Here is a 72,089-nt window from a genome sequence, read left to right as displayed (position 1 = left end):
GAAGTCATTTAGCAAAAGTGCAATTCTGGGGAGGATCCCAGCCTCTGCTCATCCTGCAGGAGAGCTCTAGAGCATAAATTACATCTCAGAGTTTGTACTGACAGGAGGCAAAGGAGCTAGGCTCTCATATCTCCATGCTCATCAACCTTTGCTAAGGGCCATCCCAAAGAGTCTCAAACCAAAAGCACTTCAAAATCCACACATGTGGGCAAAGTGGCTCCAGTAGCACAATGACAGGCCTCCAGTGACAGACACTCCTTGACAGTGTCAAGGTAAAGGACATTAAAAGCAAAATCAAACAGAAACAAAGGTAGGAGTAAAGGAATGGTAAAGGGGATTAATGAGATGTGGGCAGGGCACCTAGAGTGCCTAGAGAAAGTTGTGTAGAGTCCCATGTAACCCCTACCAAGTCAACTATCATTGCATCTAGGCCATGAGTATGTAACTCAGTTTCTCTCCTCTTTCACTTCCAATAATATCTATCCCTTTCCTATGCAAATGGGTTCAATATAATCAAATGTAACTCTTCTTCCTCATAAAGGAGTAAATGCTTTTAGTATAGTTGCATTGCTTTTACAGTTTTTCTCTTTGAGTCTGGATATAATAGCTTCTTTGCAACAATCCACCTCTACATCTTATTTTTATCGTATGATTATATGTTTGCATTGTACGGAGACTGGGATGGACTTTTATGGAAAGGCCAGTTCACAGCACTGAACAGAGGTGCAAAACTAGCTGCCTGAATGCCAATGGACTCTGTGCCACTTGCTTGCACCCAAGTGGATTTCTACAGGGAGGAGTATTTCACTTTCCTCCAGTGGAAGTGCCATCTGTTAGTACTCCAAAAAGTAGCATTGATCTATGATTCATTAGCTTATGTATATTCTAATACAATTTGAGTGTTAAAATCATTTTTTCAGACCTTTGTGGATCTTGTGACTCATTTTGGAATATTTTCCCCTTATTTCCATTTTATTATTTGACTCCAGAATCAAAATTAAAATCTGCAATGAATATTTTATGGCCCACACTGTCTCTTGGTTCTCTTATGCATAGTACAAAGTATTTGCAATTAAATGAAGCCAAATGAAAGATTTCAGAAAGTAATACTAGTGAAAACTAAAGAAGCTTGAAAAGGTTGAATTTCCAGTCCATGGAATTTTTATTCCTATATAACTCATACCTTCCTTTAGAACCAGGAACAGTATTTACTTCGCTGACTCTCATCCTGTCTAATATAGCAGGCCCTCCATAGAACAAGCCCCATACATATTTCTGGGTGTGCCCCATACTTGCTCTCAAACAAATATTGTTAGAAGTCTAGCAGCTGCCTCCATTTCCTTTTTCTTCCACTCCAAGCCTCCTTAGGGTAATTTCGAGTTTGAAGAGGCTCTAGAAAGATGTTGGTCTCATCTCTGGAATCCCCTTCATATACACTCTTGTTGTATATACTGTTGTGTCTTGGCTAATGTTCAGGAATCCTCCCCAAAACCAAATTCAGGAGGCAGTGAGATAGTACCAGATATTCAGGGAGCCCTCAAGTAATATTAAACATTGGAGCTTTAGTATTCATCCCAGTGTTTGCTTATGAAACTCCTCTTTCCTAGGACAAAAACAGAGGCAAGAATCTGAATGTAAACCAGAAAAGACTTCATGAAAGCCAAGAGACTTAGTGAAGATTTCACTAGGGAAGTAGGGAGTAAGTCTTCACTAAGTCCTAATACTTTTAGGGTTACTTTGGAGCCTTGATGGAGGAGACAAAGGAAACAAAAGAGCATACTGCCATGTGCTACAGGGCACAAATAGGCCTCACAAAGAGAACCCCACTATGTATGCTTTTTCTGAGTAAGTGCATCAATGGAAATAAGAAAGTCTTATTTGGCATATAGTATTAACACAGTTTTGGGGAAAAACAGCTATTGCAGTTTAGACTGAAGTGTCAAGTGCCATAAAAACTATAGATGCATCCCTTTGTGTAAAAGTATATTGAAAATACCCCTTTCAATCAGCTTCTTCCTACCCACTGTGTGTTTCTCCAGCTCCCACACTGGCTTGGAGAATGTCAAAGAAATTTGTTTCAAACTGTCTGTCACAGTAATAAAATACTTTTGTTGCTGCTGGCTGTGTCATAATAAACTACATAATAAACCCTGTGTCATAATTTAACACAGGGTTAAAGGAGGCAAAAAACTTACTGAGAGATTATAAGATTGAGCCAGCCAGTCGTGATGGCTCACATCTGTAATCCCAGCACTTTGGGAGGCTGAGGCGGGGGGATCAGAGGTCAGGAGTTCAAGACCAGCCTGACCAACATGGTGAAACCCGTCTCTACTAAAAATACAAAAATTAGCCAGGCATGGTGGTGTGTGCCTGTAATCCCACCTACTCAGGAGGCTGAAACAGGAGAATCACTTGAACCTTGAACCTGGGAGATGGAGGTTGCAGTGAGCCAAGATCACACCACTGCACTCCAGCCTGGGCGACAGAGTGAGACTCTGTCTCAAAAAAAAAAAAAAAAAAAATCAATGGAACCATTTGCTTCCATATTTAGTTAATGGCAAAGAGAGAGTCTGACTCCTAGCAGGATAGAAAGAGAGATAAAGTCAAGAGAAGAAAAATGTTGAAAAGCCTTAGAATTCTTGAGTCAGGAAGAAAATCTTGGCAATCAGTCAGTGAGATAGTGTCAGAAAGTCTGAGACTATCAACACAGAGGAGATGAGGTAGGAAACTAGATTAGTCAATGCCATAGCAGAAGCATCTCATGAATTTGACCATATTAGAAGTAGTAACAGTACTACCTAACATACCTCCTCAAAGCTCTGTCATTTAAAATAATAAGCACATGTTTAGTCCTTGAATCTGAGAGTTGGGAATTTGTACTGGGCTCAGCTGGTTGGTTCTTCTGCTCTCAGCTTGGCTCTAAACATGTGTGGAGGATGGCTTGCTGTGTGGAGAATGGCTTGCTGTTAGCTCATCAAAACTGGGTGACCTGGGTATCCTCCACGTTTGTCATTCTCCAGCAAACTAATCCTGCTGTCTATGGCAATGATAGAGCTGCAAGAGAGACCAAGACCATTTCATGCCTCTGCTTGCATCGCGTATGCCAGCATCCTGTTGGGCAAACCAAGTCACATGGCTGAGCCTAGAGTCAAGGGGCAGAGCAGGTTTCCCGCAATGGGAAATTATATTACAAAGTCAAATGGCAAAGGACTGGGAACAAGGAGAGAAGAGTACTGGGTTATCTTTGCACTCTAGCCCATTAGTCATTCTGGGCTTATATTGATTTGTCATTTCAGAACTTTATGAGCAAAACAATTTTCAGGTACAGTTTATGCTTAGAATAAAGCTGAGAACCCTATTGTATGAAAGATATTTTTAACCAGCTGTGTACAGGAGAATAATAATTAAAATGATGATAATTTCAAAACATAAATACACCTCAATCTGTTTTCTTGGGGGAACCCTTAAATAGAGCATTTCATGTTTGTTATTTAACAATTTCATATGTGCCATGAGTCTCACAGCAATATTTAGGAATTAGCCTCACAACAGCCTGGAGAGAGCAGTGCTATGATTATTTCAGTTTATTGTGGAGGTGGTTAAGATGGCAGATGTGTACTAGCAATACCAAACTAAGTAACTAAAATATGGAAAGTTTCAAGGGTCCCCTGAGTGTTCAGTTTATACAAGCAAATATATTTCTGGCTGAACTGACTGATTATTGGACTGAAGTAAATAAATTAAACAGATGTTTTAGCGACATGTTTTCACAGCTTCAAAGCATAATAAGAATTTTTAAAACACTCATTTATTTGCTTCAAATTGCAACAGATGAGTCAGTATTACAACTCACAACTTATAGGTTGTAGGTGAGGTGAATCACTCTATGACCTAAAATATATAACTGTAGTAAGCTTGGGGTATCATACTGTTTTAAATTGGTTTCCTCCAAAAGCAGTCCTGAGACAATAATTTCAGGAAATGTAATCCAATGGTACAAGCACAAAATGCAGCTACTGTCCAGGCTGAGGGAGAGAGGTGGCCAGTGAAGGAACCAAGAATGAGCAGAGGGACCCCTGTGTCCCCAAGGCAAAGATTGAGGTGAGGCCACTTATAACATTGTAATTTTCAGTTATATATACATATACACTCACACACATATATATATACATATATGTGTTAGTCCACCTTTCCTGGTGTAGAGCTACTAAAACCCTTGGAATCTCTAGTGATAAGAGTGTCTTTTGTATGCTAATGAAAAGAATGGTGGCTGGGGACCCCAAGGTAGCTTTAGGACGGAGGCTGTTCACCAGAAAGACCTAGGCCAAATTACAGGGTTGAGACTTCTGGGAGGGGAAGTGAAGTCTGAGTTTATCACCAATGGCCAATGATTTAATCAGTCATGCATAGATAATGAAGCTTCCATAACAACACAAAATGACTGATGTTGGGGAGCTTCTGGATAGCTGAGCACATGGAAATTCTTGGACAGTGGTGTGCCTAGGGAGAGCAGGGAAGCTCTGTGCCTCTTCCCACATAACCTCACCCTATATATCTCTTCCTTCTGGCTGTTCGTCTGTATTGTTTATTATACCCTTTATTAATAAATGGATAAACTTAAGTAAAGCGTTTCCCTGAGTTCAGTAAATCACTATAGCAAATTAATCAAGCCTGAGCAGGGGGTTGTGGAAACCTTCTAGTTACAGCCAGTCTGCCAGAAGTTTAGGTGACAAACTATTACTTGCTATTATTAATTCTTACCGTGAGAAACCTGCTCTGCCTCTTGACTCTGGGCTCAGCCATGTGACTTGGTTTGACCAATAAGATGTTGACATACACGATGCAAGCAGAAGCCTGAAATGGGCTTGTATATTGGAGCTTACTCTCTCTTGCAGGTCCATCATTGCCATGGACATTTGGGTTAGTTGACTGAAGGATGGAAGATTTGGAGCATAGCCAGGTCACTCAGTTTTCATCAGCTAACAACAAGCCATCCCCCACACAGCAAGCCATCCCCCACATGTGTTTGGGAATTATCCTCACAACAATCATATGGAAAAGAAGCTCAACATCACTGATCATTAGGGTAATGCAAATCAAAACCACAATGAGATCTCATCTCACATCAGTTGGAATGGCTATTATTAAAAAGTAAAAAAATAGCAGATGCTAGTGAGTGAGTTTGTGGAGGAAAAGGAACAGTTATACACTGTTGATGGGAGTGTAAATTAGTTCACCCATTGTGAAAGACTGTGTCAAAGATCTGAGGACAGAAATACCATTTGAGCCAGCAATCCCATTACTGGGTATATACCCAAAGGAATATAAATCATTCTATTATAAAGACACATGCACACATGTGTTCATTGCAGCACTATTCACAACAGCAAAGACATGGAATCAACCTAAATGCCCATCAATAATAGACTGGATAAAGAAAATGTGGTGCATACATGTTACAGAATCCTTGCGGTGCCACTTTTCTGACTGGAAGCCTCTGTGGCCGGTGGCATCTTTGCCTGAGTTTTACTGGAACCTACCTGGCCTGGCAGGCTGTGCTTGGCTCATGCTACTGGCCTGGATCCCACGCCTGCGAAGGGCCTGGATCCACACCTGCCAAGGGTGAGTCAGGTGTGGAGCGGCGAGCGGTGTGTGAGCAAGTGTGGGGTCCAGCCACTGCACAGTCAGACAAGCTGGCTGCTGCAGCGGCTCAGGCAGCTCCAGGTGTTGGCACAGGCCCCAGCTCTCTGTGAGGCTGCAGCTGGACCACGCACACTGCAAGCAGCTTCCACGGCTGGCACCAGGGAATGTGGTGGCACTCGGAAGCTTGGAGACACCAGGAACCATAGGGCCCCAAAGAGGGAGTCACAGTCCTCGTTCAGGGAGCTTCCAGGTCCGGGTTCCTCAAAGGGCCACAGAGCTTCTCTCCTTCTCTTTACCTGCAAGGTAGTGAGCAATGAGCACGTCTAGCCCTGTTCCTGTTACAGCTCTTTTAGCCTTGCCATTCAGTGGGTCTGGAGTTCTTGTCCTGCAATCAGGAAGAACGAGGTACGCAGACAAGTGATGGGCGAGCAAGGTGAAGAGGAGCTTTATTTAGCAATAGAACAGCTCAGAGGAGACACGCAGGGGGCAGCTCCTTTCTGCAGCCAGGGTGTCCCATCAAATGTTCAGCTCCTAGCGGAGAGGGTAATTTCTCTCTGCAGGCAGATTGTGCCAGGAAGTGTTTAGCTCCTAGCAGAGAGAGTAGCTCCTCTCTGCAGCTCGTCGTTCCATCATCTGCTCAGCTCTGGTTGAGCCCTGGGCTTTTTATGGGCCTCAGAGGGGAAGACGTGTATGAGGTTTGGTCCATGGGTGGCCACGGGTGACCGGAAGGCCCCACGAGTTCTCACTCTGGTCTGCAGGACAGGCAGCCTGGCCCCAGCCTTCAGGCTCTCCCTGGCTTGAAGGTGGGGACTTACTGGGGACCCGCCCCCTTCCACCCAGGAACCCAGGAGTCTTCCTGCCTCCTGCCGCTGTCCATGGCTCCCAGACTGCTAGCACCAAGGGTCACCTGCAGGCCAGCAGGTAGCTGCCCTTAGTCCCACCTTGGCTTCCCCGCTGAACTCTTCAGCAACCAAAGTCTAGAGGGGACCGAAGCGGCAGGGGGATGGTGTTGTCAGTGCTGCCATGAGCATAGGCAAACCCAGCCAGCTTGTGACAGCACCTGGGCTTGACCCTAACCCTGCTCCGAGATTGAAGCGAGCGCCGGGGCAGGAAGAGGCCAGGCAGCAGGAGCAGGCACCCCCAAGCCTGCAGGGGTAGTGGGGGACTTCCTGGGTCCCCAAGGGTGCACAGTGCAGAGACATCCAAGTCCTGCACCTGGGAGAGTGGGGCACCTGCCCGCTCCACGGAGTGTACAGGCAGCCCTGGCTGTGCTTCCTTGCAGCCTGGGGTAAGGGCTCCAGGTCCTCCCTGGGTCCCTCTCTGCCCGCCCGTACCTGACCGCACTGCTCCCCAACTGGCTGATGGCTCGGCTGGGCTCCATCATGGCGGCCCCCGGGACAGCGGGCTCCGGGAGGGTTTGCACTTGTCCCTGGCTCCCACCCGCTCCATGGAGCATGGAAGCGCGCGGGACCTAGCTCTGTCTCCCACCCTGCACCTTCCCCGCAGCAGCGGTGGGTGACAGTGGTTAACAGGGAGCCAGGATCTGGAGCGGCAGAGGCTCCAGCCCTGGTGGCAGGTCCAACCTGGCTGTGTGAGGGTGATGGCGGTATCGTCAGCTGCCTTGGGAATGCAAGGCGCAGGGGACCCATCTCTTCCACTGCTGCTCCCGCAGCCGCTACTGCCGCCACTGTCACACCTCCCTGCTGCAGCCAGTGTGGTGGCAGCGGCCACCCTGGACGCCCACTGCTGCCATCATATACACCGTGGAATACCATGCAGTCATAAAAAGAATGAGACCTTGTCCTTTGCAGGACCATGGATGGAGCTAGAGACCATTATCCTTAGAAAACTAACACAGGAACAGAAAACAAAATGCTGCATGCTCTCACTTGTAACTGGGAGCTAAATGATGAGAATTCAAGGACACATAGAGAGGAACAACATACACCAGGGCCTACTGGGGAGTGGAGAGTGAGAAGAGGGAGAGGATCAGGAAAAATAACTAATGGGTACTAGGGTTAATACCTGGTTGATTAAATAAACGGTACAACAAACCTCCATGACACAAGTTTACCTACGTAGCAAACATGCACTTGTACCCCTGAACTTAAAATAGAAGTTTATATATATTATATTAAAATCTAGCACCTATTTCTTGTTACCTTTTCTTTAGTGTGGATACTAGAAAATTTAAAATTACATGGGAGACTCACATTTATAGCTCACATTGTACTTCTCCTGGATGGATGCTGCCTTAGAAAAGCCACATATAAGTGGATACTCAATAAATATTTGATGACTAAATTAATAAGGTGGGCATCGTTTTTCTAGAGATTCTAAAATGTTTGAATTTCACTGTCTAGTATGTTGCTGTTTTTTTTTAATTTGGGGACTAATATGTGGTCATCAACTTTTTAATTTTACCTAAAGCAAACATAAAACCGAAAAAGTCATCTACTATAAGCATTATTTCGTAAAAAAGGAAACATTTCAACACTCAAAAGCAGGAAGTAAGTGATCTCAAAGGTAACAGTGGTCAACATGCACAATTATTTTTAAACTAACAAAAGAGACAGACACCTATTTAAATTTTCAGGTGCAGAACAAGTGCACAAGAAAATGCTACTCTGAGTCATGACATTGTGAGTGATTGTTTTCTTGACACAGTCGTCAGTTTTAGGGTAGCTATGTTGTCAGTCAACTGGAAGTAAAACTGCTCGGTCCAGCTTGTTTTTGCTCTTTCTGTTAATTATTTTTGCTGAAAACTCATTTGGCAAAGGAACAGCAGTAAAAATGGAATGGACACAGTTAGCACTATTTCAATCCCTTTGGAATATTCTGGGGTGACTGATTGCTGCCAGAGAATAACAAGACCAAATCTTCACACTCAAGCCAACCCTGTTAATCTTATCAAACATACTGATGATTTCTCTACAGCCGGAACAGACCACAGATCCAGCTTTTCAGGGCCACAGGAAGGAGGCCGCAGGACTGGCCAGTGAATGGCACCTCAGATCAGACAGTGGTAACTCAACATGGAAAAGGGGGAATTTATCTGAGAAGGATGCTGTTGCCATGAACATCGCAGAGCTGGTGACTAACCTGATGAAAATTTTGCCTGGAGAGTCTTGGTATTTCATCAATAAACTGACAATATGACCCTTTTATCACATCCATAAAAAGGAGACTTAGAACCTCACTTGTTTTCCTATCAATCCAAGGGTTAAATAATCACTGCCTTCACAGCCCCTTAAGTTTTTTCTTTAATTTGGGAACTAATTAAGTTGTTCCTCAGAGATATATGTACACCCCCGCCCCACATTGTCATTTGCACTTAGGGACACCAGACATGGAGAGAGGAAAGAAGAGATGGAGACGGAGGAGGTAGTTATTTGACTACAGCTCTTTGGGTTCCTCAGCTGTCAATTTCCATGAAGCATCATCACTAGCAAATTTAGAGGATCTCGAGCTGAGTTGAACAAACATTATCCTCCAGATGGGAAGCTGTGCTTTTTAATCAGAGTTTCTATTTACTTCACATCTCTCCAGAACACAAAGACATTTTCTTAAAGCCTCTTTCCAAGGAAAGAAGACAAAAATAATGGAAAATAAAAATGTTTTTAAATCAATTTTCAGGAAAGTATTTGCTATTGATGCTGCCTTTTCTTATAACTTCTTCTGGAAATTTCCTTAATTATAAAGATCTGAAAACTAGAAAGTTGTTCTTTTTTAAGGGAGAAAAAAAAACTTGTTTTTTTATCTCTGCATTGATTTTAGGAATCCAGTGATGGAATCTAGCAGTCTGACATTTGCAATCTATCGCACTGAGATCCGTATTTACAACAATAGCTTCCCAAGCATTTGTCTCTTTTTATGCTCTGTGGGTCGACCTCCTGGAAAGGTAAGGGTGGTTGGTGCCTGCCAGCTGCACGGCCAACCCCAACCTGAAAGTATTTTGTAGGCAATAAAAGAGAAAGCTGGAAGGAAGATAACCTGCCATCTTGTCAACTTTGTATTTCCTTTAAGTATGTAATTATTTATCAACATAATTGGCATCAAGCCTTTTAATTATGTCTAATTGCTATGTTTAAATACACAAATATAAACATTAAAATATAGTTAAGACCAACACTACAATTTGTTATCTTTCGCATACCAAACTTTACTTATGTCCAATCACTCTTAGGGCTCACCGCGATAAGAGTTGTTGTACCATCTTTGTCGTGCACTAGAAAAATGAAGACCTAGAAACATGATTCCATTTATCTATTGGACCCAGATAAACTCTAATTTGCCTTCATCTGCTTTTACTTTCTTCATTAGAGAAGGGTTTCCTCCACACTTCCCATTAGCATTTTCTCCTGGCTATGCCAGAACTGTGTCTTTCTTGCTTTTCCTTCTTACTTTTATTTGTTTTCTAAAGAAAGTCCCTTTGCCCCAAATGATTTAGCCAGAGCCAAAAGAAAATCACCCCGGAATAAATGGGAATCTTTGAGTTTTCTGTCCTTTGAAGCTTAAACAGATTAAATTTCTTTGCTCTGAATGCCAAAGATTAACCTTTAACCATGCCAGAATCCTACAGCCCATCCTAAACCTGTTCTGAAAAGATGTTTCTCTGGGATTTTTTTCTATTTTTAATATGTTCAAATGGTACAGGTTTCACACCGAGCTTGCTGGCTCTCTCACAAGCATTCATTTTGAGCTACTAAATGGGAGAAATTCACCTCTCTTTTGTAGATTTTTAAAACAGTCAACTTTCATGTCCTGCCTGATGGTAATCTGTTACACATTTGTGTAGCAGAATTCAGGCCAGACTTGGCTGTTTAGAAACCACTTTAATTTGCTACCATCCCTGAGAGTTTAAGTCTGTCAAAAATACTACAATTTTAGTTATGAGAAGGCAAAAGCAGACAGACGTCATGTGTGCCTCCCACAGTCTCTGGCTGAAAACCCACTCACGCTCCAAAATAATTTTCTCCCACAGGATCTCACTGATTTGTACGAACACAAAGCAATCTACACCAAGTTATTACAAAACTAAGAGCAGAATCAAGAAAATCCTGAGTGCCCTTTACTCAAAATTCTGATATTTACCCAAAGAAGCACATCATACAGTACTTATAAAACAATGTATTAATACAAATGCCTGAGCTTCAGCTGATTGTCTCTCTTCTTTTGTGAATTTTTTTCCTCATCCCTACCCTTAATTCAAGGATTTAAAAAGAAGCCCTATGAACATAAGGATGAATATCAACAAACATTGTATGTACTTAATTTAATCTTGAACAAAAGGCTGGAAAAATATTTTATAGTCCTAGACAGTATCTCCATAAGAGAAGAAAGAGATTAAAATACATCAATTTGGCTGGGTGCGGTGGGTCATGCCTGTAATCTCAGCACTTTGGGAGGCCGAAGCAGGTGGGTGATTTCAGGTCAGGGGTTTGAAACCAGCCTGGCCAACATGGTGAAACCCCACCTCTACTAAAACTACAAAAACTAGCCGTGTGTGGTGGCAGGCACCTGTAATCCCAGCTACTCGGGAAGCTGAGGCAGGAGAATCACTGGAACCTTGGAGGTGGAGGCTACAGTGAGCCAAGATTGCACCACTGTATTCCAGCCTGGGTGACAGAGCAAAAGACTCTGTCTTGAAACAAATAAATAAATTAATTAAAATACATGAATTCCAAATTATATGTTACAAGAAGAATAAATTGTTTTCACCCTATTGAAATAGTGATCTATATGGACAAATAGACCACTTAAGAGGGTGATTTGGCTTATGGATGGCTGACACATTAATAGTTAAATTTGGGAATTAGGAATTGACATGTAGGAGATAGCCAGAGGCTGAAGTTGCAGTTTGAGGATGATAGCAGACTAGGTCAGTAGAGGTAGGCTAACAGGGTCAGATGTTGAGGAAAATAATAGAGTGAGAGATGTCAGAAATGGAGGGACATGGTGCAGGTACAGATTTAGATAGCTGAAATGCAAGAAACCATTCCTTCCTGGTTTTGCAAAAAGATGAGATGTTGGAGAGGAGAGTGAAGAGTCAAAGTTTTTGGTGACAATCAAATTTATCATCCAAACCAGGACACTTTGAAGTTTAAAGGTGGACTTTTGGTAATATTTCAGGGTATAGGGACTAAAATTATATCCTCCCAAAAGATATGTTCAAGTCCTAGTCCCCACTACCTGTGAATATGACCTTATTTGAAAATAGGGTCTTTGTAGGTGTATTCAAGTTAAAATGAGGTTATACTGGAGTAGAGTGGGCCCCTAAAGCAAATGACCTAGCGTGCTTATAAGGAAAGAAAAGAGATAGAGACACACAGGGGGAACACCATGTAAAGATGGAGGCAGAGATTAGAGTGATGTGTCTACAGGTGCCAAGGATTGCTTGCAACCACCAGAAGCCAGGAGACAAACATGGAATAGACTCTGCCTTAGGACGTCCAAAAGGAACAACCACAAGGACACCTAGATTCCAAACCTCCAACCTCCAGAACTCTAGGAATATAAATTTCTGATATGGTATTTGGGAATCATTGTAAACCAGCATAATGCTACCAATACTGGGACACAGCCATCCAAATTGAAAATAATTTTCATGTTTCAGGTCTGCACGACCAAGATGGTAACATTATTAGCCAGGTTTTGAACCAACTGAAGTTACAGTTTCTTCAGAAAAATAAAAATGCTGAGTTGGATTTTGGACACTGGGGACTGAAGCACTAATGGATATTCACTTAAGTAGAGTTGAAGGTGGAAGCTCAGAAAAGTTTTATACAAACCAGTTGTGCAGGAGAAAGGCCAAACCTTGAGGCTTTCTCGTGTATGACTACATTGCTAAACTGGCTTAGTATAGAACTCTTATTTTTCAAAGCATTTTCACATCAATTATCCCCATTTGATTTTAGCAGCAACCCTGGGAGGTATAATTATCTTTGATTTATAGATAAGTAAAGTGAGGTTTTGAGAGGCTTAGAAACTCATCCATAGTTACATAAAGAGCTGATTTATCAGCAGAGTAAGAAAAGGATCCCAGAATATTTCCTTCCTAGTTAGTTTTAATTTCTACTCTTGTCATGCTGCTCCCTTTAATGTTCACATTCAGAATAATGTAAAATTTTGCTGATTTGGCCAATAACCATTGAAATGAGAATAATGTGAAGTTATTGAAGAACAAATAAAATAGCTATCTAAACTAAAGTGCTTTCAAATAAAAAAATAAGAAATCTCTATTAAATTAACAAAATTTTGTTGAGAAGCAATTTCAAATGGGTCATGAATTATAAAACCAGGACTTGAAGAAGAGGCCAAAATAAAGAGAACCTTCACCAGGACTTTATGTATGACAAACACAATGACAGAAACTCAGATGCAGGTGAGTGAGGCAGGAGAGGGCAAAGGCTGGGTGGTGGCAGTGTTGAGAAGCAAAAGGGGAGGATCTATGAAAGAAGTTATGAAACCATTAACTCTCTTAGAACACATGAAAGTGTTGGAGTAGACAGATAGGCAGATATGAGCAAGGCAGGATATGACCCCAAGCAATGTCAGGTGACCATCAGGTGACTGTCATGTCATGGCAGCCTCTTCAGGAATGATGGTCACAGCTGGTGCCAGGGAGGGGAAATTTTCCTAACAAACAGGAAACATCTTGAGCTTGTGGGCAATGACTTTCTGATAAGATCCTAGGAATTGAGCAAGTGTGGCCAGACATGCACAGTAAGGGGCAAAATGGCAGTTTGACTGGTGTATGACCTTCCTCTGGGGGCGCTAGACCAGTAAGGGAAAATTTCCCTAAGAGAGCATGTCTTTAACTTCAACTACCCAATGGCACATGCTGCCCCTCCCAGATACTGAGGAGTCACTGCACATGCAGCGGCTAGCCAACAGCCCACCCATGGGGAAGGAGGAAGGGAGAAGACCAAGAAAAATAAACAGGAAGTAGTAAATCTACAAGATTCCTGAACCAAAGATGGGGGGCATTCAATCTTCCTAGTTGCCCAAGTGTACTCTTCTTTGCTTCAATAAACTCTTGTTTCTGCCCTCAAATCTATATCTGTCTCTTGGTCAAATTCTTTCCTCCAAGAAGACAAGAACCAAATACTGAAGACCCCATCTAGACTTGCCACTGGTAACAAAATGAGAAACACCACAAAAGGTAAAAAGCATAATTTAATAAACCATCTACAGTTTCTGTAAATACACTTAATTCCACAGGAAGGTCTTCTAATTTTATACTTAATTCAACAATTGAAATTCAATTTTAATTTGATTTAAAATACTTATTAGTCATAACTCTTAGACATTATGGGGATAGATGGGAGAGCATAAGACAGTGTTTCTACCCCAGAACTTGCTTTTATTGTGCAGTCAAGACCTCAAGCTGGTAACAGAGACTACATTAAAAGAACCATTGGTTTTCCCAGCACAGATAGTTTGGAGGACAGGGAGAAAAAAACAAACAGCCTCTGTAAGTCCTCTTGAAGAGTCATTTTCCACAGGACCTGAGGTGTATTAACGAAGATGAATGGCTCACACCAGATGAACAATTTTATATCATTGAATTATGTCTATTAAAGTACATTTCATGCCTCTTAATTGTTGAATTAAAGAGGTCTCTTAGAATAGCAATAACATACTAAAACTGGTCATGATTCCTGCTTCAACAGCCATTTTATTAGAGCAATAACTCATAAGGCTGAACTAATCACTCATTAATTAATACTTAACTTTTTTTTTGATATGGAAGAAGCAAGGTGTTCTCAGAGTAATTGCAATGCAGTTTGTGGAATGTGTACCCCAAGCAGCACCCTGCTGGGACACTTCTCTCAAATCAGTTCAGCATTTGCTGTGTATTTATTCAATTGTGTTTGTCCTTACTGGTGGCCTTTTCCCCATGACTACTTGTCCATTATCAGAGATGTAGCGAAGAATTGCAGAGTGATGAATTCCTGGAAAAGAGATTTGTGGTCATAAATATATTCCTTCCTTTCCTGAGGCCCAGAAGGAGCAAGGGGAAAAACATCAGGGAAGCAAGTGGAGAGCATGGGGGGAAAAAAACAACAAAAAACCACCATTAAATAAAAAGAGAAAAAGAGTTAGAAAGTTAAAAAACAAAGGCAGCCGGGCGCGGTGGCTCAAGCCTGTAATCCCAGCACTTTGGGAGGCCGAGACGGGCGGATCACGAGGTCGGGAGATTGAGACCATCCTGGTTAACACGGTGAAACCCCGTCTCTACTAAAAAATACAAAAAACTAGCCGGGCGAGGTGGCGGGCGCCTGTAGTCCCAGCTACTCGGGAGGCTGAGGCAGGAGAATGGCGGGAACCCGGGAGGCGGAGCTTGCAGTGAGCTGAGATCCGGCCACTGCACTCCAGCCTGGGTGACAGAGCGAGACTCCGTCTCAAAAAAAAAAAAACCAAAAAACAAAAAAAAAAAAAAAAAAAAAAAAAAAAGGCAAAAAACAAAGCTAAGGATAAAAAAAAAAATGTGGCAAGAATCAGTAGTGTTTATTTAGCTCTACCAGTCCTGGACGTTGGTATACAAGGGCCAGGAGCAGCTCCCCATGGTCCTGGGAAATGGTAGAAGTACAAGTACAAACACCAGGTTTTGAATCCTCTGTAAACAGAGGCTGTGCTATGCATGAATAGGTAAGGACAGGTACCAGTTAAGGAATTCTGCCTCTGTTATTCCTAAACTAGTCACAAGCTGAGAAATGATGTGTTTCCAGTGAGGCCGAGAGACTATATAACAGTATTTACTAAGATCCTCTACTGGAAGCCAATGTGGCAAGTATAACACAGAAGAATCCCTTGCATCTGTGGTTTGCAAACTATTTCCTGCTGAGCAGAGGTGCCTCAGGGTACACTAGCTGGGAGAGAGAGGGAGAGAAGGAAAGAGTGAAGCTCCCACTCTTCTCTTTCTCCTGCTTCTGCCTCTACCAAAGCAACCAGCTCCTATCTATGGGTCTTATGTCAGATTCTGTGCTCCTCAGAAAGAAAATAATTTGAAAAACACTCTAAAAATATCTGTAGAGAAGTGCACCTTCCACATACATGGTATTATTATTATTGTGTATTTTTTGATGTTGTCACCTTAAGCAATCCAGACTGATGATGGAAAAAAACAAATTCTGACAAAATATACTTTAAAGGACTTATTCTGAGCCACTATGAGTGACTGCAGGGTGGATTACACAATCTCAAGAAATGCTGAGAAAGTGTGCTATTTGGTTTTAGTTACAGTTTTTAGTTACAGTTTGATTTCACACATTTTGGGTAAACCATAAATCAACCCAAGGAAGATATACATTGGTTTAGCCCAAAAAGGTGGGACATCTCGAAGCAAGAGCTTATAAGTCATAGGTGAGTTATAGAGATTCTTAAGTTGACAGTTGGTTGGGAGAGTTAAGCTATTGTCTAATGACTTGAAATCAGAGAAAGGAATACCCGAGTTAAGATATGGGGGTTGTGGAGACCAGGGTTTTTATTATGTAGGTGAAGCCTCTTAGGTAACAGCCCTCAAAAAGAATAGATGGTAAATGTCTCTTTTCAGACTTTGAAGGTGTCAGACTGTCAGTTAATCTCTCTCAGATGCAAGAAAGGCCTAGAATGGGAGAGGTCTGGCTACATTAATGGAGATTTTCTACAGATGCAAATTTTCCCCACAAAAGAGTTTGCAAGGCCATTTCAATCTGTTAACTCTGTGGCAGCCATTTCAAAATATGTCAAGGAAATATATTTTGGAGTAAAATCTTTGTATTTCTTTCAGCATCTGCTATCTGCCATGTGATGCTATACCAGAGTCAGGTTGAAAAGTAAGTCACATTATATAGTATTAACAAAACCCATCTGATGAGATCTTATGGTTTGTAGAGCGTGACTGCCCAGGTCCCTTTGACAGGAATTTGGAGAAGTGAAAAATGGTCAAAGTTTAGTTCTTAAGACAATTTGCAGAAATGAAGGTATGATAAAAGCAATATAAAAGCATAAACTTCCAAATCCAGTATTTTTCCCACTCTGGGTTTCTGAATCTTTAAAAGGATGCTTTCATTACCTTTTGGGCAGTTAGGAGGGAAAAGAAGAGTTTTTATTTAATTGAACTCTTTTCCATGCTTATTGAAATGTCCAGACTTTAAGTGTACAGTTTAAGTTTGCAAAATATAAACACTTCTGGAACTACTACCCAATCAAAATATAGAACATTTCTGTGACCTCTGGAAATTTTCTCATGACCATTTCTAGTCAGTGGTCCACAGAGTCAACCATTGTTCTGATCTGTATCATTATGAATTAGTTTTGTCCTTGACCGTCACATAATCAGACTCACATTCTGTATACTCCTTAGATCTGACCGCTTTCATTCAGCATTTTGAAGATCCGTCTGTATTGTTGTTCACATCAGTAATTCACTCATTTTTATTGCTGAGTAGATTTCCATTTATGAATATGGCACAGTTTGTCTAACCTGTTGATGGACGTTTGAGTTGGTTTCAGTTTGGGGCTACTACAGAAAAAGCTGCCGTGAATATTCTTGCAGTTTGTGCATATGAATGTACATGAGTCTTAATTTATCTTGTGTAAATGCTTAGAAATGGGATTTCTGGTTCACATGATTACTATATGAAAATTGCCAAATAATTTTCCAAGATAACTGTAGCATGTTACAACCTCCTCCACAGAACTAAATGAGAGCTCCAGTTGTTTTACAACCTTGACAAGATTTGGTGTGAATGGTCTCTTAAAACCTTTAGCCATTACAATGGTTGTAGTGGAATTTCGATGAGGTTTAAATTTTTTATTTCTGTAGTAACTAATATATATTTAACCCCTTTTCCACGTGCTTATTGACCATTCTTACATCTTCTTTTGTAAAGTGGCTATTTAAACCTTTGACCACTTTTATGGAGTTGTTGCCTTTTTATTATTAATCTGTAGGTGTTCTATAGCAAGTCCTCTGTCCTTTTCCACAGTTTATGCGTTGCCTATTCACTTTCTTAATGACATCTTTGTTGAGAAGTTTGCAATTTTGTTGATGTTAAATTTTCCTTTTTTTAAAAAAACTTTTATACTTAGTACTTTTTACAAAAAAAAATTTGGGCTACTCCAAAACAGGAAAATATCCTCCTATTTTTCCTTCTGGAAGCTTTATAATTTTAGCTTTTACATTTAGGTCTATAAACAGTCTCTAATTTGGAGGTATGTATGAGGTAGGGATCAAAGTATTTTCCATGTGTCTTTATAGCAGCATGATTTACAATCCTTTGGGTATATACCCAGTAATGGGATGGCTGGGTCATATGGTACATCTAGTTCTAGATCCTTGAGGAATCGCCATACTGTTTTCCATAATGGTTGAACTAGTTTACAATCCCACCAACAGTGTAAAAGTGTTCCTATTTCTCCACATCCTCTCCAGCACCTGTTGTTTCTTTTTAATGATCGCCATTCTAACTGGTGTGAGATGGTATGGTGGGGGGAGCGGGGAGGGATTGCATTGGGAGTTATACCTGATGTAAATGACGAGTTGATGGGTGCTGACGAGTTGATGGGTGCAGCACAGCAACATGGCACAAGTGTACATATGTAACAAACCTGCACGTTATGCACATGTACCCTAGAACTTAAAGTATAATAATAATAAAAAATAAAAAATAAAAAACAAAGTATTTTCCATACAGATATCCAGTTGTACCATCACCATTTCTTGAAATGAGTTTTCTTTGTTTTTAAATCTCACTGGATCTTTTGTTTGGAATCATTTTGCCATGTATGCACATTCCTATTTCTAGGCTCTCTAATGTGTTTCATTTATTTACACGTCAATAATTATTGTAGATTTATAATAAGCCTTGAAATCAAGGAGTATCAGTCCTCTAATTTTGTTCTTTTCCAAAATTGTAGGTCTTTTATTTTCATAATAGTTTTGCATTAGTTTTTCAATTTCTGTAAAAATTCTGTTTGGGTTTTCATTAAGATTACATCAAAGCTACTGATCAATTTAGAAAGAATTGCCATTTTTAACAACATTGAGTATTCCAATTCATAAACAACACATATCACTTCATTTGCTTAGGACTTCTTTAATTTCTCACAGCGATATTTGTAGTTTTTGGCATAGTATAGCTTTGCACATCCTTTTTTTAGCTTTTATTTTAAATTCAGGGGTACACGTGAAGATTTGTTTTCTAGGTATGCTTGTGTCATGGGGGTTTGTTATGCAGATTATTTCATCAACCAAGTATTTAAGCTGAGTACTCATTAGTTATGTTTCCTGATCCTCTCCCTCCTCCCACCCTCCCCCCTCTGATAGACCTCAGTGGGTGTTGTTTTAGCTCCCACTAATAAGTGAGAGCTTGAAGTATTTGGTGTTCTGTTCCTGCATTAGTTTGCTAAGGATGATGACCTCCAGCTACATCCCTGTTCCAGCAAAGGACATTATCTCATTCTGTTTTATGGCTGCATAGTATTTCATGGTGTATATGTATCATATTTTCTTCAACCAGTCTACCATTGATGGACATTTAAGTTGATTCTATGCCTTTGTTTTTGTGAATGGTGCTGCAATAAACATACACATGCATGTGTCCTTATGATAGACCGATTTATATTCCTTTAAGTATATACTCAGTAATAGGATTGCTGGGTCAAATGGAAGTTCTGTTTTCAGATGTTTGAGAAATTGCCACACTGTCTTCCACAAATAGTTGAACTAATTTACATTCCCAACAACAGTGTATAAGTGTTCCTTTTTCTCCACAACCTCACCAACATCTGTTATTTTTTGACTTTTTAATAGTAACCATTCTGACCGGTGTGAGATGGTATCTCATTTGTGATTTTGATTTGCATTTCTTTAATGATCAGTGATGAGCTTTTTTTCATGTGCTTATTGGCTGCATGTATGTCTTCTTTTGAAAACTGTTCCTGTCCTTTGCCCACTTTTTAATGGGGTCATTTGGGTTTTTTCTGGTAAATTTGTTTAAGTTTCTTATAGATGCTGGATATGTAGACCATTGTCAGATGCATAGTGTGCAAAATTTTCTCTCATTTTGCAGGTTGTATGTTTATTCTGTTGATAGTTTCTTTCGCTGTGCAGAAGCTCTTTAGTATTTTTATTAGATCTTATTTGTCATTTTTTTGGCTTTTGTTGCAATTGTTATTGGTATATTCACTATAAAATCTTTGCCTATTCCTATGTTGATTTGGTTTGGCTGTGTCTCTACCCAAATCTCATGTTGAATTCCCATGTGTTGTGGGAGATACCCGGTGGGTTGTAACTGAATCATGGGGTCATGTCTTTCCCATGCTGTTCCCATGATAGTGAACAAGTCTCACTAGATCTGATGGTTTTAAAAAGGGGAGTTTCCCTGCACAAGCTCTCTCTTCTTGTCTGCTGCCATGTGAGGCATGCCTTTCACCTTCCACCATGATTGTAAGGCCTCACCAGCCACATGGAACTGTAAGTTCATTAAACCTCTTTCTTTTGTAAATTGGTACCAGGAGAGTGAGACATTGCTAAAAAGATATCCAAAAAATGTGGAAGTGACTTTGAAAAATGTGAGGGTAACAGGTAGAGGTTGGAACAGTTTGGAGGGCTCAGAAGAACACAGGAAAATGTGGGAAAGTTTGGAACTCCCTAGAGACTTGTTGAATGACTTTGACCAGAATACTGATAATTATATGGACAACAAAATCCAGGCTGAGGTGGTCTCAGATGGAGATGAGGAACTTGTTGGGAACTGGCGCAAAGGTGACTCTTGTTATATTTTAGCAAAGAAACTGGCAAGATTTTGCCCTTGCCCTAGAGATTTGTGAAACTTTGAACTTGAGAGAGATGATTTAGGGTATCTGGTGGAACAAATTTCTAAGCAGCAAAGCATTCAAGAGGTGACTTGGGTGCTGTTAAAGACATTCAGTTTTGTAAGGGAAGCAGAGAATAAAAGTTCAGAAAATTTGCAGTCTAACAATGCAATAGAAAATAAAATCCCATTTTCTAAGAAGAAATTCAAGCTGGCTACAGAAATTTGCGTAAGTAACACGGAACTGAAAGTTAATCCCCAAGACAATGGGGAAAATGTCTCCAGGGCATGTCAGAGGACTTCATAGCAGTCCCTTCCATCACAGGCCCAGAGGCTTAGGAGGAAAAAGTGGTTTTGTGGGCCAGGCCCAGGGTCCCTGTGCTGTGCGCACCCCAAAGACTTGGTGCCCTGTCTCCCAGCCACTCCAGCCATGGCTGAAAGGAGCCAACTTAGAGCTTGGGCAGTGGATTCAGAGGGTGCAAGCCTCAAGCCTTGGCAGCTTCCACATGCTATTGAGCCTGCCAGTGCACAGAAGTCAAAAATTGGGGTTTGGGAATCTCCACCTAGATTTCAAAGGATGTATGAAAACTTCTGGATATCCAGGCAGAAGTTTGCTGCAGGGGTGGGTTCCTCATGGAGAACCTCTGTTAGGGCAGTGTGGAGGGAAATGTGGGGTCAGAGTCCCCACACAGAGTCCCTACAAGGACACCGCCTTGTGGACCTGGAAGAAGAGGGCCACTGTCTTCTAGATCCCAGAATAGTAGATCCACTGAGTGCTTGCACTGTGTGCCTGGAAAAGCCACAGACACTCAACACCAGCCCAAGAAAGCAGCCAGGAGGGAGGCTGTACCCTGCAAAGCCACAGGGGCAGAGCTGCCCAAGACCATGGAAACCCACCTCTTGCATCAGCGTGACCTGGAGGTGAGACATGGAATTAAAGGACATCACTTTGGAGCTCTAAGATTTGACTGCCCCACTGGATTTCAGATTTGCATGGGGCATGTAGCCCCTTGTTTTGACCAATATCTCCTATTTGGAACAGCTGTATTCCCCCAGTGCCTGTACCTCCATTGTATCTAGGAAGTAACTAACTTGCTTTTGATTTTACAGGCTCATAGGCAAAGGGATTTGCCTTGTCTCAGATAAGACAATGGACTGTGGACTTTTGCATTAATACTGAAATGAGTTAAGTCTTTGGGTGACTATTGGGAACGCATGATTGGTTTTGAAATGCGAGGACATGAGATTTGGCAGGGGGCGGGGTGGAATGTTATGGTTTGGCTGTGTCCCCACTCAAATCTCTTGTTGAATTTTCAAGTGTTGTGGGAGGGGACTGGTGGGAGGTAATTGAATCATGGGGCAGGTCTTTCCCATGCTGTTCTTGTGGTAGTGAATAAGTCTTACAAGATCTGATGGTTTTAAAAAGGGTAGTTTCTTTTCACAAGTTTCTTCTCTTGTCTGCTGCCATGCTTTCACCTTTCATCATGACTGTGAGGCCTTCCCAGCCACGTGCAACTGTAAGTTCAATAAATCTTTTTCTTGTGTTAATTGCCCAGTCTTGGGTATGTCTTGATCAGCATCATGAAAACGGACCAACACAATGTCCAGAATGGTATTGCCTAGGTTGTGGTTCAGAGTTTTTATAGTTTTGGGTCTTACGTTTAAGTCTTTAATCCATCCTAAGTTGATTTTTGTATGTGGTGTAAGGAAGGGGTCCAGTTTCAATCTTCTGCATATGATTAGTTAGTTATCCCAGCACCATTTATTGAATAGGGAATACTTTCCCCAATGCTTGTTTTCATCAGCTTTGTTGAAGATCAGATAGTTGTAGGTTTGTGGTCTTATTTCTGAGTTTTCTACTCTGTTCCATTGGTCTGTGTGTCTATTTTTGTACCAGTACTATGCTGTTTGCTTACTGTAGCCCTGTAGTATAGCTTGAAGTCAAGTAGGATGATGCCTCCATCTTTGTTCTTTCTGTTTAGGATTGCGTTGGCTATTTGGGCTGTGGTTTGGTTCCATATGAATTTTAAAATAGCGCTTTCTATTTCTGTGGAGAATGTCATTGGTAGTTTCATAGAAATAGCATTGAATCTATAAATTGCTTTGTACAGTATGGCTATTTTAATGATATTGATTCTTTCTATCCATGAACATGGAGTGTTTTTCCATTTGTTTGTGTCACCTCTGATTTCTTTGAGCAGAGGTTTGTACTTCTCCTTGTAGAGATCCTTCACCTCCCTAGTTAGCTGTGTTCTTAGGTATTTTATTCTTTTTGTGGCATTTGGGAATGGGATTGTGCACCTGATTTGCCTCTCGGCTTGACTGTTGTTGGTGTATATGAGGGTGAGTAATTTTTTTATGTTGATTTTGTCCTGAGACTTTGCTGAAGTTGTTTATCAGCTTGAGGAGCTTTTGGGCAGAGACTGTGGGGTCTTCTAGGTATAGAATTATGCCATCTGCAAACAGGGATAGTTTGACTTCCTCTCTTCCTATTTGGATGCCCTTTATTTTTTTCTCTTGTGTGATTGCTCTGACCAGGACATCCAATACTATGTTGAATAGGTGTGGTAAGAGAGGACATCCCTGTCTTGTTCTGGTTTTCAGTGGAAATGCTTCCAGCTTTTGCCCATTCAGTATGATGTTGGGTGTGGGTTTGTCATAGATTGATTTTATTATTTTGAGGTATGTTCCTTCAATGCCTAGTTTATTGAGAGTTTTTAACATGAAGGGATGTTGAATTTTATCAAAAGACTTTTCTGCACCTACTGAGATAATCATGTGGTTTTTAGTTTTAGTTATGTTTATGTGATGATCACATTAATTGATTTGTGTATGTTGAACCAACCTTGCATCTCAGGAATAAACCCTACTTGATCATGGTGGATGTGTTTTTTGATGTCTTGCAAATCTTTCATTGGGTTTATTCCAATGTAATGTTTTTTTGATGATAATGTAAATAATATAGTTATTCTTGCTGCCATTTTCAAAATTGACACTTCTGGCCTAGAAATACACTTGATATTTTTACATTAAACTTAGATCCTGTGATCTTGACAACTTAACATATTTGTTCTGAGAGTTTATCAATTCTTTTAGATTTTCTACATATACAATATGCTGTCTTCAAATAAAAAATAGTTTTACTTCTTATTTTCCAATATTTTTAACTTTTATTTATTTTTTATGCCTTAATGTATTGGCTAGGACTTACAATACAACGTCGAATCGAAGAGGAAGGGATGACAAAGAGTACCCTGGATATTTCTTTACTGTCCTCCCAGAAGGAGGGAGGTGGACAGCTGGAACACACCCTTTCCTGCTGTGTATGGTCTGCTTGACCACTGTTTCTACCCCTCCAGGCCATTTGCTCTCCAAAACAGTACCCTATAAGAATCTCCTTATCATCCTTAATATTTCAACTTAATTAACATCTTGCCATAGATTCCTTAATTGACAACCCTATCTAAGTAGCATCCCTCTCTATCCTGGTGCAATGCACCACACCCCCTCATACATTTCTAACCATAATTATTATTTTTATTTAGTTAGTTGTTTATTATCTGCATCTCACACAAAATTTAAGCTCCCCACAAGCAAGAACTTTGCTTGTCTTCTTTACTAATGTATCTGGGGAACCTAGCAGAGAACCTGCTGTTTAAACAAATGTCTAGCAGATGAATAAATAGGCCTTTTACAAAATACTTGTCCTGCTCAGAGGAGAAATCATAGACACTCCCTTTGCTCCATACAGAGGAAGACAACGAGGAGAGGGGACACATTGCATAGCCCTGAGCACATTGCTGCCAATCCTCAGGTATGAAAAGTGTAAATTTATGTCACACGTTTCCTCTGAAATGTCGCAGGTGTCATATGAAGAACAGGAAAAAGGATATGTGATCTGCCTCAAGATCAGAGCAGGAGAGAAGAGAACTGGTTAGGTCATTATTAGCCAGGATTCTCCAGAGGGACAGAATTAATAGGATAGATGTATATCTAAAATGAAGTTTATTAAGGAGTATTAGCTCACATGATCACAAGGTAAGGTCCAACAATAGTTCGTCCGCAAGCTGAAGAGCAAGGAAGCCAGTCCGAGTCCCAAAGCTGAAGAACTTGGAGTTGGATGTTTGAGAGGAGGAAGCATCCAGCATGGGATAAAGGTGTAGGCTCGGAAGCTAAGCCAGTCTAGTCTTGCCACGTTCTTCTGCCTATTTTTATTCTGGCCAAGGTGGCAGCTAATTAAAGGGTCCTCATCCAGATTGAGGGTGGGTCTGCCTTTCCCAGTCCACTGACTCAAATGTTAATCTTCTTCAGCAACACCCTCACAGACACACCCAGGAAAAATACTTTGCATCCTTCAATCCAAAGATTGAATCCAAAGATGGCGCTCAATATTAACCGTCACAGTCATGAAGGGACTTGCGGGTCAAGATATCATAGGATTTTGAATGAGGGACTCATAGAATTACATCTGGGCTTGAGAAGGTTGTGTTCAGCGGCCACGTGGACCAATTGTAGAGAGTTGAGAGTGGAAGCAGCATACCAGTAAGAAGTCAATGCCTTGGTCCACTCAGTCCATTGGTCCAGGCTGTACTAAATATCATAGCTTGGGGGGTTATCAACAACAGAAATTTACCTCTCACAGTTCTGGGGCTTAGGAAGTCTAAGATCAGGGTGTTGGAAAACTTGGAATCTAGGGAGGGTCTGCTTTCTGTTTCATAGATGGTTGCCTTCTCACTCTCGTCCTGTGGTGGAAGGGGCAAGGCAGCTTTCTGAGGTCTCTTCTCTAAGGGCACTAATCATGACTTAGTCACCCCCCAAGGGCTCCATCTCCTAACATCATTACATTGGTGATTAGGTTTTAACATACGAATTTGAGGGCACATAAACATTTAGACGATAGCAGCCAACAACAAGAGTGAAAGGCAAGGAATAGTGATAGAGTGACAGTGGATGTGGAATCAAACGGAAATCATAAGAGAATCTGTGATCAGGTTAGCATGGGGGCCAAGAGAGCAGAGTAGAGTTAAAGATGTTGCTTAGTGTTAACAATTAAAAAGAAAATAAAAGTGCAAGGCTCAACTCGTCCTAATCTAACCTGCCCTCTTGACTTCCAGCACAATCTCCAAGCACAACTTGTTGGAAAATCAGGGCTGCCTTTTTGCAACTGTCCCTTGCTTCTTCACTGTTCGAAGTTCTCACAGAAGTCTAAATGAATCTCACATAATGTAAAGCAAAAGGAATAAATAGCTTACTTAAAACTCAGACCTTTTATTTTTTTTAAGATTCAGGGAGTACATGTACAGGTTTGCCATGAGTGTATTGTGTGACGCTGATGTTTGGGCTTCTAATAATTTCAGCACCCAATTAGTAAACACAGAACTTGATAGGTAAAAATTCAGATTTTTAAAAAATAAGATGTTACTTTTCTTTCTTTCTATCATCTTAGGAAAAGAGAAAACCTCAGTGGCTTTCTTTTTTCTTCACCACATTTGGGTTTTCTTTGGGGAAAAAGCTCAGGATAAAACCAGATCTGCATTAAGCACCTGTTTCTCTGCAAAGTCACAGACAGCTCTCTGCTTTAGCAGCACTTTTTATTTTTTTTGGTTCCCTCTTCAAGAGCATTTGGATAATAAAAGAAAAGGCCATTACCCTACACACACACCCACTACCAGCTGCATTGAGAACGCGAATGTGGATTCTGTCAAGTAGTTGGCAGAGGAAGCCCAGCTCCCAGCTCCAAGCAGCCACACCACAAATGGCGTCAACTTCAGGCTGTGTTTTGTGTCCTCTCTGAGGTGAGTAGTTTGTTTTCAAACCATGTAGATGATACTAGTATTCAGGTTGGTTTTTCAGTGCTGTCTGCAGGGACTGAAGTTTCAAAATGAGGCAAGAGGGACTGTCTGAGGGTAGAGGGGGCCATGCGGGATTTTCAGAATCCTGCTGCCTTGTCTGGCACCAGTGGGCACAGCAAGGCTGGAGCATGGGGTCTCCCTGCCGTGGATGCCCAAATAAAAGGATTCGGAGGGCAAAAAGTTGACTTCAAACTTTCCAACTTCATCAGCTTCCCATAGTATCTGGCAACCTCGAATCTTTTCCAGCTCATATTAAAATGACTCTGCTTCTTTAAAGAGATGTAAAAATGAAGATTGAGTGATGGAACATTACTCCTCAAAGAGGCTCAGATGAATTCCAGATGTACAGAAGAGTATAGTGGGGAATAGGGAGGAGATGTCTGGTGTCTTTCTCCCAGTTCTGCCATGGATTTGCTGTGTGATCTGGGGAAATCCATATAACCTCTCTGATTTTTTGTTTCCTTATCTATAAAATGTGGGGATATGTATAAATGATCTGTACCATCCCTTTCAGAAAAATAGCAAAATAAAGACAAAACTGATTCTGTTATCTCTGCCATGCTGACATCTAGTTTCTACTTGAATGTTCCCAGTGACAAGGAACTTGCTACATTTTAAAATGACTCAGTTTGAGTGCTGGAGGTTTGTTTCTTGTATCTCTTCCTTTCTTTACTGTGTCAGTACAAAAGGAAATTCATTTCTGAAGGGACCATTTCTAGGATCAACACTAATATATTAAAGTTCTAAAAATACCATATCACTTTAGTAAGAGCTACCCAGCGTTTATTTACTTGCTGCCAGATTCCTTGGAATTTTCTTAGCTTGACTCAAAATATTCATGCAAACCAAGCTAAAAAGGAAGAGAAGGCAAAGGAAAACACAGTAGTTCTCTTTTTAATTTTTAATTTTTTCTACCTGAACAATGATAGTTTTTAAGGACAACATTTCTCACAGAACGGAAAAAAATGAGAGCTAAAATTACTGGTTATCTTCATCCAACTCTTCTTTTGATCCAGCAGAGAAACTAAAGACAAGATAAGTGATGTGACCTACCCAAGGTCACACAGCTGAGATTAAGCCCACATTTCTGGACTCCTAATTCTCAACATATAAATCCATAGATGTTTTCCAAAGGGTGAACCACAAAACGGATTTTTTAAGCTACCAGAAGGTGGTTTTGGGGAGAAGGGGAAATGGGGAGTCAGGTTCTATGGTCAAACGTATTTCGGAAATGCTAGTTTCTTTTGTTTTGTTTTATAGCATGGATTCTCAGAAATTTAAGTATGCTATATTGTTGGGACACAGTCAGGAAAGCAGTAACCGCTGTAGATTTCTAGCAGAAAAATATTTAATGCAGGCGATTGGGAGCTTACAACTTTATTGGAAGGCCTGAAGTTGCAAAGATCAGGTAAAGCCACCATTAGATCCAAAGAGCACCACAGTTAGGAAGTTGCTGTCGCTATCACTAGTGTCTCCAGACCTGAGGTAACTAATATTCAGGGGAATGTCTGGAAAGGACATGAAAACATTGCATCTAACAAATCTCAGAGGTGCTCCAGCCGCTTGCTGGAGAAACAACAGTAGATCTCTCCCTTTTGCCTTTTATTTTTCATGTAAGTGCTTCTCCATTGGCAGCATCTAGTCTGAACTCTGTTCCCTCTGGAATCTTAGTAATGCAGTTATCAGGCTTCTAGCCCCTAGAATGCAGTAGAGATCACAGAAGAGAGTGGTCTATTTTGTTTATTGTTGTTTTTGGAAATGATATCCTCACCCAATTTGAGGTCCCCACTGGAAGCCTGTCAGTTCCCTTTCTTGAGCAACTGATTAAGCCCACACTCAAACCATTTTCCTTATTGGGCTCTCATACTGAAAACCGCTATGCACTCACCCAAATAGCCTGGGGCCAGAACTCAGACAATTAGGGACAGTCTCTATGCACTGGAGTCCACAAAATTATTCAAATTAGCCAATTCACAGGAAGCCTGTGAAACCCTGCTTGCCATACACCAGACATAAATTTCTCTCTGCATCTCCAGTTTGCTGTTATCCTATCCCCAGGTGCAACTCCCTGTGTGGCCCTGCGTGGCAGCCTTCTCTCCTTCAGAGATGTAAGTAACTAAGAGTTCTGCCCCTCATTTAGCTGAATATCTTTGTTTTGTGCCCACCATTAAAGAATTTTTGGATTTTATAAAGCAGGGGGCGGGAATGGAACAGAGTTACTACAATCAGTCTAGTGCATCTAATAATGAGCATTGAAGCCGTCCAGTGGAGATACGGTATTTAGTGTTTCCGAAACTTCTTTAACCACATGTCTTCATTTTCAGAGGCAACACTTACTGATATATGTCAGAAGGTATCAAGGTTTCATGAAACTCATTTTGGGCATTATTGTTTAAATTATAATTTCAAGGGTTCATATACTTTGAAGGCCCTCTGACCCAGAAGGAAGCAGGACTGGTGATGTAGTGGCCTGAGCTATACTATCAGGGCATTCATGATCACCACAGGATTATAGTGTAATCCATAGTACAGTTGCCATTGTACTATGGATTATACTGTACATAAAGATTATTATTCTGCCTAGATAGTCCCAGCTGGTAGATTTGTACAGGACTTACCGCACTCATATTTCTGTAATCAAAGTCAACTTCTTCTTTGTTTCCTATCCAAATCCTAGTTGATTATCAATATCCAACTCAAGTCCTTTCTCTTCAACAGGAAATTCAATGATTAGCTCAGCTTTCTCTCATCTCTTCATTCTCTGAAATCTTGACACGCTGTCAGCACTTGTCACAAATCTGCCTGTGACATCTCTTGTACTACTTCCTTGCTCTATTTAACAGCTCTTCTCTTATCCCCAGCTGCATTGTAATCTTCTCAAAGGAAGCTTGGATGCTGCTGGGCACCTCCTTAAACGTTTAGAGCAATGCTAAGCACATAATGGGTACACAGATAATTGTGGGCCAGATAAATTAATTAGTTGGCCACTTCAGTTTCTAATACAAGGATTTTCTGTTATTGTTTTGTGTTGTTTTAGAATTTTAGTTGAAGCGGAACCTAGCTTGCATGTGGGTATATTTGTTCATGCAGATGAGAGCAAAAGCAGAGTTCCATAAAAACTACTATTATCAAGTGGTAGAAGTGATTTTCCTTACGTAACATTTCTTAGCTATTTTGGTGTTCTTAAACCATGAAGAGCAATGTGACACTTACAAAGTCCTAAGTGACTTTCTTCCTTCCAAGAATTATTTCAGGCTTGGGTTCCCAGCAATTCAGAGGCAATTTCTATTTCTGCCATGTTCATACTTTGCATCTTTATAGCCTTTAAATTTTTTAAAATGTATATGGTCTATTTATCTTCCAACAATGATTCTTATGATCTGGGTAGAGCTAACACAATATTATTGTCCTTATTTAACCATTGAAGAAACTGAGGGGCAGAGATCCCATCTAATAGGTGGCAAAATCTGGACTTGAAACAAAATCTGCCTCCCAATTTATAGCTCTTTCTAATGTGTTCCAAAGTAAAGAGAAGTGTAAGAATGTATGTATGCATATATGTATGTTATATATGCATGAAATGCATGTATGCATTGTTTTATTAATCAGATAAAGGAAGGAATTTAAATTTTGAAATACTCAATTTTTTTCTCCTCATAAGTTTTCCAGTAGAAAGATAACCATACACGCAATTCCCAAACTGATTTTTATCCCCACATACAAAAATAATAAAATAAAAAGGTCTCTCCACTATGTCCCCAAAATCACCTCTAGAAATTTTACAGCTTGCAGGCTGCCTTGGACTACTCATTTGCCATAACAAAATACCATAGACGGAGTAACTTAAATAATAGAAATGTATTGTTTCACAGTTCTAGATGCTAGAAGAACAAGATCAAGGTGACAGCATAGTTGGTTTCTGGTGAGGCCTCTCTTTCTGGTTTATAGTTGGCTGCCTTTTTCTGTGTCCTCATGTGGTGGGAGGTAAGGGTTGAGGGAGAGAGAGCCAGCTCTCTGGTGTCTCTTCTTATAAGGACAGTAATCCTAACACAGTCACAAAGGGATTATGACCAACACACTCATGACCTCATCTAAACTTAATTATCTCCCCAGGGCCCTGTCACCAAATACCATCACACTGGGGATTAGTGTTTCAACATACAAATTTTGGGGAGACACAAGTCAGTCCATAGCATTCTAGCTCTGCCTTTTTTTTTTTTTTTTTTTTTTTTTTTTTTTTTTTAACAGAGTCTCACTCTGTTTCCAGACTGGAGTGCAGTAGCGTTATCTCGGCTCACTGCAACCTCCACCTACCAGGTTCAAGCGATTCTCCTGCCTCAGCCTCCTGAGTAGCTGGAACTACAGACGTGCACCACCAAGCCAAGCTAATTTTTCTGTTTTTAGTAGAGATGAGGTTTCACCATGTTGAAAGGGATGGTCTCGATCTCTTGAACTCGTGATCCACCCGCCTCGGTCTCCCAAAGTGCTGGGATTACAGGTGTGAGCTACTGTGACCAGCCTTCCATTTTGACAACCCCATACCAGCATTAACTCTAAAATCTAAAGTTTAAAGTCTTATTTAAATATCACATAAATCAGATGGGGGTGAGACTCAAGATACAATTCATCCTGAGGCCAAATTCCTCTCCAGCTGTGAACCTGTGAAACCTGACAAGTTACGTGCTTTTGAAATGTGATCATGGGACAGGCATAGGATACTTTCACATTCAAAAAGAAAGGTAGCAGAAGTTCCCAACCAAATCCAAAACCTAGCATGTCAAATTCCATTAGATCTTAGGGCTCAAGAATAATTCTCTTTGGCTCCATGTCTCACCTTCCAGGCTCACTGGCATGTCAATGCCACCCCATAGCTCTAGGTAGGGGTCTTGTCTCCTCAGCTCTGTCCCCAAGGTTCCAGGTGGAGGGCCTCTGCCTGTTGAAATGGAGGTGGTAGCCCTGATTATCTCTAAATTGCCTTCAGGGTTATTTTCCACTCCTCTTGAAGAGTAGGGCATGTTCACGGGCAAATAACTCAAATAACTCTATGACCCTGTCCTGTCAAAGCCCCAAAGTCCTGCAGCCTTCCTTCATTACATCTCCATCCCCACGTTGGCAATGTTTCTGCATGTATCACACCATAAGCTCTTTACTAAGTAGTTGCTCAGCCACACACTCAGTATGGTTAAGCATGGCTTATGTGGCTCCTTAGAGTAAGCTTTTTCATTTTTCCAGTCCATTGCAGGCACAGAGTTATATTTTTAGAAGTGGAAGTTATACTTAGAAGTCCTGTGCCACTTGCTAATGCAGAGAAAAGAATCCTGGAAAGTTGTTTTATCCACCACCACCCCTTGTCAAAACCATTCTTCAGACTCATTCCTTTCATGGGCACCAGAATGTAAAAATAAAAATTTAATCATGTTTCCCTGCCATTGACTCTCCAGCAGCAAGACAAAGCCCAGACCTGCCATTTAAGAAACTCCCTTGTTTGTGTCTCTCCAACCTCATCTACCACTTTCAATTTCTGAACTGAATTTCATACCAAATACAGTCAGTTCTCATTATTTGCTGTATTTATGTTCTATAAAGTCACTGTGAACAGTGAATTAGTAAATACTGAACCACTGTTCCTAAGGGGAAATATAAGATTAGGTTCCTAAGAGCCTCTGGTCGCATTTTTATCAACCAATTGACACATCCTTGTTTTATTTGTGTTTCTGTTTAAAAACCCCTTTTTAAATGTATGTTGTGGATTCATTAACATTGGACTCACAGCCAATGGTACTAGCTCATGCCTGATCAAAGTCTATCTATCACATGTATTTCCCTGTAAGTCATGTCACAGCCTTTTTGCACCTGGGAATATTGGACAGCATGGCCTATGCTTGGGATCTGTTTTAAACAGCAGAATCACCAACAAAAACTACAAAACTGTGGAAAATGTGGCACTACATGGACCATGAGATGGATACTTGTTTACAGTATGAGAGCTCAAATGAGGAGACAGAGCACCATCTCTGCTGGGAACAGCCATGTCAGGTGACTAAAATTTTTGCTGCTCTGTACATGTCTTTAAATGATGGTGGAAGTGTGGCATGCATTGATTTGGGGGTTACAAATGAATTTTGGCAAATAGGTGAATTTGCAAATACAGAGTGCACTAATAATGAGGACCCACTGAGCTTGCAATCACCTGCTCTAGTTCACAGTGCTCTGCTTGTGTGTCTGTTTACATCCACATGAGGGTGAAAATGCCTGAAGGTGAGGAAGTACACTCTGTAGATCCACAAGTGGAAGGCACTTGTTAAATGTCTGCTGAAATGAACCAAACTTCACATGTGTTGTATTCTTACAGTATGCCAGCCAGGATTCCATCAAGCCAATTGAGGTATAACAGGCTCTGGTCCTTTGGACATATATGATGAAGCCCTTAAACAGTATGTGGAGTTCTCATATCAGATCTAATGACTAGAATGACTGAGAATCTCTTCTGACCAGCTTGTTCTCAGTACTCATGACTTAAGAGGGGAGTAGAGGAGCAAGTTGTTTACCTAGCATGGTACAGGACACTATGTGGGTTCCTCAGACAGTGAGAGCTTCCTCAGAGATGACTGGCCCAGCTAGTTGCCTCTAATGTTTAAAATTCTCTTGTTAGAACCTTATTTCTTTAGGTTAAGCATTTTCAGACAAGTATAAAGGAGGGAAATTAACATTTCTGAGGGTGTAGTATGTGTAAGAACTTTGCATATTTACTGTCTCTAATCCATATAACAATCCTATAGAGGAGATAGAAATATCCCCTTTAGAGGTAGCAAAGAGGCAGTAAAGTCAAGGGACATGCAGAAAGACACTATGTGGTGGTCTGGCCAACATTTGTAGCCAGATTTGTTTCATCACTAGCTAGTTATTTTCACTACCCCATGCTACCTTTTAAAATACGTGTAAGCACAAATACTTCTCAGCAGGGGATCACACAGCCATTAACATTCACATGTTGTTTCTACCAGTTATTCAACAAATATTGGTAGAGAACTTCTAGTGTGCAAAGAAATATGCTGGGACTAGAAGAAATGCAAAGTTGAATCCGGCATGGCTCCTAGATACACAGAACATGTGCATAAACATTTAGAATGTGAGTGGAAATTATACACTTCATAGAAGAAATATCAAAGAGGTCTGTCTTAGCTGGGAGAGTAAGAAAGGCTCCATGGAGAAGCGGGTCCGTGCTTGATATTGAGGGAAGAGTGATGTCAGCATGGGAACAGCACAGGCATAGGCCAAGGTGTGAGAAAGTGTGGGTTAAAAACTGATGCTCAAGGGAGCTGAATGTAAAAGTAAGTAGGGCACTGTAAGGCAAGATGAAGGAGGATCATTATAAAAATGACTTCACTGCCAGGGCCAGACCTTTGCACTGTAATCATTGGGCAGCAGAAGGGCACTCTCAGTGCCTGAGGAAGGGCATGGAGTGATTTGTGAGGTGGCAGTGTGTACTAGTTTGCCAGGGTTCTATAACTATCTATCACAGACTGGGGAGCTTAAACAACAGAATTTTATTTCTTGCAGTTCTGGAGGCCGGAAGTCCGAGATCTAGGTGGTGGGAGGGCTGGTTTCTGTCAGGCCTCTCTCCTTGGCTTGTAGACAGCCGCCTTCTCCCTGCATCTTCACATGGCCTTCTCTCTGTGTGTCTGTGTACTGATTTCCTCTCCTTACAAGGACACCCATCATTTTGTATTAAGGCCCACTGTAATGACCTCATTTTAACTTAGGTACCTCTTTAAAGACCCTATATCTAAGTACAGTCACATTGTGATGTACTGGAAGTTAGGACTTCAGTGTATGAAATTTGGCCCATAACACAGGTATGAAGGATCATGAGAAGGAGAAAGTGGGGAGGCCGGTTAGGAGACATCACAGCAATTGCGAGCAGATGGTGATAATGGAAGAGATAAGGAGGCACACAGTGGACCTTAGTCTGATAGCTTTCCCCTCTGCAAGGAAGACAGCAGCAACAACTGGAATTAACTTGGGAAGCCTTCCTCAGCCCATAGAGACATCCCCAAAGCTATCACTTCTCACTGCCTCCTGGAAGCAGGAGGGTTGCTTCTGATTCTCAACCCACACAGGACAAAATGTCTCATTGCTCTAGTCTCAGAGTGTTTATATTACATCTTCCCATGACTAGAATCTGAATCAGGGCCAGGGCATTCCTGAGTGACAGCTCCCATGAACTAATTATTAATGTTCCTGGCACAAAGTCTGGGTGGGCATTTATTCCTGTTCCCCAAGCCTGTGATGAATGGAGCTTTGCGCAGGCTGCATAATTTCTTGATTTCTCCATAAGTCTGTGCCTTCTGCTGGCATTTTAAGGAATGTATTTTTATGGAGTTTGGAGCTATTCAGTAATTTTCCAGGAGGGCACATTGCCCAGGCCAGATGGACAGATTTTTTTTTTTCTGGTTCTAGTTAGTGAATGCCTGTCTGATAAGATCTTATCCCATCCTACTTGAAAGGTGATGCACAATTTGCTTGTGAAGTGGGTGGTGAAAAACGACTCTATCGGAAGCTTCTTATGGGTGGCTGGGGAGGGCCACTCTTATGTACCTAAAGCTTCCCTGGTCTGGAAGGAAAGTCTAGTCAAGGGACTATGCAACGATACATGCAAACAATGCCAAAGAAGGGCATTTTTGTCTTAAGAGGTACCTATGTTACAACACAGGATATGATGGGACAGGATGTTATGAAGTCACTCTATCTAAGCAGAGCATTATTCAGTTACTACACTGAGATCCCAGTGTTTCTCTCTGAATTCATTTGTCTTCAGAAAGAGAAGCCTGATGCAGTGAAGTATGATAAAGAAGAATCAACTTTGACTTTCCCAAGAGAGTCACATAGACTTTCAGTTATACTGTATTGTTGGATCACTTATATTCTATTGTATTCTGCAGTTATTGGACCAGAGCCTCCTTGCACGCTGAGTCCTCAGCAAGGTGGTGTAAACACCAAATAAGGTGGGTTGGGGACAGCATGTGTAGTTCCTGGCACAAGTGCTGGCACATGGCAGATACTCCTTGTAAGAGACACTTTGACTCTGTTGTATGGGATCCCCTTTATTTTTATTTTTATTTTTATTTTTTTTGACTGACCTTCTAAAGGGAACTGAGGCCAGAAAATACTTCCAGAAAACGGTACCTTTCCTCATGAAGTGGTAATGACGTCATCAATACATAGAAACAGCTGGGGTTTTTTTTTCTATGTCTTTTCAGTTTTTAGACAAAAACTTGAATAATAATAATTTTATATTGAATAATACAAATTTGAATAATACTTTTTTATCAGCTTCTAAAACTTCCACTTCCTGCTTGAGGGCACATCTGTGTCAATGGGAAGGTGCTCCCTCTCCGATTCCCTCTCCTGCTGCTTCTCCTTCTCTCCCTACAGGCGAGGAGCCCCTGACATCACTTTATTCTGTCAGGTCTTTTGCTGTATATCCTTACTCCTTCTTGCCTCTTCCACCTGCTGCTGCTACTGACATAAAACTCTAAAATCCCAATCATTTTCTCATTCTCACTGCAGGCAAATATCTTGACTTTTACCAGAAACAACACAAAAATTTCCCAAAAAGAAGAAATTTTTCTTCCTATTTAACCTATAAGAAAATGATGTCACCTGATGGCTGAGTGACTTGTCTTAAATATAGCCCTAGAAACCATGACTTGTATTGTTTTTCAAAAAAATCTTACTGAGGTGAAGAATTCAGACAAGGAGGTTTAACCAACAACGAATCAACCCAAACAAAGAAATGTTAGCACAAACCACAAAAGGAAAAAAATAAAAAATAAATTGGACTTCATCCAAATTTAAAAGCTCTGCTCTATATGGAATATATAAAGAGGTCTCAACATTCGATAATAAAAAAATGACAGAATAAGAAATGGGCAAAATATTTGAATAGATACTTCAACAGAGAAGATATACTTCCCTGGCAGTCTCAGGAATGAAAAAATAAAAATAAAAAGGCAAATACACCCATGAAAAGAGAGCTAACATAATTTGTCTAAAATAACAGGGGGGACACTCACCCTAGCTTTCAGTGTTCTGGTGAGGCCGAGGAGAAACTCCCATATAGTGCTGGTATTTGACTATGCAAATACCCTGCTTCTCATCATACTTTTACCCATTAATTTTATCACCCATTAAAGATTCTTGCTTCTCAATAATTGTCACTGTGGTGTTTACTTAAAACTAGTTTTCTATTTTTATCACTTCTACGTTTTGAAGACAAATGAATTCAGAGAGAAACACTGGGCTCTCAATGTAGTAACTGAATAATGCTCTGCTTAGATAGAGTGGCTTCATAACATCCTGTCCCATCACATCCTATGTTATAACATAGGTACATCTTAAGACAAAAATGCCCTTCTTTGGCTTTGCATGGATTATTGCAGAGTCCCTTGACTCTGCTTCCCTTCCAGACCAGGGAGGTTTTAGGTACACAAGGGTGGCCCTCCCCAGCCCACTTGGGAAAGAGGTTTGGCAACATCTTCTAATGTCTACCATATACTTACCGTATGACCTAGCCTTTCTATTCGTAGCTATGTTCTCATGAGAAATGAAGACATAAGTCTACATGCAAAAAAAAAAAAAAAAAAAAAGCGGGGGGTGGTTCATGAATGCTTGTGGCAGCTTTAGTTGTCATCCTCAGAACTGGAAACAAACTAATGTCCAGTGTCTGGTGAATGGAGAAACCATAGTAAATCCATAAAATGGAATATTACTCAACAATAAAAAGGACAAAAGTACTGATAGAAACAGCAATATGGATGGATTTCACAAGAATTATGGTAAGTTAAAAAAAGTCAAATTCTAAAGGCTCCGTATTTTACAATTCAAGTTATACGACATTCAGAAAAAGGCAAAACTAAACTAATAGAGAACAGATCAGGGGTTTCCAGGGCTGAAGGTGGAGGTAAGGGTGAATGACCGTAAAGAAGATAAGGAAGCTTTTTCAGGATGGTGCAAAATTTCTATATCTTAATGTGGTAATGATTACCTGACAGTATACATTCATCAACATTCATAGAACTACACACCACAAAAGTGAATTTTTCTCTGTATGAATTATACCTTAATAAATATGTTGCAATGTTCAATGTAAAAAAGAGGGTTGTGACAAATACTCTATTTTACATTCATTCATTCTTCATCTAACCCTTCCCAGGGAGGTCCTGTAAGTCAGACATTGGCAGATAGCTCAGGAATCTAGAGATAATGTGATCTTTACTCACAGTGTGGTGGGACTCGTAAAAGAAAATGTGGCTGTTTTGTGATAGCATATTCTTTGCTGTGACAGAGAGAGCACACAGAAGTGCTAAGGTTGTGGAGGAAGAAGCACAGGAAAGCTCCCTGCTAAGGATTTACAGGAGCTGAGGCCTGAAGAACAATTAGACGGTGAGGGGGAAGGCATTCTGGTGTAAGGAACAGCAGGAGAAAAAACACAGGGGCAGCAAAGAGCCAAGGGGAGTGGATCCTCTCCTCCTCCCTCAGCAGCTGCTGTGGGGGGGATCAAACGGCCAGACAGAGCTTGTCTGACCAGCACTGACCCCCTAGAAGAACAGAAGGAAGGCTGGTCCCCTGACCTGGTGCCCTCACAGCATAGACATTTAGAAAAATTCTTGCTAAATTCTGCCTCACAGTTGAATTCCAGTGATGAACATAGAAAACGTAGAAGTGATAAAAATAGAAAACTACTTTTAAGTAAACGCCACAGTGACAATTATTGAGAAGCAAGAATCTTTGATGGGTGATAAAATTAATGGGTAAAAGTATGATGAGAAGCAGGGTATTTGCATAGTCAAAAAGTATCTTTTTAAAACATTTTAGCACAGGGAAACAGGAACGACAGTGCAGGAACCTCACAAACGCCACGTTAATCAAGGGATCAAAATGAGTCATACCAGAAGTTAGACAGGTTGTTACCAGGTGCCCTCAACGTGATGCACTGAAAGGGCACAGTGGCCCTTCCGTGGTATCCCTGCCACAAATGCTAACTTAGATCAGACTGCTATAACAAATTGCCATAGATGGAGTGGCTTAAATAACAAGTATTCATTTCTCACAGTTACGGAGGGCTGCAAAGTCCAAGACCAAGGTGCCAGCTGATCTGATGTCTGGTGAGGACCTACTTCCTGGTTTGCACATGGCTGTCTTCCTGTTGTGTCCCTTCATGGTAGACAGAAGACAGATGGAGGAAGCAAACTCCCATGTCTCTTTTTTTTTGAGACGGGGTTTTACTCTGTTGCCCAGGCTAGAGTGCAGTGGTGCGATCTCGGCCCACTGTAACCTCCGCCTCCCAGGCTCAAGCGATTCTCCTGCCTCAGCCTCCCAAGTAGCTGGGATTACAAACGTGCACCACCATGCCTGGCTAGTTTTTGTATTTTTGGTAAAGACTGGGTAAAGACTGTTGGCCAGGCTGGTCTCAAACTCCTGACCTCAGGTGATCCTCCTGCCTAGGCCTCTGAAAGTGCTGGAATTACAGGCGTGAGCCACCGTGCCCAGCAATCTCTTCTTATTAGGGCACTAGTTCCATTCTTGAGACTCCACCCTCATCACCTAATTACTTCCCAAAAAGTCCGGCCTCCTAACACCATCATATTGGAAGTCAGGATTTCAACATGTGAATTTGGGGGAGACACAAACATTCAGTCCATAACAAATGCATAGCCTCACACTGATTCTGAGAGAAACATCAGACAAACCCAGATTAAAGGGTGTTCCACAAAACAACTGATTCGTATACTTCAAAAGTTCCCAGGCCATGAAATAAAAAGAAAAACTGTCACAGATTAGAAGAGACCAAGGAGGCACAATTAACTAATTACAATGTGGGATCCTGGATTAGATCCTGGACCACAATAAGGACATTAATGGGAAAACAGGCAGAATTCAAATAACATCTGTAGATTAGTGAATAGTAGTGCACTGATGTTAATTTCTTAACTTTGATAATTGTGCCAAATTACATAAGGTGTTAGCCTTAAGGAAATCTGGGTGAAGGATATTCGGGAGCTCTCTGTAGTATATTTGCAAATTTTCTATAAGTCTAAACTTAGTTTTTCAAATACTTAGAAAGTGTTATCTGAAAAGGTGCAAGCTACTGTTAGAACTTTATACACCTGTGCACAAGGACATTCCTTCTACTGCTAGCTGTTTTTATTTATTCAAGTCTTTCCTCAGACTGAACAAAGTGCAGTTAAGAGCTTCTGTAACTAGGAGCAACAAAGTTATCTCGTAGGACAGAAACATGTTCTTACCTTATCTTTTTGTCTTTAAACAGCATAGGATTATATATTTAACAAACATCTCATCCATTCCCAGTTCTCAGGGGTCTCAAATCTGAACTCTCTCCTAGCATATGAGAACTTGCGCTATTGCACAACATTCCACGTGCCATCAACAGTATGCAATTCTCACAAGTCTTAGTGCAGTCCCACATGCTGCAGAATAGAAGATGCCTGTGGTTTGCTTGAAAGTTGAAGGTTATTCTTCTCAGTCAAGGGTTTTTAACTGCAAATAAGGAACCTGCTGCTTGAGTCAGGACTCTGTACAACGGCCAATAGTCTGGTGCTACTGTCAATGCTGGCCTGCACAGGGTCAGTCTTCCATAAAAATGATAAGCCAGGATTTTTTCATGTGTATCTGAGCTCTATTTAGCTCCTTCAGACACTGTGGTTCTGTTTTCTGTTTGAAGAAGTGAAGGTCAAGCAGAAAGAACACATTTTTCTTGATAACCTTTAGGTAGAAAGCTCAAGTGGGTTTTAAGATCTGATGGAACTTGAAGAGAATAGAATGCATCTCTTCTAACACCAGTTGCCAATGTAAGGGGTTGTCAGCCTTTAGGCAGAGCAGCATTCATTTGCCTTTTCTGACTGCCTCAGTTTCCTAGGGATGAGGAACTCTCCTCCACTCTGTGCACCCTTGCTGGGATGGCAAACCCTATTGCTTGCACAGGCATGCCAATAGTTAACGGTGAGTTTGAAGGCTTCTTCTGCTAGACCCTTCCTTTTGCTGTCCTGGTGCATCCACGTGCATAGCTCATGTTCTGATGTTGGTAGAGAGGTTGCTTCATTCTCAGACTTTGAAACTTGAATTGAGAGATGCAAGGAGGAAAGAAACTGCTGCAGCTCAATTCCTTGAGTGTTGCGGCCCTGGGAGGCTGTGGAGATGCTCCTGTGACGAGGCACTCTAATTCCCTGGGTCTCACCTCTTTCGAACTCAGTTCTTCAACTTTCTTCATCCTGGGAGCTGGGCCACACCCTGACAATACATGTTCCTTTAAAAAGCTAGCCAGAGTTGCTATCTGTTATTTGCCACCAGACAGTTAAAGAGAGCTGGTTGAATCCTTCACAATAATGAGAAGACCCTTAAGTGGCTCCCAACTCAAAGAAAAGGATCCTCAGTACCATGAAGTTTTAGAACCTGTAGTTGTATTCTCAGATTTTTGGAAATACAAGACACAGACGTCAACCTTTTAAGCTTTTTAATCACTGAAATAGCTTCTGAGAAGGAAGAGAATCCTTGAAACATATAATTACTTACAAAGTATCTCAAACTAGAATTAACTCATTTCAAAGAATCATTTGAAAATGACTGCAATATGCACTTCTTGCCAGTTTATTTATATGTACATGATGTTTACTAATATAAATGATCAGAGTTCATGAATTTCTCTTGACTGCAAGTATAATTTTGTATCTTGGGACTTAAAAACAATAAAGAGTTAATGAAACACAACCCTAAATGACAGAGGCTTCTGAATGGGAAGTGGCTACAAACATTTTTAAAGACCTGCCCTGTTTCTTAAAAGTTAAACACACACTGTGATATGATCCAGACAGTTCACTTCTAGGTATTTACTCAAGAAAAATGAAAGCGTATGTCCATATAATGTCTTGTACAATATATTTATAGCAGCTTGATTTGTAGTAATGTAAAGCTGGAAGCAACCCAAATGTCCATTCACAGGTGACTGAACAGATAAATTATAGTATATTCCTACAGTGGACTACCACTCAGCAATAAAAAAGGAGGCAGGTATAGGGGCCAAGGGAAAACTTCCCCTTTGCCCTCTGGAGGGTTGCTGGAACATCAACATACAGATGGCAGATTAATAGGAGGAACTGCATACAAATTTATTAACATGCATGAGGAGAACTATGGAGTATTTACCCCAGCCCCCTAAATGAGTTGAAGAAGCTTATATACCATTTTCATAAGGGAGGGAGGATATGAGGAATGCAGACAGTTCTCTTGTGGGACAGTATTAGGGAGAAAGAATGAACCAGGGAGACAGAAATTACGTGTAAACGATTCTCTTTTGAATTTGAATGAACCTGAGAGGCAAGCATTATCTTGTGGAACAAAATATATAAGATCTCAAAGAAAGTCAAGATGGTTGAGCTTTTATACCATCTTGAGGTTACAGAAAGAGAAGGGCTTGGATGGTGGCAAGCGGGTCATGGGAGTGGGAGAAGAGGAGACGTGGCTAGCAAAGGTGGTCTTGTTATGTAGATGAAACCTCGCAGGTGGCAGCCCTCAGAGAGAATAGATGGTAAAGGTTTCTTTCAGACTTTAAAGGTGTCAGCCTCTGAGTTCATCTTTCCTACATTGGACAAGGGAGGACCTCAGAGAAAGCTTGGCTGCACCAGTGCAGATTTTCTCTACAGATGCAAATCTCCCCCACAAAAGACAGCTTTTCAGGAATAGCCATCATGAAATACATCAGAGAAGCATATTCTGGGGTGTTAATGAGAAAACAAACTCTGGAAAATATTTTAAAGAGATTTATTTTGAGCCAATATGAGTGACCACAGCCCAGAGAAAACACAAATCCAAGAAACCTTGACTAAGTGGTCTTAAGGCAGTCAGGTTATAGTTTGGTTTTTTACATTTTAGGAAGAGAGGAATTGTAGGTAAAACTATAAATAAATACATGGAAAGCATTCATTGGTTTGGCCCACAAATATGGGACATCTCAAAGCTTACAAGTCATGTTAGTGGTGGCAGGTAGTCCAGTTATTGGTGGCGAATTCATACAGGTCTTCAGCAACCTCAATCCTTGTCTCTTCAGAAGAAAGAATTCGACTGAGGGGCATAAGGCAGAAAAAGAGACCAAGGCAAGTTTTAGGGCAGGAATGAACATTTATTAAAAAGTTTTACAGCAGGAATGAAAAGAAAGTAAAGCACAATTAGAAGAGGGCCACGTGGGTACCTTGGAGGAGGGCAAGTGTGGGGTTTGACCTTTTGACTTGGGGTTTTATATGTTGGCACACTTTCAGGGTCTTGTGTCCCTTCTCCCCTGATTCTTCCCTTGGAGTGGGTTGTCTGCATGTGCACTTGGGTGTTGTCTGCTTGCTAGCACTTGGGTGTTGCTAGCACTTGTTGCTAGCACTTGGGTGTTGCTAGCACTTGGGTGCACTGTGTGTTTCCCAGAGTTGTATGCATGCTTACTAGAGATGTTCTTCCCTTACCAGCTGTATTTCCTTAGAAGGTCATATACCAGTTACAGTCTGCCATTTTGCCTCCTAATGTGCATGTGTGAGCCCACTCACCCAAATCCTGAGATCTTATCAGGAAGCTGCTGATCACCAGTTTCAGGGTTTTCTTTATCTACAAGGAGACTGTCTTTCCCTGGCACTGACTGTGACCAATTATTATTTTAGAGACAGTAAACAACTGCCTGACCATCACCTGATGATTGCCTGACATTCCTGGTTGGGGACAGGGGTGCTCTCCTGCCCTGCTTACGTCTGCCTACCTGCTATAACAGTCATGGATGGATTTTAGGAAATCTTTAGTTAGCAGTTGGTTGAAAGAGTTGTGCTTTGTCTAAAGACTTGAAGTCAATACAAAGGAATGCTTATGTTAAGACAAGGGGTCCTGCTGTCATGTGATGCTATGCCACAGTCAAGTTGGCTATTAAGCTACATTATTTTGGGTTAATTTTAAAAAGTTTAACAGATTTTTTGGTTTGTAGGGTGTGACTTAATCCTGGCCTTACATTGCCTTAGGTCTTTTACAACTTAGTATCTTACTGCCACAAAGAGTCCATTCTGTCAGTCTTGTGATCTCTACTGTAACATTAATGCCGGTCAGTTGTGTGTAAATTCCAAAAGAGAGGGAGTATAATGAAGTATATTCAACCTTCCTTTCGGTCATGACTGGGAATTCCATTTTTAAGGTTTTTCTGGGCTCCTCTTGGCAAAGAGAGGGTCTCTTCAGCTGGTTGCAGGTGGGGCTTAGGATTTTGTGAAATATTTTGGTTTCCTTCACATGCAGGAACATGAATAAATCTCGAAATAATTATGCCGAGTGACAAAAGCCAAACAAAAGAAGAATACATACTGTATATACTCCTTTTATATATATAGCATTCTGGAAGATGCAAACTAATCTATGGTAACTACAGCTGATCAATGCTTACTGGGGAGGGGGAAAGAGATGACAAAGGGATGTGAGGAAACTTGTGGGTGACAGATTTTTTCAATATCTTGATCGTAGTGATGTTTTCACAGATATATTAATATGTCAGACTATTCAAAGTTATTCCCTTTAAATATGTACAACTTATTGTATGCCAATTATTCCTCAGTAAAGCTATTGTGAGAATCTAGGCACTCGCCTGCCAGATTTGGTGCTAGATAATCTGGCAGGAATATGCAATATACAATGCTAGCACTCAGAGAGATCTGAGCCCATCTACTTCTGGGGTGGGAAGGGGGCAATTTTTTTTTTATAAAGAGTAAATATTTCTGGCTTTGTGGGCCATATGATTTCTGTTACAATACTCATCTCTGTTGACATGGTACAGATAATATGTAAATAAGCAAGAGTGGCTGTGTCCCAATAAAACTTTATTTATGAAAACAGGAAGTGGGCTAGATTTGGTCCATGGGCTTTAGTTTGCTGACTGTAATGTAGTTGAACACATTTATTATACAGAAACTAGGAGATGAATGCTATGTGGACAACAGCAACTTGTAAAAATCAGAAGTTATATACTTCAATATTTTTTATCAACCTTTAGTTATAAAAATATAAGTTAAAACTATATTAGGACATATGCCAAAATATCACTCCATAGATTGGTAATGGCAATGGGAAATGCATCTTTATGGTAGAGAATTCCATAAGCCACCACCTTAACCAATAACAGCATTTATTAGTGAGACCATCTGATTTTATATGCCTCCTGATATAATGCAAAATGAATTAGGCAGCATCGTTTATGAAGAATTATTACCAACAATGTTTAATATCTTTACAATTTAATCAAGCCTTTGGATTTTCTTTGTAGCCTGTAAGACATACAAGGGAAATAGGAACAAATTAAATATCTTGAAGAAACAATGAGAGAAATCTAGAATAAGAGACATGCCACAAGATAGCTGGCTTGATCTCTTAAAGAAGTAAATGCTATGGGGAAAAAAACATGTGAGGAAGATCACGCTAGATTAAACATTTGTTGACTTCTGGTTTGAAAAAATATTTCTAGAAAAGATATTTTAGGTAGTATTTTGGTTTCAATGTGTCTCCCAAATTTCATGTGTTAGAAATTTAATCCCCAGATTCACATATTAATAGTATTTGGAAGCAGGGCCTTTGAGAGTTAATTAGGGTTAGATAAAGTCATCTGGATGGGACTCCCATGATGAGACTGGTGGCTTTATAAGAAGAGGACAAGAGATCTGAGCTGGCACACTCTTGCCCTCTCTCCATGTGATACCCTTCACCATGTCATGATATAGCAAGAAAACCCTCACCAGGTGCTAGTGCCACGCTGTCTTGGACTTCCCAGTCTCCAGAAATGTGGGCTAAATAAACTTCTTTTCTTTGTAAATGATCCAGTCTGTGATACTATGTTATAGCAACATAAAACAGACTAAGACACCTAAAAATGGAGAAATGTGACTATAGTCTAGTTATCTAATCAGGATAATATTAATATTACCTCGTTTAGATAATATTATTAAAATTATTCTGGATTTTCTTAGGTAGGATAATAATATTGTGGTTTTATAGAAGAAAACTCTTATTTTAGAAAACAAATGACAAAATATTAGAGAAAATGTTTCATGATGTCAGCTACTAAAAAAAAAAAAAAAAAAAAAAAAATTCACACATAAAAAGAAATAGGGGCCAGGCATGGTGGTTCATGCCTGTAATCCCAACACTTTGGGAGGATGAGATGGGCAGATCATGAGGTCAGGAGATCGAGACCATCCCGGCCAACACGGTGAAAGCCAATCTCTACTAAAAATAAAAAAATTAGTCGGGCATGGTGGCAGGTGCCTATGGTCCCAGCTACTCGGGAGGCTGAGGGAGGAGAATGGCATAAACCCAGGAGGTAGAGCTTGCAGTGAGTCGAGACTGTGCCACTGCACTCCAGCCTGGGCAACAGGGTGAGACTCTGTCTCAAAAAAAAAAAAAAAAAAAAAAGAAAGAAAGAAAACAAATATGGAAATAGGTTAATAATTGCTGTGTCCAGGTGGTGGGGTTATATGTGTTCATTGTACTTCTCTTTTGACTTTCTGTATATTTAAATTTTTTTATAAGAAAAAGTTGAGAAAATTGTTTTATTTGATGATATGCCTTAGGAGGAGAATATTCTTAAATTCTCTTATTTCAACTCCCACTTATGACTGAGGACATGAGTTGTTTGGTTTTCTGTTCCTGTGTTAGTTTGTTGAGGGTGATGGCTTCTGGCTTTATCCATGACCATGCAAAAGACATGATCTCATTAATTTTTGTGGTTGCATAGTATTCCATGTACCCCATTTTCTTTATCCAGTCTATCATTAAGGGACATTTGGATTGCTTCCAGTGCTGCAATAAACATAAGTATGCATGTGTCTTTATAGCAGAATGATTTTTATTCCTTCGGGTGTATAACCAGTAATGGGATTGCTGGGTCAAATGGTATTTCTAGTTCTAGATCCTTGAGGAATTGCCATGCCACATTGTCTTCCACAATGGTTAAACTAATTTATTTATTTTTTTTTAATTTATTTATTATTATTATACTTTAAGTTGTAGGGTACATGTGCATAACATGCAGGTTTGTTACATATGTATACTTGTGCCATGTTGGTGTGCTGCACCCATCAACTCGTCATTTACATCAGGTATAACTCCCAATGCAATCCCTCCCCCCTCCCCCCTCCCCATGATAGGCCCCTGTGTGTGATGTTCCCCTTCCTGAGTCCAAGTGATCTCATTGTTCAGTTCCCACCTATGAGTGAGAACATGCGGTGTTTGGTTTTCTGTTCTTGTGATAGTTTGCTAAGAATGATGGTTTCCAGCTGCATCCATGTCCCTACAAAGGACACAAACTCATCCTTTTTGATGGCTGCATAGTATTCCATGGTGTATATGTGCCACATTTTCTTAATCCAATCTGTCACTGATGGACATTTGGGTTGATTCCAAGTCTTTGCTATTGTGAATAGTGCTGCAATAAACATACGTGTGCATGTGTCTTTATAGCAGCATAATTTATAATCCTTTGGGTATATACCCAGTAATGGGATGGCTGGGTCGTATGGTACATCTAGTTCTAGATCCTTGAGGAATCGCCATACTGTTTTCCATAATGGTTGAACTAGTTTACAATCCCACCAACAGTGTAAAAGTGTTCCTATTTCTCCACATCCTCTCCAGCCACCTGTTGTTTCCTGACTTTTTAATGATCGCCATTCTAACTGGTGTGAGATGGTATCTCATTGTGGTTTTGATTTGCATTTCTCTGACGGCCAGTGATGATGAGCATTTTTTCATGTGTCTGTTGGCTGTATGAATGTCTTCTTTTGAGAAATGTCTGTTCATATCCTTTGCCCACTTTTTGATGGGGTTGTTTGTTTTTTTCTTGTAAATTTGTTTGAGTTCTTTGTAGGTTCTGGATATTAGCCCTTTGTCAGATGAGTAGATTGCAAAAATTTTCTCCCATTCTGTAGGTTGCCTGTTCACTCTGATGGTAGTTTCTTTTGCTGTGCAGAAGCTCTTTAGTTTAATGAGATCCCATTTGTCAATTTTGGCTTTTGCTGCCGTTGCTTTTGGTGTTTTAGACATGAAGTCTTTGCCCATGCCTATGTCCTGAATGGTACTACCTAGGTTTTCCTCTAGGATTTTTATGGTATTAGGTCTAACATTTAAGTCTCTAATCCATCTAGAATTAATTTTCGTATAAGGAGTAAGGAAAGGATCCAGTTTCAGCTTTCTACTTATGGCTAGCCAATTTTCCCAGCACCATTTATTAAATAGGGAATCCTTTCCCCATTTCTTGTTTCTCTCAGGTTTGTCAAAGATCAGATGGCTGTAGATGTGTGGTATTATTTCTGAGGACTCTGTTCTGTTCCATTGGTCTCTATCTCTGTTTTGGTACCAGTACCATGCTGTTTTGGTTACTGTAGCCTTGTAGTATAGTTTGAAGTCAGGTAGCATGATGCCTCCAGCTTTGTTCTTTTGACTTAGGATTGTCTTGGAGATGCGGGCTCTTTTTTGGTTCCATATGAACTTTAAAGCAGTTTTTTCCAATTCTGTGAAGAAACTCATTGGTAGCTTGATGGGGATGGCATTGAATCTATAAATTACCTTGGGCAGTATGGCCATTTTCACGATATTGATTCTTCCTATCCATGAGCATGGTATGTTCTTCCATTTGTTTGTGTCCTCTTTTATTTCACTGAGCAGTGGTTTGTAGTTCTCCTTGAAGAGGTCCTTTACATCCCTTGTAAGTTGGATTCCTAGGTATTTTATTCTCTTTGAAGCAATTGTGAATGGAAGTTCATTCCTGATTTGGCTCTCTGTTTGTCTGTTACTGATGTATAAGAATGCTTGTGATTTTTGCACATTAATTTTGTATCCTGAGACTTTGCTGAAGTTGCTTATCAGCTTAAGGAGATTTTGGGCTGAGACAATGGGGTTTTCTAAATATACAATCATGTCATCTGCAAACAGGGACAGTTTGACTTCTTCTTTTCCTAACTGAATACCCTTGATTTCTTTCTCTTGCCTAATTGCCCTAGCCAGAACTTCCAGCACTATGTTGAATAGGAGTGGTGAGAGAGGGCATCCCTGTCTTGTGCCAGTTTTCAAAGGGAATTTTTCCAGTTTTTGCCCATTCAGTATGATATTGGCTGTGGGTTTGTCATAAATAGCTCTTATTATTTTGAGGTACGTTCCATCAATACCAAATTTATTGAGCGTTTTTAGCATGAAGGGCTGTTGAATTTTGTCAAAAGCCTTTTCTGCATCTATTGAGATAATCATGTGGTTCTTGTCTTTGGTTCTGTTTATATGCTGGATTATGTTTATTGATTTGCGAATGTTGAACCAGCCTTGCATCCCAGGGATGAAGCCCACTTGATCATGGTGGATAAGCTTTTAGATGTGTTGCTGAATCCGGTTTGCTAGTATTTTATTGAGGATTTTTGCATCGATGTTCATCAGGGATATTGGTCTAAAATTCTCTTTTTTTGTTGTGTCTCTGCCAGGCTTTGGTATCAGGATGATGTTGGCCTCATAAAATGAGTTAGGGAGGATTCCCTCTTTTTCTATTGATTGGAATAGTTTCAGAAGGAATGGTGCCAACTCCTCCTTGTACCTCTGGTAGAATTCAGCTGTGAATCCATCTGGTCCTGGACTTTTTTTGGTTGGTAGGCTATTAATTATTGCCTCAATTTCAGAGCCTACTATTGGTCTATTCAGGGATTCAACTTCTTCCTGGTTTAGTCTTGGAAGAGTGTAAGTGTCCAGGAAATTATCCATTTCTTCTAGATTTTCCAGTTTATTTGCATAGAGGTGTTTATAGTTTTCTCTGATGGTAGTTTGTATTTCTGTGGGGTCGGTGGTGATATCCCCTTTATCATTTTTTATTGCATCTATTTGATTCTTCTCTCTTTTCTTCTTTATTAGTCTTGCTAGTGGTCTGTCAATTTTGTTGATCTTTTCAAAAAACCAACTCCTGGATTCATTGATTTTTTGGAGAGTTTTTTGTGTCTCTATCTCCTTCAGTTCTGCTCTGATCTTAGTTATTTCTTGCCTTCTGCTAGCTTTCGAATGTGTTTGCTCTTGCTTCTCTAGTTCTTTTAATTGCGATGTTAGAGTGTCAATTTTAGATCTTTCCTGCTTTCTCTTGTGGGCATTTAGGGCTATAAATTTCCCTCTACACACTGCTTTAAATGTGTCCCAGAGATTCTGGTATGTTGTATCTTTGTTCTCATTGGTTTCAAAGAACATCTTTATTTCTGCCTTCATTTCATTATGTACCCAGTAGTCATTCAGGAGCAGGTTGTTCAGTTTCCATGTAGTTGAGCGGTTTTGATTGAGTTTCTTAGTCCTGAGTTCTAGTTTGATTGCACTGTGGTCTGAGAGACAGTTTGTTATAATTTCTGTTCTTGTACATTTGCTGAGGAGTGCTTTACTTCCAATTACGTGGTCGATTTTGGAGTAAGTACGATGTGGTGCTGAGAAGAATGTATATTCTGTTGATTTGGGGTGGAGAGTTCTATAGATGTCTATTAGGTCTGCTTGCTGCAGAGATGAGTTCAATTCCTGGATATCCTTGTTAACTTTCTGTCTCGTTGATCTGTCTAATGTTGACAGTGGAGTGTTGAAGTCTCCCATTATTATTGTATGGGAGTCTAAGTCTCTTTGTAAGTCTCTAAGGACTTGCTTGATGAATCTGGGTGCTCCTGTATTGGGTGCATATATATTTAGGATAGTTAGCTCTTCCTGTTGAACTGATCCCTTTACCATTATGTAATGGCCTTCTTTGTCTCTTTTGATCTTTGATGGTTTAAAGTCTGTTTTATCAGAGACTAGTATTGCAACCCCCGCTTTTTTTTGTTCTCCATTTGCTTGGTAAATCTTCCTCCATCCCTTTATTTTGAGCCTATGTATGTCTCTGCGTGTGAGATGGGTCTCCTGAATACAGCAGACTGATGGGTCTTGACTCTTTATCCAGTTTGCCAGTCTGTGTCTTTTAATTGGAGCATTTAGTCCATTTACATTTAAGGTTAAGATTGTTATGTGTGAATTGATCCTGCCATTATGATATTAACTGGTTATTTTGCTCGTTAGTTGATGCAGTTTCTTCCTAGCCTCGATGGTCTTTACATTTTGGCATGTTTTTGCAATGGCTGGTACCGGTTGTTCCTTTCCATGTTGAGTGCTTCCTTCAGGGTCTCTTGTAAGGCAGGCCTAGTGGTGACAAAATCTCTAAGCATTTGCTTATCTGTAAAGGATTTTATTTCTCCTTCACTTATGAAACTTAGTTTGGCTGGATATGAAATTCTGGGTTTAAAATTCTTTTCTTTAAGAATGTTGAATATTGGCCCCCACTCTCTTCTGGCTTGGAGAGTTTCTGCCGAGAGATCTGCTTTTAGTCTGATGGGCTTCCCTTTGTGGGTAACCCGACCTTTCTCTCTGGCTGCCTTTAAGATTTTTCCTTCATTTCAACTTTGGTGAATCTGGCAATTATGTGTCTTGGAGTTGCTCTTCTCGAGGAGTATCTTTGTGGCGTTCTCTGTATTTCCTGGATTTGAATGTTGGCCTGCCCTACTAGGTTGGGGAAGTTCTCCTGGATGATATCCTGAAGAGTGTTTTCCAACTTGGTTCCATTTTCCCCCTCACTTTCAGGCACCCCAATCAGACGTAGATTTGGTCTTTTTACATAATCCCATACTTCTTGCAGGCTTTGTTCATTTCTTTCTCTTCTTTGTTCTTTTGGTTTCTCTTCTCGCTTCATTTCATTCATTTGATCCTCAATCGCAGATACTCTTTCTTCCAGTTGATCGAGTCGGTTACTGAGGCTTGTGCATTTGTCACGTATTTCTCGTGTCATGGTTTTCATCTCTTTCATTTCGTTTATGACCCTCTCTGCATTAATTACTCTAGCCATCAATTCTTCCACTTTTTTTTCAAGATTTTTAGTTTCTTTGCGCTGGGTACGTAATTCCTCCTTTAGCTCTGAGAAATTTGATGGACTGAAGCCTTCTTCTCTCATCTCGTCAAAGTCATTCTCTGTCCAGCTTTGATCCGTTGCTGGCGATGAGCTGCGCTCCTTTGCCGGGGGAGATGCGCTCTTATTTTTTGAATTTCCAGCTTTTCTGCCCTGCTTTTTCCCCATCTTTGTGGTTTTATCTGCCTCTGGTCTTGATGATGGTGATGTACTGATGGGGTTTTGCTGTAGGTGTCCTTCCTGTTTGATAGTTTTCCTTCTAACAGTCAGGACCCTCAGCTGTAGGTCTGCTGGAGATTGCTTAAGGTCCACTCCAGACCCTGTTTGCCTGGGTATCAGCAGCAGAGGCTGCAGAAGATAGAATATTTCTGAACAGCGAGTGTACCTGTCTGATTCTTGCTTTGGAAGCTTCCTCTCAGGGGTGTACTCCACCCTGTGAGGTGTGGGGTGTCAGACTGCCCCTAGTGGGGGATGTCTCCCAGTTAGGCTACTCAGGGGTCAGGGACCCACTTGAGCAGGGAGTCTGTCCCTTCTCAGATCTCAACCTCCGTGTTGGGAGATCCACTGCTCTCTTCAAAGCTGTCAGACAGAGTCGTTTGCGTCTGCAGAGGTTTCGGCTGTGTTTGTTATTGCCCTGTCCCCAGAGGTGGAGTCTACAGAGACAGGCAGGTTTCCTTGAGCTGCTGTGAGCTCCACCCAGTTCGAGCTTCCCAGCAGCTTTGTTTACCTACTTAAGCCTCAGCAATGGCGGGCGCCCCTCCCCCAGCCTCGCTGCTGCCTTGCCGGTAGATCACAGACTGCTGTGCTAGCAATGAGGGAGGCTCCGTGGGTGTGGGACCCTCCTGGCCAGGTGTGGGATATGATCTCCTGGTGTGCCTGTTTGCTTAAAGCGCAGTATTGGGGTGGGAGTTACCCGATTTTCCAGGTGTTGTATGTCTCAGTTCCCCTGGCTAGGAAAAGGGATTCCCTTCCCCCTTGCGCTTCCCAGGTGAGGCAATGCCTCGCCCTGCTTCAGCTCTCGCTGGTCGCTGGCACTCCCCAGTGAGATGAACCCAGTACCTCAGTTGAAAATGCAGAAATCACCGGTCTTCTGTGTCGCTCGCGCTGGGAGTTGGAGACTGGAGCTGTTCCTATTCGGCCATCTTGCTCCGCCCCCTTGGTTAAACTAATTTATATTCCCATCAACAGTGTAAAAACATGCCTATGTCTCCACAGCCTCACCAGCATCTATTGTTTCTTGACTTGTTAATAAACACCCTTCTGACTGGCATGAGATAGTATCTCATTGTAGCTTTGATTTGCATTTCTCTAACAATCAGTGATGTTAAGCTTTTTTCATATATTTCTTGGCTGCATAAATGTCTTCTTTTGAGAAGTGTCTGTTCATATCCTTTGCCTAGTTTTTTCTGTTCATATCCTTTGCCCAGTTTTTTTTTCCTTGTAAATTTCTTTAAGTTCTTTGTAGATTCTGCATGTTAGACCTTTGTCATATGGATAGATTGCAAAATTTTTCTCCCATTCTGTACATTGCCTGTTTATTCTGATGATAGTTTATTTTGCTGTGCAGAAACTCTTTAGTTTAATTAGATCCCATTTGTCAATTTTGGCTTTTGGTGCAATTGCTTTTGGCATTCGTGTTGTGAAGTTTTTGCCCATGCCTATGTCCTCAGTGGTATTGCCTAGGTTTTCTTCTAGGGTTTTTAAGGTTTTAGGTCTTATATTTAAGTCTTTAATCCATCTTGAGTTAATTTTTGTATAAGCTATAAAGGGGGGGGGGTCCAGTTTCAGTTTTCTGCATATGGCTAGCCAGTTTTCCGAACACCATTTATTAAATAAGGAATCCCCTCCCCATTGCTTGTTTTTGTCAGGTTTGTCAAAGATCAGATGGTTTTAGATGTGTGGCATTATTTCTGAGGCCTCTGTTCTGTTCCATTGGTCAATATACCTGTTTTGATACCAGTACCATGCTCTTTTGGTTACTGTAGACTTATAGTATAATTTGAAGTCAGGTAGCATGATGCCTCCAGTTTTGTTCTTTTTCTTAGGATTGTCTTGGCTGTATGGGCTCTTTTTTGGTTCCATATGAAATTTAAAGTAGTTTTTTCTAATTAAATGAAGAAAGTCAATGGTAGCTTGATGGAGATCGCATTGAATCTATAAATTACTTTAGGCAGTATGGCCATTTTCATGATATTGATTCTTCCTATCCATGAGCATGGAATGTTTTTTCCATTTGTTTGTGTACCCTCTTATTTCCTTTAGCAGTGGTTTGTAGTTTTCCTTGAAGAGGTCCTTCACATCCCTTGTAAATTGTATTCCTAGGTACTTTATCCTCTTTGTAGCAATTGTGAATGGCAGTTCATTCATGATTTGGCTCTCTGTTTGTCTATGATGTATAGGAATGCTTGTGATTTTTGCACATTAATTTTGTATCCTGAGATTTTGCTGAAGTTGCTTATCAGCTTAAGGAGATTTGGGGCCTGAGACGATGGGGTTTTCTAAATATACAATCATGTCATCTGCAAACAGAAACAATTTGATTTCCTCTCTTCCTATTCGAATACGCTTTATTTCTTTCTCTTGCCTGATTGCCCTGGCCAGAACTTCCAATACTATGTCAAATAGGAGTGGTGAGAGAGGGCATCCTGCCTTGTGCCAGTTTTCAAAGGGAATGCTTCCAGCTTTTGCCCATTCAGTATGATATTGTCTGTGGGTTTGTCATAGATATACCTCTTATTATTTTGAGATACGTTCCATCAATACCTAGTTTATTTAGAGTTTTTAACATTAATGGATGTTGAATTTTATCGAAGGCCTTTTCCGCATCTATTGAAATAATCATGTAGTTTTTGTCTTTGGTTCTGTTGATATGATAGATTATGTTTATTGATTTGTGTGTGTTGAAGCAGCCTTGCATCCCAGGGATGAAGCGGACTTGATAGTGGTGGATAAGTTTTCTGATGTGCTGCTGGATTCAGTTTGCCAGTGTTATTGAGAATTTTTGCATCAATGTTCATCAGGGATATTTGCCTGAAGTTTTTTTTGTTGTTGTTGTATCACTGCCAGGTTTTGGTGTCAGGATGATGCTGGCTTCATAAAATGAGTTAGAGAGGGATCCTTCCTTTTTAATTGTTTGTAATAGCTTCAGAAGGAATGGAACCAGCTCCTCTTTGTACCTCTGGTAGAATTCAGCTGTGAATTCATCCAGTCTTGGGCTTTTTTTGGTTGGTAGACAATTGATTACTGCCTCAACTTCAGAACTTGTTATTGGTCTATTCAGGAATTTCACTTCTTCCGGGTTTAGTCTTGGGAGGGTGTATGTGTCCAGTAATTTATCCATTTCATCTAGATTTTCCAGTTTATTTACATTGAAGTGTTTATAGTATTCTCTGATGGTAGTTTGCACTTCTCTAGGCTCAGTGGTGCTATCCTCTTTATCATTTTTTTATTGTGTCTCTTTCATTCTTCTCTCTTTTCTTCATTATTAGTCTAGCTGGTGGTCTATCTCTTTTGTTAATTTTTTCCAAAAACAGCTTTGGGTTTCACTTATTTTTTGGAGGGTTTTTCTGTATCTCCTTCAATTCTGCTCTGATCTTAGTTATTTCTTGTGTTCCACTAGCTTTTGGATTTGTTTACTCTTGCTTCTCTAGCTCTTTTAATTGTGATGTTAGGGTGTCGATTTGAGATCTTTCTAGCTTTCTGATGTGGACATTTAGTGCTATAGATTTCCATCTTAACATTGCTTTAGCTGTTTCCCAGAGATTCTGGTACATTGTCTCTTTGTTCTTATTGGTTTCAGAGAACTTATTGATTTCTGCCTTGATTTTGTTATTTACCCAGGAGTCATTCAGTAGCAGGTTGTTCAATTTCCAAGTAATTGTGTGGTTTTGAGTGAGTTTCTTAATCCTGTTCTAATTTGATTGCACTGCGGTCTGAAAGACTGTTATGATTTCAGTTCTTTTGCATTTGCTGAGGAATGTTTTACTTCCAATTTTGTGGTTGATTTTAGAATAAGTGCCATGTGGCACTGAGAAGAATGTATACTCTGTTGATTTGGGTGGAGAGTTCTGTAGATGTCTGTTGGGTCCACTTGATCAAGAGCTGAGTTCAAGTCCTGAATATCCTTGTTAATTTTCTGACTCATTAATCTGTCTCATATTGACAGTGGGGTGCTAACATCTTCCACTATTATTGTGTGGGAATCTAAGTCTCTTTGTAAGTCCCTAAGAACTTGTTTTATGAATCTGGGTGCTCCTGTATTGGGTGCATATATATTTAGGATAATTAGGTCTTCTTGTTGAATTGATCCCTTTATCATTATGTAGTGCCCTTCGTCTCTTTTGATCTTTGTTGGTTTAATGTCTGTTTTGTCAGAGACTAGCATTGCAACCCCTGATTTCTTTTGCTTTCCATTTGCTTGGTAAATTTTTCTCCATCCATTTGTTTTGAATCTATGTGTGTCTTTGCATAGGAAATGGGTCTCCTGAATACATCACACCAAAGGTTCTTGACTCTTTATCTAATTTGCCAGTCTGTATCTTTTAATTGGGGCATTTAGCCCATTTTCATTTAAGGTTAGTATTGTTATGTGTAAATTTGATCCTGTCATCATGATGCTATGTAGTTATTTTGCACACTAGTTGATGCAGTTTCTTCATAGTGTCATTGGTCTTTATATTTTGGTGTGTTTCTGCAGCAGCTGGTACTGGCTTTTCCTTTCCATATTTAGTGCTTCCTTTAGGAGCTCTTGCAAGGCAGGCTTGGTGGCGATGAAATCCCTCAGCATTTGCTTCTCTGGAAAGGATATTATTTCTTCTTCGCTTATGAAGCTTAGTTTGGCTGGATATGAAATTCTGTGTGGAAAATTCTTTTCTTTAAGAATGTTGAATATTGGCCCCTACCTCTTCGGCTTGTAGGGTTTCTACAGAGAGGTCTGCTGTTATTCTAATGGTCTTCCCTTTGTCGGTGATCTGGCCTTTCTCTCCAGCTGCCCTTAACATTTTTTCCTTCATTTTGACCTTGGAGAATCTGATGATTATGTATCTCGGGGTTGATCTTCTTATGAAGTATTTTAGTGGTGTTCTCTGTATTTCCTGAATTTGAATGTTGGCCTGTCTTGCTAGGTTGGAGAAGTTCTTCTGGATAATATCCTGAAGTGTGTTTTCCAGCTTGTTTCCATTCTCCCCGTCTCCTTCAGGTACTCCAATCAATTGTAGATTCAGTATTTTTATATAGTTTCATATTTCTTGAAGGCTTCATTTGTTCCTTTTCATTTTTTTCCTCCATTCTTGTCTGCATGCCTTATTTCAGCAAGACGGTCTTCAAACTCTGATATCCTTTTTTCTGCTAGGTCAATTCGGCTATTGGTACTTGTATATGCTTCAGAAAGTTAACATGCTATGTTCTTCAGCTCCATCAGATCATTTATGTTCCTCTCTAAACTGGTTATTCTAGTTAGCAGCTCCTCTAACTTTTCATCAAGGTTCTTAGCTTCTTTGCATTGGATTAGAGCATGCTCCTTTAGCTCAGCGGAGTTTGCTATTAATCATCTTCCGAAGCCTACTTCTGTCAACTCATCCATCTCATCCTCTGTCCAGTTCTGTACCTTCCCTTGAGAGACACTGCGATCATTTGGAGGAGAAGAGGAGCTCTGGCCTTTTGAGTTTTCAGCATTTTTTTCATTGATGCTTTCTCATTTTCATGAGTTTGTCTAGTTTTGATCTTTGAAACTGCTGACCCTTGGATGGGGTTTTGTGAGAACTTTTGTTGTTGTTGATGCTTTTGTTGCTTTCTGTTTGTTTTTCTTTCAATGGTCAGGTCCCTTTTCTGAAGGGCTGGTGCTGTTTGCTGGGGGTTTACTTCAGGCCCTATTCATTTGGTTCGCTCCTGTGCCTGGAGATGTCACTCAAGGAGGCTACAGAACTACAAAGGTGGATGCCTGCTCTTTCCTCTGGGATCTCTGACCTCCAGGGGCACCAACCTGATGCCGGTAAGTATAGGGTGTCTGACAACCCCTACTGGGTGGCACGGGGAACAGGACTCATTTAACAAAGCACTTTGACTGTCCCTTGGTGGAGAGGGTGTGCTTTGCTAGGGGAAACCCACTCATCTGGGCTGCCCAGATTCTTCAGAACTAGCAGGAGGAAAGACTGAGTCTTCTGGTCTGCAGAGACTGCAACCACCCGTCCCACTAGGGCTTCAGGCCCAGGGAGATCAGAGTTCTGTCCCTGAGCCTCTGGCTGCAGTTGTTGGAGTTCCTGCAGGGAGGCCCTGCCCAGTGAGAAGGGATGGGTCAGGGTCAGGCCTGGAGAGGCACTCTGGCGTCTGCCATAGCTGGTGTGCTGGGTTATAGGGGACACCTCTTAGGACCAAGCCATTTCCAGCCTCCTTGGCCCCAGCAGAGGAAAAGTACAGCCTGGAGCTGTAGAGATGGATGACGCCCTTCCTTTGCCTAGGGAGCTTAGTGTGTCAGGCAGCTCTCCGTCCCAGTGCTGGCTGCCGCCCTTCCCCCAAGGAGCTCAAATGGCTTAGACAGCAGGCAGCTGCAGCTGTGGTGCTGGTTGTCCCTTCCCGCAGAAACTTAGCAGGCTTAAGCAGATTCTAGCTGAAAGGGTGTTAAGAATCTGCATGGCTCCAGGGTTGGGACTCCAGGCCCCAGTGGCATGGGTTCATGAGTGGCATCTTCTGATACATGGGTTGCATAGTTCCGTGGAAAAACCACGGTTTCCCTGGCTGGGTAGCATGCTCACTCACCACCTCCCTTGGCTGGGGGATTCCCCTGCCCTGTGTGGCTCTCAGGTGGGCAGCTGCACCACACTGCTCTTCCTTCCTCTGCGCAGGTAATGCCAGTAGTCTAGTCTGCTCTGATGAGAGAAGCTGGTTACCTCAGTTGCTGGTGCAAGATTCACATGCTATTACGGTTTTTTTCTTTTTTTTTTTTTTTTTTTTTTTACCCAGCTATTCTAAGCAGAGTTTATTTACACAAGAAAAATGAAAGCATACAATTGCTTGTATATAAAATTTCATAGCAGCATTATTTGTAGTTGTTCCAAAATGATAATGCCTAAATACCCTAAATATCAAATTCTACTAAGCACTGAAATAGAATCAAACACAGATACATGCAATAACATGGATGAATCTCAAAATAATTATACTGAATGAAAGAAGCCTCACCAAAAAGGATACTGTTGTGTGATGTTATTTATATAAACCTCCATAAAATGTAAATTAATCCATTGTGACAGAAAGCATATTAGTGGTTTCCTAGAAAATAGGGAGGGGGGTGGTGAGAGCAAGACTGAGTCATGTCAAATGGGCATGAGGAAACGTTTGGGAGTGATAAACGTGTGTATAATCGTAATGATGGTTTCACAAGTGTAAATCGATGCCAAAATTATTAACTTGTGCATTTAAATATATGCCGTGTTTTATGTGTCAATCATACATAAACAAAGTTGTTAATAATGTATCATAAAGTGTATGTGACTGCTGCTGGAAGGAAAATTCTCTCTTCCTTAAAAAATTGCAATGTACTGATGGCAGCCGCGGACCATCTGGAGCGGCCGCTGCCGCCATGCCCCTGCTGCCCGGAGGGTGTAGGGAGGAGGAAGACAGTCCCCCTGTAGCCCGCCTCCCTGGGGGGCTGCCACGATGAGGCTGGCGGGTTGTCCACCTACAGGGGAGCAGTGCAGTCAGGCAGAGAGGCCCCAGGAGGAGCTAGGCTGGGGCGGTGCAGTTTGTAAGCAGAGCCCAAGAACCATACCTGGGGTGTGGAGCAGAAGCCGTGATTCAGGGGCCCTGGGCAGGAAGTAGGAGAGGCGCCCACTTTGGGGACCTAGCCAGCGGCGTAGCCACCGCGCCCACTTTGCCGAAGGCTCCCAGTTACTGCGCCTCTGCGCGGGGTTACCTGGGGCTCAGTCCGCAGGGTCCAGCCGTGGAACCTGACAGTCTCAGGGGCCTGTGATCTGCTCCTGGAGGTTCCCCCTAGGCAGGGCCACGAGCTGGGTGAGTGGGAGCCTGTGCAGCCCCTGAGCTCCGGGGCCATGGAGGAAGCTCGCAGGCACGTTACCCCTGCCCTGGACATCGGGCGAGCCCAGCAAGGACCTGGAGCCCTTGCCCAGGCTGCGAGAAGGTGCAGCCGGGCCATATACTCCAGGGAGCCGGCGGGAGCCCGGAGGAAGCAGCAGCTCTGTCCTCCCAGGTACAGCTGCAGCCACCTTTGGGAGCCTTTGATCGCCACTGCTTCTAGTCGGCCATTTTGGCCCCGCCCCCAACTAAGAGCTTTTTAACATTAAACTCTCTATCATATATTTTCAAATAGGCAATTAAAAGAAGAAAAATAATTTTTCAAAAGGAAAACAGTTGTCGCAGACCTTTAGTTAAGACGCGCATTTGAATGACCAGGGAAATTCTAAAAGACATTTATTGTGGCTTTAATATTTGATACAAGGACAGAATTCTTTTTAAAAACCCCTTATATTCTATAATTGTGGCACCTTCGTAGACTAGAAAAATAACTATAAAATCTCCAGGCGCAGAAAAAAGAATAAATTCTAGTGTTTTCAAATATCCCATGCAAGACATGATACAATGTTTGAAGAAGAAAAATGATCTCCCAGCATTTGGGAAGTAGAAAGGTGGTGGGTGGAACCAGCCACAGTCATGACTCAGGTGGCCTTGACTGCCTCTTAGAATTTCGGGATATTTGTGCTCTGTGCCTAATGACCACAGTGTCTTAGGCTGCATACCTTTTACCTGTTTTTTCACTGTGTGTCAACTAATTTTTGAGTAAGAAACAAGATAAATCTCTGTAAATTGTATCTGTTAGAGCCTGACTCTAGGAAAGAAGCACCCCCTTCACAATCCCCTTCACAATCACAGTTCCTGAGCATAGTACTTATATCTGCATGAGGGCTTTCTGTAGCCCTGAGAGTCCAAGTGTGGGGCTCCCTGGGAATGCTGGAGAGCTAATGCTCCCTAGGAACAGCTTCTAACCAGTAACTGGCAGGAGTCAGTGGGTTAATACCCCAGATCGTTTGTCACTTGGTTGGACAGCTCTCAGGCATGTTCTATATTGTCTCCCAGAGGTCACCAGCAGAACTGATTCCTGGTTGCCCACAGCAATAATCTACTGAATACAAACTCTTCCCTGGCCTCCTTCTCTTTCCTGTCTCATTCCTCCCCTCTCTTACCAGTGCTGCCTGGGATCACCTGCTAAATAAGCTACTTGAATTCCCTTTTATGTAGGTAAGTATTGTTTTTGGAGATCAACCCGAGATAAGACTTGCAGGCTCCAGAACTCCTGATAACATAGGCACCTACATGGACCAAATACACAGCCCTTTCATATGATGCAGGTACCACCAGGTTAAATTTGGATTAAAGTGATGTATTAGTCCATTCTCACACACTATAAAGATACTACCCAAGACTGGGTAATTTATAAAGGAAAGAGGTTTAGTTGACTCAATTTACATGGCTGGGGAGGCCTCAGGAAACCCACAATCATGGTGCAAGGGGGAACAAGGACCTTCCTCACATGGCAGCAGGAGAGAGAGAAAAACGAAGGAGGAATTTCCAAACACTTATTAAACCATCAGATCTCATGAGAACTCACTCACTATCATGAGAACAGCATGGGAGAATCTGTCCCCCATGCCCAATCCAATCACCTCCCTTCCTTGACACATGGGGAGTACAGGTCTCTTCCTAGACACGTGGGAATTACAATTCAAGATGAAATTTGGGTGGGGACACAGAGCCAAATCATATCAAGTGAAAATCCACATTTAGCCTCTATTAACAGGAGTGAGCCTATTATCCCAGCACTTTGGGAGGCCAGGGCTGAAGGATCACCTAAGTCTAGGAGTTTGAGGCCAACCTGGCCAACATAGTGAGACTGTATCTACAAAAAATAATGAAGAAGAAGAAGAAGAAGAAGAAGAAGAAGAAGAAGAAGAAGAAGAAGAAGAAGAAGAAGAAGAAGGAGGAGGAGGAGGAGGAGGAGGAGGAGGAGGAGGAGGAGGAGGAGGAGGAGGAGGAGGAGGAGAATAATTATTAGCTGGGTGTGGTGGTGTGGACCTGTAGTCCCACCTGCTTTGGAGGATCACTTGAGCCTAGGAGTTCAAGGCTGTAATGAGCTACATTTGTGCCACTGTACTCCAGGCTGGGTGAGAGAGGAAGACCCTCTCTCTATTAAAAAGAAAATAACAAAAGACTAGTTTGGTTCTGTTCCTACCTAATCACTGTTTTCTTGTTGAGCTTTCTTACCTTCATCTGAATTAACATGTGCTTTACTGATGTCTTTCAATTAAATTGTTTTTTTTTTCTATAACTTTGAATTTAGGGTGACTATTTACTGTTCATAGAGGATTTTTTAAGATATAAACTGCACAGGAATTTATGGTGAGTAAAGTAAAATATAGCCTGAACCCCCATGCCCTGGGCCTTTCATATGTGCATATTCACATAGCAAGTAGCAAGAGTAAGCACAGAGCAATCAAACACCATAGCAAGCACAAAACCAATGGCTGACTTAGAAAGAACCCTTGGATTTTTATGCTCTGGGTTTCACTCAATTCACAGTGATGTTTTTTAGCCCTTAGTGATATAACCAAATTAACACATGCCTACAGTGTCCATTAGAAACCACTGGTGGGACCAAGGCAAGAGAGAAGGAAGGAAGGAAGGAAGGAAGGAAGGAAGGAAGGAAGGAAGGAAGGAAGGAAGGAAGGAAGGAAGGGAGGAAGTCAGGAAGGCAGGGAGGGAGGGAAGGAGGGAGGGAAGGAGGAAGGGAGGGAGGGAAGGAGGGAGGGAAGGAGGGACGGAAGGAGGGAGGGAGGGAGGGAAAGGGAAGGGAAAGAGGAAATATCCAAAGAATGCAAAGAAAAGCAAGTCTTGGGAAGTAAATAAGTTGCATGTATTCACTTACAGAATCCTTGCTACATCTGTATAAAATTATTATTATTATCATCCTATTTTATAGATGAGGAAACCAAGGCACAAAAAAGTTTTTTAAATGGTCCAAGCTGTAAGACCTAATAAGAAGCAAAGCCTGGATTTGGACCAAAGCAGCCTGACTACAAAGCTACATTGTGCACACCCTGAAGGTGGAAAAGAGCAGTTTCCAAGTCTATGTTAAGCTAAGCCCAGAAATCTTAGTTACTTAGTCACCCCTTTATGTGGGTCAAGGTCAGGTAAAATTTTCTTTCTACTTTCATGAAGAAAGTTTGGAAAGGAAATTAAGGGTGCCAGTGTCAGAAAACTAGGGGTAAACTGTTACTTTGGTTATCATGGAGAGTTAAGAAATTCTAAATTACATGAAGTCACCAAGTCCTGAAAATATTCAAGCAGTCCTAGGAAGGATACTCAGTGCGATGGAGAGCTAAGGACTCCTCCTAACAGCCATGGAGAGGCCATGATGGAAGCAGATTCTCCAGCCCCTGTTAAACCTTCCAATGATTACACCCCCAGGTGACAGTTTGACTGCAACCTCCTGAGACCATGAGCCAGAACTGTGCATTTAAGCCACTCCCAAATTTCTGATTCACGGAGACTGTGAGGCAATAAATATTTATTGTTTTAAGCCACTAACAGTGTGGTAATCTCCTGTGCAGCATTAGTTAACTAATATAGATTTTGGTGCTGAGAGTGGAGTTTGAACCTGTGTTAATTTACTATTGTTGGCATAGCAAAGTACCGCAGAGTAGGTGGTTTAAAGAAAGATTTATTTTCTCACAATTCTGGAGACTAGGAACCTGAGATCAAGGTGTCAGCAGATCGGTTTCCTCTGAAGCCTCCCTCCTTGGCTTGCAGATGGCCGCCCACCCCCTGTGCCTTCCCAAGATCTGCCTTCTGTGTGTCTGTATCATAATCTCCTCTTGTTGTAAGGTCACCAGTCATATTGAATTAGTGTTGTCAAATGCCAGGGGTTTGGCCTAGGTCCGGTTGCTCACCACAACGAAAGTCGATCACTGAGAAAATAAGCGTTGCCAAGGAAGAAAGGCTTTATTGCAGGTGACATCAGCCAGGAGGTGGGGGACAAGTCTCAAATCTGTTTCTCCAACCAATTAAAGTTAAGGGTTTATAGAGGAGTCGGTCAACAGACAGCAGGTGCTCAGACAAGTGACCTGGCGTCTTACTGTCTGGATGCAGTGATCTAGGAAGTTTCAGCTTTTTGATACTATCTGGGATGAAAATTGGATTGGTTTCTCTAGGGCCCACCCTAATTACTTCATCTTAACTTAGTAATCTTTTTAAAGACTGATTCTCCAAGTACAATCATATTCTGAAGTACACAGAGTCAGGATTTCAACATGTGAATTCTGGAGGAACAAAATCTAACCCCTAACAGAACCCATTCCATCTCTGCCACTTACTAAATGTCAGGTTTTAAGAAGTTTTGTGATTTTCTCTATAAAATGTAAATGATAGTACCCAACTCGGAGGACTGTTTTGAACATTTATATTTAAGTCACTCAATACTGCGTCTTGCACATAATAGGTGAGCTATAAGTATTTGCTGACACTGACACTCAATGAAACAGCACTCTGTCAACCCATTTTAAAGCACCTGATTGTCAAGCCCACTGCAAACCTTGTTAAACCAATCTCTTCCTTTTAAACCAGACTAGTGAAATTTTACTGTGCATTTTTCCATGTGTTTAATTGCACAGAGGAAGCATTAATGGAAATAAACCTTAGAGGTAGAAAATAATTAGAAAATTTTTGCCAAGAAAAAAATGTTGTTGCTTTAATTTAAACTTTAATTTAGCTCTCTGGAAAGGGCTTTTGCTTTCTCTTATTTGAATTTTATTTTAATAATTCACAGGCAGTGCTGTTGACATGCTCTCATGACCAACGTCAAATTTAATTTATTTTCACCAGCCCAAAGCGCAGATGCCTGCTATTATCATGGCTGCTGCTGTGCTCAACTGGTTCTTGCAATAGATGAACATAGAAATAAATTGTCTGCGGAGGGTTTTCTGTGCCATGTTTTATACCCTACTGTGACTCAAGAGATGATAACTTTTATAAAAATTTTGTACAATTTATATAGTTAATTAAAATAGAACTGAGCTGGGCACAGGGGCTTGCACCTGTAATCCCAGCACTATGGGAGGCGGAGGCAGGAGAATCACTTGAGCCCTGGAGTTCAAGACCAGCCTGGGCGACATAGTGAGATCCATCTGTACAAAAAATTTAAAAATATTAACTGGGTGTGGTGGCATACACCTGTAGTCCCAGCTATTTGGGAGCGAAGTGGGAATATTGCTTGAGCCCAGGAGTTTGAGGCTGCAGTGACCCATGATTGTGCCACAGCACTCCAGCCTGGGTGACAGAGTGAGACTTGATCTCAAAATAAAAATAAAAAATAAAAAAACTAGATGCTTATCTCTCTCACTTCTAGGTTCCTGACTTCTTAGGTGTGACCACAATTGAAGTGACCTGACCCGAGTGTCCATCTCTTCCACAAGGAATCCATATGAAAGAAGTAACTGCTCTCAGGAACAACGTTTATAAGGAAGACTGACACACACACACACATAAAAAGCTTGCTAATTATTTTTTAAAGGATTACAACACAAGTCTCGTGGTATTTTTTTCTTACACATTCTGTACCATATAAAATGAAGGGAGAGAAAGTGCCCAGTGTGGAGTTCTGTGGTTTCTCCTGCATCCCACTAGGCTACCTGGGAGCATCACAGAGAGCATAATCTTGAGTTAGCAGAAATGGGGAGAACTAGGCAAATTTAGTGTTGTGGAGAGGAAATAATGTAAAGAGCTCCCATCTTCCTTCACTTGAGAGCATGGGGCTGGGTTGTGGGACAATGTGAGGGAAGACGGAAGAGTAGTAAAAGCTTGGAGCAGCTGCTTTGCAAAATGGAATGATAGGGAGCACTGAGGACAAGAGAAATGATTGCTGAGCAGCGTGGTGGCCCTGGTGAGGTTGGAGGCTTATTTTTAGAAGGCTGCCAAGCAGTTGAGGATGGGAGATTTTCCTCGACAACTTGGTGTAGAATTGGGCCCACATTAAAGGAGACAGGGTAGAAGCAGAGAGCACAGTGAGGGAGCAAGAATGGCCAGAGTTGAAGATCCTGGTTGCAGAGCCTTGACCCTCCCTCCTGTGTGGCACTTGGTGAAGTCAGGGATGGTTTTAGTAGAGAACATGTGCTAACTTTTCTCATCCCCCAGGTGTGAGAACCGTTATGCCATGAACAACAGCATCACACATTGGCTGAGCCAAGCCTTCCTGACTGGGCATCAGTGGTTTTCTAAGCTAGTATCACTGCTACTTTGCCTCATGCATACAAATCTAAGTTCAAAACCTATCTTTCTTGTTCAGTGACTCCATTTTTAGCTACTTGATCCACATACTTGAGAGCTTGAAGAATGGAGAATCTTGAGGTCAAAGAAGGCTGAAGCAACCATGTGGAGCAGGCATCCTCCACCTCCTCTTTTCTCCACCAATCACAATAACATGCTAGGATAAAGAAAGAAAGAAACTAGAAAGTGGTCTAATACAACCTTGAGTGAGGTACTCTTTGAGCCTCAGTTTTCTTTCCTACAGAATACAAACTTTAGTTAATAGCAATCGCCTATTCCTAGAGAGGGTGATTATTCAATGGCATATCAAGCACTTGGCACTATTGCAGCACACTTAGTTGGTGCTCAATAAATGGTTGCTATGTATTAGGTAACGACCAGACAATGTGCGCTATATACCATTTTGTGCAATTTATGTTGTCTTTGCCTGTGTTCTGCAAAAGCAGATTCTGAGACAACAGCTTATCAATATAGCTGAAAACTCCTGTATTAGGGAGTACAATTCCAGGGAAGCAGAAGTGAGGGAAAAGAGTAGGGCAGAGAAGACAACAGAGCAAGTATGAGTTAGGGCACTGTAGAGATAGCCGCTGCTTCATAATAAAACAAACTAACTGTACTATTTCATGGATCCTGCTTCTGAAAGGCCTTAAGGGCTACTGAGTCTCAAGACAGTCTGTTGGCAGGGTGGCAATGGAAGAGGAGGAGAATTTATCCACTAGCTTTCATCTCCCACTGATCAAAAGTCTACCCCACCAGGCATTAACTTTTCTGCACCTTGCCATGCACCCCTGTGAGTGTCAGGCAGGTCTTGATGTATCTTAAGCCTCAGTGGCAAGATGGAAGACAGCCCTGAATTGAAGACAAGAGGATCAAGCTGTGGGCTTGAGACAAGGCACTGCCAGGCAGCTCCTGCACAATGTCTGCTGTGGCCCTGCAGTGATGAGAATCTACCTAAAGTTGGTCTCCAGAGTGAAAGCCAGGAAGCAAGAGTCCTGGAGACAGGTGAGCCTGGGATGATCTGAAGAGAAGCTAAAAGTTCCTTTCACACCTGGGCTTTGAGAACCTCTTTTGAATATATTGAATTATATATTTCCACTTAAATATCTGGGAAATGAAGATATAGCTCCAACCTTCGGGAGTTCCTAACATTCAAGCTTTCTTTTACTTAGCAGGTGACCTAAAGTGTATCAAAAAGCTATTGGTAAAAAAAAATCAAGATTTAAGTACTAGAGGGATATTTAACAAATCAAATATTTTGTAAGAAAAAATCTGTGTACTATGAATAATTGCCCTTTAACCATTCTATAGTGATATGTTGGATTTTCTACTGAGAAAATGCTCTTGCACAATATCTTTCTTTTTTAGACTACTTTGATTCAGTTGGCTATTAGATTCTGTTGCATTGGGAATTCTTAGCATTTTCTGCTTGAAATCTGAAGCCTATTTGTTACACAATATGTCTGACTCACATATCCAGCCTCAAACTACTTGAGAGAAGAGGAAGTTCCTTATATGGTTGTACTCCTCCACGGCATCCCTAGAGGATAACAAACTCTCAATATTTGTTGAGTAGGAAACAGCCTAAATGCCAGGCATTAGATGAATGTTAAATAAATGATGGGGCAACCATACAATGGAATTTCACATAGCACAGTTCTAAAAAAATAAGAAGTTTTTTCTAATACAGTTATAAGAAGAAGGAAGACAGTTATTTTAGGTAAAATAAACACATTGCAGAAAAATATGTATAAAAATCCTATTTTGATTGCATGTTTATACACACATGTAGGTGGATATGCATATTTAGAAATCTAGAAGGTAAGATTACACAATAAACTGACAAAGGCTATTATCTCCAGGGATGAGATTGGTAGAAGGGGAAAGAATTTTCTCCTTTCACTTGTACTGTTTGTGTTTTTTACAACAAATATTTGTTACTTGTGTAATCTAAAAATGAACAAGTAAAAGAAATAATGCCTTGAATTAATCATGTGTATTTGATGATGCAGTAGAAAAACAGGCAACTGGATACAAATAAATACTTAGTTTTGACACTGAATTAGTTCAGGTACCATCTCTCATTTCATTCTGCATGGAAAAATTGCTACTTCCATTTTTTTTTAAATCCCTATGAGAGCCATTGGAACCTCTGCATTCTCAACTTCCCCCAAAATAACAGTGTTCTTGGCTGACTTGCTTGGCTATATATCATTGTATTTACAGCATCATCCTTTCTTTCGCAGAGAGTTCTGTTTACAATTCTAATGAAGAGATAAAAACCTTGTAACCAATATAGGTCACTCAGCTATGCATAACCGGGCTGGTTGTCTTTGCTTTTTTTAATTCTCAGATTTTCACTTCCTAAATCTGCTCTAAATGGTAATATTTTTGTGCACTGCAAACATGTAATAATATAGTATTCAGATGCTCTTGCATAAATGGTCTCTACATCCTAATCAATCCCACATAGCAAAGTATGATAAATACATATTTAAAGTCCTTAGAAGTGGATAAGGTATTTCAGGCTGTGTTCATTTCTCGAATCTTTTTGTGACTTCTCTCATGATGCTTAGAGAATTACCCAAAAAGGAGAGAACCCAGCTTTTCCCAGGAAGGGCACAGAAATGGGATAAAACATAGCTGTTTCCTGGATTTGCATTACCAACCTTGTCACTCGGACCCTCCGACGTTTCCTAAGCACCACCAAAGAACCATCTTTGGATCTCAGCTCACCATTCTTCATTCCCCCTTATTTATCACTCCTTTTCACCTCACAATCTTCATTCCCAAAGCACCAATTACATATAAAGAGTAAATGTGTTAGAATGTCAGAACATTTATCTTAGGTATCAGAGAATCCTTTGGAAAAATTTAGGAAATTCATGACATCAAGGAAGGCTACATGGGTCCTGTAGAAAGAAGAGAAGGATTAAAGACAGCCCTCTGCTAGCAAAATGCCAAAGAGCCTAAGATCTGATTTAGGAGGAACATTTTGGTATACTAAACACGACTGAACAACACACAGCCCATAAAAAATCCCAAGCAATAAAAGCCGACAACAATTTGAAGGAACCAATATTTATTACCATAGAACCACTATGTCCTCAGACTTTTGACACTCACAACTTTGCTTTTCTAAAGGAAACAATAATGCAAAGAGTGTGGTCATAACCAATGAGCAGACTAACCCTTTAGTTAGAGAAGACCTATAAACCTACATGGAAAAAAATTGTTATTTTTTGCCATCTTCTGAATGAGATTTAACATTTATTTTGATAATTAATTTGGCAACAAATGGCAATTATCTTATTAGAATCCATGACTTTGGAGCCAGTACAGATATTTTTATATCACATCACAGTTGTTGCAGGGGTCTTGAAACACTGTTCACATTTACCACTATTCAAAATTATGGTAGTTGATTGATTTGCCACTAGACCTCATTAATTAATATGTAAATAAGAAATCAACATATTACAATGCCATAAATTTTATATTTTGATACTTGTATTTTAGTATAATTGGCTTCCTTTGCAATTCTGCATGTTTTACTTTTACTGTAAAAATACGATTCTGAAAAGGGATCGACAGACTTCAATGGACTTCAGAGGCATGAGAGAACCAGTTAAGACTAGAAAAACCAGCCAACTAAGTTTGGCCAAAATTGTTCACCCATGCCACAGTAATCTTAATACTGTTGTTTTGAGCCATTAACTTTGGGGGTGTTTGATTAAATCACAAAAAATAACTGATACATGTCGCTACTACTATTTATTTAATATTTTTTCTCTAAATCAACTTTTTCCTTTAAATAAATCATTGCTTAAACAGTCTTTATTGCACCACAGCAAATAGAAAAACATTTTTATTTGACTCAGATAGAAGCAAACTAAAAACAAATACGAGGAAAACATTAAGCATTGCTACTAAATTTTGGCTAGATAGATAAATGTTGTCTGGGAAGGCTCTTTATTAAATAAAAAAAGAGATGACTAAGTGCTGGAGAGTGACAAAGATACATTGCCTCCCAAGGGAGACCTTCACCTTGATAAAGAAGGACCAAGAAAGAAGTGTGTGATTCAACCTTATTTCATCTCCTGCTCCTTTTCCTCTTATAAGCAGGAATCTCAGTGGGTGGTCTTGGCCCACATTTTGGAAAGCATTGATGTCATCAGACTTGCAGAAAAATGGTATCTTTATGTAGATGTATTAATTCATCCTCACACTGCTATAAAGAACTGCCTGAGTCTGGGTAATTTATAAAGAAAAGAGGTTTAATTGACGTACAGTTTCTCATGGCTGGGGAGGCCTCAGAAAACTTACAATCATGGTGGGAGGAGAAGCTGGCATGTCTTACGTGGCAACAGGCAAGAAAGAGCGTGTGAAGGAGGAACTGTCAAACACATATAAAACCATCAGGTCTCCTGAGAACTCACTCACTATGATGAGAACAGCATGGGGGAAACCGCTCCCATGATCCAATTACCTCCTACCAGGTCCTTCCCTCAACACGTGGGGATTACAGGGATTACAATTCAAGATGAGATTTTGGTGGGGACACAGAGCCAGACCATATCAGTAGATGAGTGCTTTATATCATAATATGAAAATGAAATGGCATATATCTGAGAATGCTTGGGCCACACTGTAGACATTCACCCAGACTATGACTGTGAGGGCTCTGGAATACTGCAAACTGACAAGTTTGATAACATGGATAGGAACACTGAGGCCCAATGAGATTAGACATTGACCAGGGCCATTCAGGGAATCAGAGGCAAAGCCTCAGGTGTAAAAAAATAATTTTGAATAATTTCACTCCTGTCACCAGAGGACAGAGAACATAGCTTTCAAAATTATATAGACATTCAGATCTCATGTGTTAAATTAGGGAGCTGGTATAAAAGACCCAGAATCCACCCCACCCCAAGTTCTACCTTTCTATGAACCCGTGAGTTTCAATGCTGTAGCACAAATAACCCAAATAATTCACTAAGGAATAATAAAGGAAGAGGGTAAGGAATTAAAGCACATTGACTTACACATGGAGAAAATTATTTGGTTTTCACTCTTCCATCCCTCTGCTTTGGTCAAGGTGAAGTGTTTTGCATTAAGCCCAGCACATATAACAATAAATGCCATCTATGGTTAATATTGAAAATGATAATATTAAATAGCAGAGCAGGTTAAGAACTTGGACTCAGAATGTGAATTTTGTTCCCCCACCCATCCTAAATTTCCTAGCCTGACAACTGAATTTACTTCTCTTTGCCTCAATTTCTTCAACTGTAAAATGTGCATTAAAAAGTATTTGCATCAAAGGAAGATTAAAGGAGGTAATACATGAAAGTATTTAGAATGCTGTCTAGTACCTAGTAAATATACTGCACAGCAATAACAAGATTGCATAAGTAATCAACAAACTTTAACCCACGATGATAATAATAATGATAATTAAATAAATCAATGTATCAACAGCAAACCATTGTTTAGAAAGAGACTTTGAGTAAACTTCTCCCTCTAAAACAAATTCTCACTATTCTTTTATCTGTCAAACATGGAACCATGACATTGTCTTTTGGATTCATATTATGATTAATTCCAGAAACATATGTCCAGAGAATACATGGTTTTTGCTACTGCTCATCATTTTTACTTTGTGACAACATTTTAATCCATGATGATGGATATGATCCACCAGTGCAGATAAAATGTATATGAGAATTTTGAGAGTGTGAAAATATTTAAGATTTTCCTCACCCTCACCACACTTCTCTCCCTGTTACTCAGCTCCTTTTCCCTTCTATATCCCTATGATAATCTGCAATGTATCTACGTTCTAGCTCCAAGAGCAACCCTGGCATTTGAATAATATTCATGCATGCCATGCTATTTTGGTAAAATTCGTTTTCCAAAAACAGCATTATAAGAAAGTGAGGCCAAAAAGAACTCACTGTTCTCTCTCACACTGGCACACTGAGGTGTCTGCTTAACCTGCCTGTGGGCTCAGGTATTTCAAACCATGGTACATTTTTTTCTCTTTTGCTTTAAATGGCATCACAACGTTAGCCTGTTGCCAAGTCGGACTTAAATTAAACTAAGGTATGCAAAAAGATGATACTGTTTCTGTAGGTCCTAGTGTGACATTAGGTAGGTTAATGGGTTGCTATGGTGATCATTTTTAGCAACAAAAATGAATAATGGTAAAGAGAACATGTTTTAGAGTCAGATTTTTTAAAGTTCAAAATCACATTATGTCACTTGTTATATGTTTGGCTGACTGAGCAATTTACTTGGCCTTTCCTGGTACATGTTCTCATGGGTAAAATGATCCAAATAATACCTATCTTGGGAAATTATTATCCTAATTAGTTCTCAGAATAACTCTGTAGTGTAGGTATCACTAGGACCATTTTATAGACAAGTCATATACTTTGCCCAAAGTCACAA

General features: G+C 40.8%; 1 long non-coding RNA gene across 1 annotated transcript; it reads left to right on the top strand.

Moving 5' to 3' along the window:
- The first annotated feature begins 26,015 nt into the window (after window positions 1-26,015).
- Window positions 26,016-67,622, top strand: LOC105486864 (uncharacterized). The gene is made up of 4 exons (XR_011613546.1): window positions 26,016-26,242; window positions 57,129-57,300; window positions 60,509-60,560; window positions 64,723-67,622. It is a non-coding gene; the product is annotated as an uncharacterized lncRNA (long non-coding RNA).
- The last annotated feature ends 4,467 nt before the right edge of the window (window positions 67,623-72,089 follow it).

This window comes from Macaca nemestrina, chromosome 15 (assembly GCF_043159975.1).
Source record: "Macaca nemestrina isolate mMacNem1 chromosome 15, mMacNem.hap1, whole genome shotgun sequence".
NCBI lineage: Eukaryota > Metazoa > Chordata > Mammalia > Primates > Cercopithecidae > Macaca > Macaca nemestrina.
This window is presented reverse-complemented; position numbering and strand designations above follow the sequence as displayed.